The sequence below is a fragment of the Dromiciops gliroides genome, chromosome 3 (genome assembly GCF_019393635.1).
Source record: "Dromiciops gliroides isolate mDroGli1 chromosome 3, mDroGli1.pri, whole genome shotgun sequence".
Classification (NCBI taxonomy): domain Eukaryota; kingdom Metazoa; phylum Chordata; class Mammalia; order Microbiotheria; family Microbiotheriidae; genus Dromiciops; species Dromiciops gliroides.
Genome location: NC_057863.1, coordinates 174,264,598 through 174,336,686, shown reverse-complemented (window position 1 = coordinate 174,336,686; position 72,089 = coordinate 174,264,598).

The following is a 72,089-nucleotide window of genomic DNA, read 5'->3' as shown; positions in this document are numbered from 1 at the left end:
ATGATTTCAGAAAGGCCTGGAAAGACTTATATGAACTGATGTATAGTGTAGTGAGCAGAACCAGGAGAACACTGTACACAATGACAACATTGAAAAATTAATTCAATTAATTAGTTTAATGAAGAACTGTGAATGACTTAAGTATTCTCAGCAATACAAAAATGATCCAAAACAATCCCAAAGGACTAATGATGAAGCTTACTATCTACCTCCAAAGAGAGAAATGATATTGATTGAACACAGACTGAAGACTATTTTTCATTTTCTTTCATCTTTTTCTTTTATTCAAGTTTTCTTATACAAAATGACTAATATGGTAATGTTTTACATAATTGCACATGTACAACCTATATCTGATTGCTTACCACCTCAGGGAGGGGGAAGGGAGGAAGGGAAGGAGGGACAAAATGTGTTTTTTGTTTGTTTGTTTGTTTTTGTTTTGTTTGTTTTTGCAGGCAATGGGGGTTAAGTGACTTGCCCAGAGTCACACAGCTAGTAAGTGTCAAGTGTCTGAGTCCGGATTTGAACTCAGGTCCTCCTGAATCCAGGGCCAGTGCTTTAACCACTGCGCCATCTAGTTGCACCCCCAAATTTTCAACTCAAAACTTTAAATAAAAATGTTTATTATTTTAAAAAATGTTTAAATGATCCCTTAGGGAAACCTCTTTTTGATATTATTTTTTTCATGATAAACAAGGATGTGAATGACAAAAGAGAAAGTTATGAAGTCATACACCAAATACTGGACCCAGGATACATTCAGATGGGTCATGTCCATTTTCATTGTTTCTATGAATAAAACTAACAAAGGAAATCAAATTGTAAGGAAATGATGGGAAAAGTAGAAGATGAAACTCCCTTGGGGACATGAAGCTGGGTGGAAAGGAGACAATTTTGTCTAAATGCTTATGAGCAACAGTCTCTCTCCAAAAGCAGACTTTTAACTTGCCAAGAGATGCTCAGAGCTAAACTAGGACAGTTTGTCCTACAACACTCCTCATGTTGGTTCCAGCTACCTTCAAAGACCAAAGACTTTTGAAAATTGTGAGGGCATCATGCAATCCTCCCCGCCACATCATGACCACTGAAGCCAAACATTTATATACTCATAAACACCTTGGATCCTATGGAAGCAAACACTTTATTCATTTTGGGGGAAGTTCAATAGATATAAGAGAGAAGAATCATTATTATCATAATGTATATAAGTGCTTTAAGTTTTGTAAAACAATTTATAAACATTATTTTATTCTCACAATAACCCTAAATGGTCTAAAAACCATTATTATATCATTTTACAATGGTGAAACTGAAATAAGTAGATTGAGTGACTTGCCTAGGGTTATACTGCAACTAATATGTATCTGAGGCTGTCTGGATTTGAACTCAGGACTTCCTGACTCTAGACCAACACTCTACCTACTACGCCACCTAATTCCCTCAATAAGAAAACAACTTGAGGAACATTTTCATGTTTATTCTTAGATGAGCATTTTATAGTTCTAAGCATACAAGCCATAACGCACAAACATACCTGAACCTTAGAATGAATACATCCTCTGTCCACTTTGCAGGTAGTTTAAGGCTGAATCTTAACAGCTAAGACAGACAACCCTGGTTGTGAAGTTGGAAATGATTCTTCACTGAGAGAAAACCTCAGTGTTATTTATAGAATGGAGGGCAGCAGGGTGTAGTAGACAGAGAGCTGACATTTAAGCCAGGAAGAATTGAGTTCAGATCTTACCTTTGTCATACAATGATTGTATCCAACAAAATAATATTTGTAAAGCACTCCGCAGAGGACCTTGCACATAGTAGACTCTATATAAATGCTTATTCCTTTCCTCTTTCCCTTCCTTGTGTAACCCTGGGCAAGTCATTTAACATTTAAGTGACCACGGCAACTCTCTAAGAATTGAAGTCACAGAGAAGGTGCTGCCTGCATTGGTAGAGAAACTTCTATCATCTGAAAGTTCTCTATACCCACAAAATCACAAGATATAAGTTCTATCCCATTTTTTTTTTGCAGGGCAATGAGGGTTAAGTGACTTGCCCAGGGTCACACAGCTAGTTACGTGTCAAGTGTCTGAGGCCGGATTTGAACTCAGGGAGTCCTGAATCCAGGGCCTGTGCTTTATCCACTGTGCCACCTAGCTGCCCCAGTTCTATCCCATTTGGAACTGTTAGGTGCCACCAGGGATTTTTTTTTTTTTGGCATGTCATCTTTCAAGTTGAGCTTCATAGCATTATTTGGGATGTTCCTAATAAGATCAGTGGCATAATCAGCTTAATTCCACATAGTATGTGCTTATCCAGTTGGTGTCCATTGAAGCTGTATTCTTGGTTTCTATGTCCCCTATTATGTGGCATACTCCTTATCTGAGGGGGTAAACAAGACGCTCAATTGTAAGTTACAAGATGGAGTGGTTCAGTGACCCAGGGGTAGCATCGAACTAGGAGGGAGCCACTTCACTTCTCAGGCTTGGTTACAGCTGTTCACATCCTCAAAAAATACAGTAACCCCTTAGTTATGACTAGGAAATAAGGCTTTAAAAAAACCCACTAAAATGGGTCTCCAAAATTCCATAAAGAAGAGGCACCATCTTGACACAATGTCAAGAGCCGTGGATTTGGTATCAGAGAATCTGGGTTGAAACGTTGGCTATGCTGCTTTTGTGGAGAGACAGTGTGCTAGGGTTCTGGACCTGGAATCAGGAAAGCCCAGATTCAATTTTCTACTCACCCACTTATAACTTTGTGGCTGTGGTGAGTGTAACTTGTGTGCTTGAGTTTCTAAATATCCAAAAAGAAGAGACTACACTTGATGGCTTCTAATGGCCCTGGAGGCAGATAAGTGGCTCAATGGATGGAGCACTGGGCCTGAAGTCAGGAAGAACTGAGTTCAAATCCATCCTCAGAAACTTACTAGTTTATGTGACCCTGGGAAAGTCACTTAATTTCTGTTTGTCATAATCCACTGGAGAAGGAAATGGCAAGCCACTCCATTTTCTTTGCCAAGAAAATATCATGGATAGTATGGGAGTAGTATGGTCCATGGGGTCATGAAGAGTCAGACACAACTGAATAACAATGTCCTTTTGACCTCTAAAACTCTGATCCTCTGATCTATGACCTATTTGTAGGGCCTTAATGTCCTCACTCAGAGACAATTTGCTCTTATTTTATACATAGTTCTAACAAGTATATAAATAATAAGTAGAATAAAAAGTAGAATAAATCTGCAACAGATTAGGAACAACAAATTAGAAAGGAGAGGGGTTGGCAACAAGAGACAAAGGAGAAAAATCATAAAAGCAGGCACAAAACCCCAAAAAAGTATAGCAATCTGAGAGATGTTTCATGTAGGGGCATATGTTGTTTTGTGGTGTTTTTTTATGGGGCAATGAGGGTTAAGTGACTTTCCTAGGGTCACACAACTAGTAAGTGTCAAGTGTCAGGCTGGATTTGAACTCAGGTCCTCTTGAATCCAGGGCCGGTGCTTTCTCCACTGAGCCACCTAGCTGCCCCCAGGGCATATGCCTTTATAAGTCCTGGGTAGATCAGTACACATTACAGATGCTAGATTAATGATTCAATTCCATTCAATTGCACAAAAATGTATTACTATATCTTAAATGCTGTGTTAGGTTCTGGAGGACACATGACATTGAGATTAGATATGGTCCCTGCCCTCATTGATCTTATAATCTTGTAAGAGGGATAGGAGTAAGGAATGTAAGGAGAACTATGATTTAGTTGGTATAGGGGATTCTACACTCTCTATACTAATGCTGGTAGGCATTTTCTTTATGATTTATATAGTTTTAGTTACCTTTTAACTGAGAGGTTAAATGACTCCTCCAAGGTCATACAGCCAATGTGTGTGAGAGGCAGGACTCAAAGCCAAGTTTTCCTGGTTTTGATGTTGGCTCTTTAACCACTATTCAGTGCTGCCTCTTTTGTACAAGGATGACACTACTGAAAAAATTATAACAGACAATATTATATAATGAGTACATCAGAGAGTTTATAAAACAAAGTAGCATGTCAGGTCCATGGGGAAAGTTTATTAATGACCAAGTTTATTAGGGAAAGTTTCATGGAAGAAGTAATATTTGAGTTGGACTTTAAAGGGGAAAGTAAGAATTCAACAGATAAAAGGGGAAAGGGAGGACATTCCAGATAAAAGGAAGGGTAGTTTGGTTTAAGATTATAGTGGGCAGGAGCAGCTAGGTGGCACAGTGGATAGAGCACTGACCCTGGATTCAGGAGGACCTGAGTTCAAATCCAACCTCAGACCCTTGACACTTGCTAGCTGTGTGACCCTGGGCAAATCACTTAACCCCAATTGCCTCACCAAAAAAAAAAAAAAAAAGATTATAGTGGACAAAGGCTAATAACATCATAGAGGCTAGAAATATGAATGTTGTCAGATTGTGAAAGGGCTTGAATGCTGGACAAAGCAGTTTGAATTGCACTTGGTAGACAGTATGGGACCACTAGAAGATTTCTGTGCACGAAGGTGATATGTGAAGATTATGTAAATGGAAGATCATTGTGGAAGCAGGATGTAGAATGGGGGAAAGAATGGAAGTTGGAAAACCTGTTAGGAGGTTATGGAAGTAATCCTGATAAAGGGTGGTGGGAATCAGAATAGAGAGAAGGGTCCAGATACAAGTGATATTGTGTAGGTTGAATTGATAGGACTTTATAACCAATAGACTATGAGAGATGAGGGACCAGTATGTTGTATCATTGATGTTATTGATGATGTCCCTAAATCATCCCCACAAAAATGAAATTAACTTTATCTCCTTTGGGTAATGTTTATGTGGGATGTCTATACTCACTATGTAGTGCTGTGCACTTTTCACATGGGTGTATGCATATCCACTTACTCACGCTCTCCAACCTGTTCTCTTAATGGCAGGTCTGAGTTTCCAAAGAAGGACCACCACATGTTGATACTCAATTTCTCTCAGAGTTCTGGGGGTAACTCTGTTAAGAGGAATGCTGTCCTCCCGTTTAATTTTGTGCCTGGCACACAGTAAATACAAGAAAAACTAAAGCGGGAATACTCACAAACGGGGCCATCAGGAAAGGTATCACAGAGGAGGCAATGATTAAGGTGAACCTTGGAAGAAGATGAGAAGAAAAACAAAGTGGAGGTGAGGAGAGAGTACATTCCAGACATGGGGGATGGCTTGTACAGATTTGTTAGGGGGAGTCAGGAGATGGAGTGTTGAGTTCAGGGAATGGCTAGTAGTCCAGTTAGGAGGGGTAGAAGATTAACTAAGGCTAGAAGAGGAGTAGGTGGGAGCCAAATTGTGGAACTCCTTAAATCTAAGATAAGGAGTCAAATGGCTTAAAGAGAGAAGCTAGGTCACCCTAGGAATGCCATGTATCAAGTATAGTCACCAATCCATATGTGAGAGTGGCAGGACTATTTATTTATTCTGGTTTGAATTCCAGATATTAAGGAATGTTCAACATTAAACACTTCAAAAATCCATTATTAAAATGAATGAGAGAGTGCAGAAATCCGCCGAGATGTAGGTATTGGTTTCAGTGCAATTTTTTTTGAAAGAATGATTAAAAACCCATAAAAATTGAGCCTTAATCCGAAATTATGACACCGTAGAGAGTAACCTCAGAGCTGTTGACTGAGGCCCTCTTCTGGTATTTAGTGTTAACTACAATTTTTAAGTCATAAACATGGGCTTGGTAAATTTTTTTTAATGGATTATTAGCTCTCTCCAGCTGAGTAATTTACATTGTTCATTAGCAGAGAATAATTCAGTATGACTCCTTTTCATAGGTGTGTTGGGAAAATCATTTAAAAGTGTTAGGTAATTTGTTAACTACCTGAATAAGCAATGTAACTGACCCCTTCAAAGGGTTTTAGTTATTATAGAATTAACTAAATCGCCTTGATCCAGAAAGATCTTAATAGAGTCAGAAGGGGAAATCATCAGAATTATATTGAACATTTAAGTGCTTTAGGGAAAAGTGGTTTTGAAGGCAAAAAGTCTATAATTAATATTTATTAATTGTCTCCTACCAAAGCATATCAGCAACTGGTCTGCAACTTAGTCTTGGATAGTTGTATTGAGAAGCTCGGTGGGGTCAGAAGCAGGACTTTTTCTCAGATCATCTTGACTCCCAGGCTAGCCTTCCAGAACCAAGGGCAATTGGGGTTAAGTGACTTGCCCAGGGTCACACAGCTAGTAAGTGTCTAGTGTCTGAGGCCGGATTTGAACACAGGTACTCCTGAATCCAGGGCTGGTGCTCTATCTACTGCGCCACCTAGCTGCCCCCGGACTTCCAGATTCTTAAAGGCTCAATTAAAGTGTTATTTTCTAAAAGGATCCTTGCTCATCCCTCTCCCATCCCATTCCCTTCTCAGAATAACTTTATGGGGCAGTGAGGGTTAAGTGACTTGCCCAGGGTCACACAGCTAGTAAGTGTTAAGTGTCTGAGGCTGGATTTGAACTCAGGTCCTCCTGAATCCAGGGCTGGTGCTCTATCCACTGTGCCACCTAGCTGCCCCCGCAAGACACTGACTACTATTCTATCTGACATACCACTGAGAAAATTACAGGTCTGGGCAAAAAGGGTCCAGTATGTGTGTGTGAGAGACAGAGACAGAGAGAGAGAGAGAGAGAGAGAGAGAGAGAGAGAGAGAGAGAGAGAGAGAGAGATGTGTCTGTCATGGTTAATTACAAAGGAAATAGAAGACTCAGTACCAGCCCCTGGTTATTATTATTAATTATTAAATTAAAACCAAATAATGTAAATAGAAAAAAAATAGTAATGTGATTCTATATATCAGCATAATTATGGTTATGAGGACCATATAAAAACTGCTATGTAGTCTAATATTTGTTTATTAATATTTAATTATTTATACAATTTTAATTATATATTAATATTAAACTATACACCAAACAATTTTTAGATGGAGGTTGGTATAGCTACATGTATAAGTATGCTATTATGCATGTATATTTAATTATTACATACATATTGCATATATGTATATTTATGTGAATAGACATACTTTTCTCCTTACATTATTTGGTTTTAATAAAATAATCATAATAACCAGGGGTTATTATATGCACACATATCTATCTAATTTAAAAACTTATATAAAAATACTCAATATATTTATATACACATACCCCCAACTTATTCATACAAAATAATTAAATATGAATAAATGTTTTAAATGGTGACTAATAATTAATATGATTAATATATTATACCTGCATACCAAGTTTCTTTCAGTTAATGTGTGTGTGTCTTTCTCTTTCCTCACAATCAGCTCTAAGCTTCATGGTATAATGAAAAGAATGAATGAACCCCTTGAGTTCAACTAATGTTACTTACAACTGATGGTTCTTCTACTAGTTGTGTGACCTTGGGCAAGTCACTTAACTTCTCTGATCCTCAGTTTCATCCTCTATAAAATGAGGGATTGGATTAAATGATCTTTAAATCTCTTCAAGATCTAACTCTAAGAATTTCCTGCTCCTCTCTCCTTTTCTCTCTCTTCATTTCTGTTTTTTTTTAATTCCCCTCCTTTCCATGTCCTGACTCATAGATTTTTGCTAAATCTACCCAACTCTGACTCTTTCTTCTCTCTCTAGTCAGAGAATCTTCAGCAATCCAGTGAGCCCAGTCCTCTGCTTAAATAATTCCTGTAAGTGCCTTTTAAATTCTACAACAGATTTAACAGTATTGATATGAGAAGAAGGATGTGGTTGTCAAGGATCAAGAGTGGAACTTCTTCCCTAGAATGAACAGAACATGATGTCCCTTGGCATTGACTTTTCTGACATCTCAGGGACCTCTGTGAACCTCAAAATGTTTTAAAATGATTCCATGGGGGGTCTTGATAACATCATGAAAAATCTGCCCTGTTTGGAGAACAACTGGACCCGAACATGGCTGTCAGGTTTTATAGCTAAGCGTCTTTATCTCTGTGTTATTCCTATTAGTTTTCATGGATACCAGAAAAATGAGGCCCAAGAAGATAGGTCAGTGATTCTGACTTGAACCAGATGGAGAGGAGCAGATCTGGCTTTCTCCAGATAGAGTCCTCAGATCTCCATAATGTGAATTGGATTATGTGAGCAGAAGCAACAGTTTATGTTAGTAGGTGGTAGATAAGCAATCTTTAAGGAAAGAACAGGTCCAAAAACCGGAGTTCTTTTAAAGCTACCAACCAGTATCTTGAAGTGTCCCAGCAACAAAATGGGGGAATTGCTGTAAATAAAGAATGCTGAACCATGGGGCTGTTACTGTAGATCACTGTTTCTCATCCCATCGTGCATTTGTGTGTCATAAAAATATACCTGATGGGGCAGCTAGGTGGTGCAGTGGATAGAGCACCGGCCCTGGAGTCAAGAGTACCTGAGTTCAAATTTGACCTCAGACAGTTGACACTTACTAGTTGTGTGACCCTGGGCAAGTCACTTAACCCCAATTGCCTCACTAAAAAAAAATAAAAAAAACAAGTATACCCGATGTATCATCATATCTTGCATTTCCTCATTCCTTTGACAATTTGATCAAAGGGGAGAGGGTGGAAGTGGAGGCAGGAGGAAATGGGTATGTGTGGGGGTGGGGAGGCAAGAGAATAGGAGTGTGATGAGGGTCACAACAATGAATGAAGGCCTGACTGGTAGATGAACATGATGGAAAAGAAAATTATTGCTCCCTCTTTCTGTGCCTCCTCAATTCCCACCGCAGCATATTCATAGATGTTTTAGGAGAAGCTGTTCTAAGGAACAGAGGTAGGACATCTCCCTGAGCTTAGTTCTAACTATGAAGGAGCTCACTGAAACACAGAGACACATGTGCAGACAGAAAGTTTTCATTTTTAAAAATAGAATACCAACAACAAAAGGCTCTAAGCTGGAATTTCTCATTTCCCCCAGCGCTCAAATTCCTGACCTAAAGCATTCAATTAAATTTTTGTTTTGCTATAACTCCCACTCCTCTGATCAGCCCTGTGCCCCAGGGTGGCATCATAAAAGTATATGCACATCTCTTTCTTCTTTGGTTTCAACAGTGTATAATAGTGTGAACAGGTTTTAGATAGAATAATGGTGCAGAGGGTGAACCTGGTGATTCTTTATCCCATGATCCAGGATAAGAAATATGTTGTAGCTCTCCCTTGTGAGACCTATGAGTTTAAGGGTGAACACCTAGATAACAGCCAACCTAGGAAGGATGAATGGTGTTAGAGAGGCTATGAGTATGGCCAAGGGCTATCCAAGAGAAGCACACGGGACTCCAGGTTCTCTTAGATAATGATATTATAGGGGCAGCTAGGTGGAGCAGTGGATAGAGCACTGGCCCTGGAGTCAGGAGTACCTGAGTTCAAATCCGGCCTCAGACCCTTGACACTTACTAGCTGAGTGACCCTGAGCAAGTCACTTAACCCCAATTGCCTCACCAAAAAAAAAAAAAAAAGAAAGAAAGAAAGAAAGGAAAGAAAGAAAGAAAAAGAAAAAAAGAAAATGATATTATAACAAAGGTTATGACTGAGCAACTCTTATCAGAACAGGGTGAGTGCTAGAGAAAGAAACAAGAGAAGAAACAAAGAGGGTTAAGAAATCGAACCTATCAAAAGAAGACATTTGAGCATAGATATCAGAAAGAGTAAGTCATCAGAATTAAAATAAAAAGGACATTTGTTCATTTTATATCTTCATTATTTTTACCCATCTCCTCCCAAAACTAAAGGGACAAAGCTGCCTAGCATGAGGATAAGATAGTCTGAATGGCCAAAGAAGATCCAAAGAAACACAACTATGAATGGGATGATGGCATCAACTGGAAATGAATGTGATGTACAAAGCACCATCAGATATCAATAAACAATATGAACAGTTGTTCTGACTAGATTACATATACAATTCTGAGTCAACAAGTGATAAACAGCTTCTAATGCCCTTATGATCCCATCAGAAAAAGCCCATGGCAATCCCAACGGTGCATTTGTTGTGCAATAAGCTAAGATAATCTAGCAAATGTTGTAAAATAAGACAATATTCATTATTCAGAATCCACAAAGGCAACTAATCCCCAAATTATTGTTTAAAAATACTTAAAGCTCAACTTCGGAATATATTTAGGATAAAGTAATAAACTGATTATAAAGAGGAAACTGGGACATTTTCATTGGAGCATAAATGTATTATTTCAACAATAATAACAACCCTATGAGTTATCAATTACTTAAGCAACAAGCATTTATTAAGGGCAGAAACTGTGAGTACAAAGCCAAAAATTTAAAGTGCCTGTCCTTGTCTTTTACATTCTACTGGAGGAAACAGCATGTACACACATAAGCATATACTAAATATATACAAAATTAATACGAAGTATCTTGGTGAGGGATGGGGGCACAGAAGGCACTAGCAAACAGGGGAGACCAAGATGGATCTCACACAGAAGAAGGTGGCATTTGGGCTGAGCTTTGAAGAAAGCCAAAGATTCTATGTAGTATGTGATATTATTTCCATTTTATTGATAGGGCTCAGATAAATAAATGAACAAACAAACAAACAAAAGCATGTATTAATGACCTACTATGTGCCAAGCAGCACTATGTAGGTTCTAAATAGGGGCGGGGGGTTACAAATACACAAGTGAGACAGTCCTTCTCCCCTAAGAAGCTTAATTCCTTTTTAAAAATTTTATTTTGTTATTTTCCAGTTACATATTACATATAAGGATACTTTTCAACATTTGTTTTCACTGGATTTTTAATTCCAATTTTTTCTTTTCTCCCCCCCTCCTTTCCCTCCCACCTCCCCAAGACAGAAAGCAGGCTGGTATAGGTTGTATATGTACAATCACATCAAACATATTTCTACATTAGTCATCTTGTGAAAGAAGAATCAGAACACAAAGGAAAAACCTCAAACAAGAAGGAAAAAAAACCAGTCCCAAAGTAGAAACAGTACGATTCCATCGGCATTCATAATTCACAATTCTTTTTTCTGGATGTTGAGAAAATTTTCTATCATGAGTTCTTTGAAACTGTTTTGGATTGTTGCACTGCTGAGAAGAGCCAAGTCTATTCCCACTGCTCATCACACAATGTTGTTGTTACTGTGTACAATGTTCTCCTGGTTCTGCTCCTCTCAGTCAGCATCAGTTCATGTAAGTCCTTCCAGGTTTCTCTGAACTCCTTCTGCTTGTCATTTCTTACAGCACAATAGTATTACATTACATTCATATACCACAACTTGTTTAGCCATTCCCCTATTGATGGACATTCCCTCGATTTCCAATTCTTTGCCACCACAAAGAGAGATGCTATAAATATTTTTGTACATGCGGGTCCTTTTCCCTTTTCTATGGTCTCTTTGGGATATAGACCTAGCAGTGTTACCACTGGGTCAAAGGGTATGAACAGTCCTATAGTCCTTTGGGCATAGAAGAAGCTTAATTCTTAAAGAGGGAGGTAACACATATAGAGAAGTGGTGGTCAAGAAGTGTCACAGTAGTGGTAAGTAAAGTTGTAGAACAGCCAAGTGAGTTGCCACATACTGAAACTGTGGTAATTGTTTGATTACTATTCCCTGAGTAAGAGGTGGAAAGGAGGCAGGTAAGGGCAAATCAGATCAATCAATCATCAATCAGTGAACATGATAGCAAGATGCACAAAGTGAATGGTGTGAAGTATGATCTGGGCATTGGGGCTGACTATATTTTAATGGGTTATATCTAGTGATATAAACACACACACACACACACACACACACACACATACAGAGTTATCCCTTCCACATTGTGACTTTCCCCACTGTGGCTTTGATATATCACAGGTTGGCATAAGAAATTAAAGGGGATTTTGGGGGAGTTTTGTAGAAGTTGCAAATGACACATGAGCAGATGACAGGAAAAGTTTAGGAACTCAGAAATGCAATATATATATATATACATACATATATATATATAATTGTATAATATCAACCCAAATTTTACTATTAGGTATCATAAATACCCCATAAAAGAAAAAGAAAAATTCAGACTTCTCTGGTACAAAGGGAGGACCAAAAACACTAATGCAGATTTTAAAGATTGCAGGGTGCCACACTTCTAGTCTCTGTGATATGGAAGGCATAACTGTATACACACACATATGCACATAAATATACATATATACATATACACACACATATATAGTTGGCACTCACTCACCAATCAAGATAGTGTGCTATAGACCACTCTTACTGGCTTTCCAGAATGAATGGCTTGCTAGATTTTTGGTGTGAGCATTTATGCCTCAGAATTGTCAATCATTCTAAGTCAGGGCTTGATTTATTGTTGATTATCTAGAATGAAGAAAGTGTCAATACTATAGATGAAACTAAAAGTGTGTGTGCACACATCCCCCTCCTCCCAGCCCAGTTGTTAAACATTTACCAGCACAGCCCTGTATTGCTCTATAAACATTACTTGAGCTCAGCAGAACCACAGTGGAAATTTCAGGGAATAAAGGCATGACCAGACTAGGGGCCTAGTGACTGTAGGCTAACAACAACAATAATAATATTAATAATAATAATAACTGGCATGCATAAAGCTCTTTAAGGTTTGCAAAGTGCTTTATATCCATTATCTCATTTGAGCTTCCCAACACCCCTAGTTCAACCCCTGGGTGGAGTTACAAGACTGCGTGGTTTAACTTGCTGGAGGGAAAGAGTGATGCTATTAAGCAACCTGCTTATAGTCACAAAGCTAATAAATAAGTAGAGTCAGGGGCTCAAACCCAGGTTTTCAGGTCAAGCATTTTTCTTTGCCATACCAGGGTACACCTGCCTGCCACAGACCTTGATGCAACCACTAGGGTATTTGATATAAGCAAGAAAGTGGCTATTCTTTGGTAAGTTATGCACTTTATTCAACGATTCACAATAGAAACAACTGTGAAAACATGACCATCGCAGCTCAGAGAGAACCTTACTGCTTGCAGAAATCCCACGGGTAAGCTACTTGTCATATATTGTGTGAGGTGGAAAACATGAATGCACAAATGTGGTCAGGAGATGCACAGATAATCAGACAGCTGAAGACTCCAAATCAGGCAACGACTCCCTCTTTGGCCCTTACCAGACAGTCTGAAAGGGCAATCTGTTCCCCGATGTCCTGAAGTAGAAACTGTGGCTCATCAAGCCGAGTGGAAAGGCATGCCTTGAACTAAGTTTGGAAGCTCAAAAGGGCAGCTGGGCAGCCAGTAGATGAGTGAAGCAATAGTGGCCTGGTCTGCCAAATTCAGCAACTCTCTGCCCTTTGATCCTGCTTTGCAAATATCTTCCTTGCCGTTGTAATTGGTGGCTGGAATAAGCTCTCTGCTGAGCAGAAAAGTTTTCTTTATCTTCCTAAGGAAGCTTGTCGATATCTGGAAGTCTTGGTTCATTACTCAATACTGATAAGTCCAGACTGTATCAGTAAACTGAAACTATCAGAACATTTCAATCAATTTAGTTCAAATAAATTCAACTCAACTCAACTGAGGCTGAAATGAATCCTTTCTTCACTTCTGTGATCTCCTCCACCCTTGTTTTCACATAAAGAGGTGACTCTTTTCTATGCCAGAGCTAACACAGGCACAAATGACCCCATTCCTTCCCAATGTTCTCCAGCAGATTGCCCCATCTATTATCCCTACTCTTTCTCTAGTCTTCAATCTTTCCCTGGCTGCACCTCCACTGCTTACAAATGTGCTCATATCTTCCATATCCTTAAAAAAACCTTCAATTGATCTGTTTATCCTTTAGTATATCTTCCTTACTTTCATGGTCTGAAACTCCTCTCCCCTCAAGTTACCAATGATCTCTAAATCGCCAAGCTTGTCTAAATAGCCTTTTCTAAATCCTCATCCTTCTTGACTTCTCTATGAAGCTTTGGCACCATTATCATCTTCTCCTTGATACTCACTTATCTCTAGGGTTTTGTTACACTGCTCTCTCCTACTTCTCCTCCCACCTGTCCAATGCCTTCTCTGTCTTCTTTGCTGGATCTTCATACAGATTGTTCTACTAATTTTGGATGTCTCTTCCTCGAGGTTCTGTCCTGGATCTTCTTTTTTTCTCTTTTATTTCACTTGATGATCTCATTGCCCCTCTGTGAATGAAATGATCATCTTTATGCAAATGATTCTTAGATCTATTTCATCTAGCCCCAGTGCCTCTCCTGATCTCTGATCTCATATCTCCAATCGTCTATTGGACATCTCAAAATGTATGTCATAAAAATATTTTTTTTAATTTTTGGAAAGAATTTTCAAGCCTAAATTTTATTCTACTCAGTCAAATGTTTATTTATTTTATTTTATTTTAATAATAAACATTTTTGGGGCAGCTAGGTGGCACAGTGGAGAAAGCACTAGCCCTGGATTCGGGAGGACCTGAGTTCAAATCTGGACTCAGTCACTTGACACTTACTAGCTGTGTGATCTTGGGCAAGTCAACTTAACTGTCATTGCCCTGCCAAAAAACTTTTTTTAAAAAACACATTTTTATTTATTGTTTGGGGTTCCAATTTTTATCTCTCTTTCCCTCCCTCCCTCCCTTTGCCCTCCTCTGAGGTGTCAAACAATCAAATATGGGTTATATATGTATGATTATGTAAGACATTACCATATTTGTCATTTTGTACAAGAAAACTTGATTAAAAGAAAAAAATGAAAGAAAGTGAAAAATAGCATGCTTCAGTCTTCCATCAATATCAGTTCTTTCTTTGGAGGTAGATAGTATGTTTCATCAATAGTCCTTTGGGATTGTCTTGGATTGGTTTGTTGAGACTAGTCAAGTCTTTTATAGTTCTCCATCAAACAATATTGTTGTCTTTGTGTACAATGTTCTCTTGGTTCTGCTCTCTTCACAAGACATGATTTCATGCATGTCTTTCCAGGCCTTTCTGAAGTCATCCTACTTGTCATTACTTATAGCACAATAATATTCCATCACCATCATATACCACAGCTTGTTTAGCCATTCTCCAATTGATGGACATTCCTTTAATTTTCAATTCTTAGCTACCACAAAAAAGAGCTGTTATAAATATTTTTGTACAAATAGGTCAAATGTTTATTTTTTTAAAGCAAAAGACAATCAACATAATGTTATTTTATATTTTCTACATCTCACTCAGTTGTATTGGTTGTGAAGATAGCTAATGTAAACTATTGCCTGCAAAGGCCCATATGTTCCTGTCTCACATTTTCATCAAGGATACAGTGGGTGAGTGTACAGACCATTTTTTAAAAAATAATAAACATTTTTATTTAAAATTTTGAGTTCAAAACTTTATCTCTTTCCCTCCTTCTCTTCCCCTTTCCCTGGGGCAGTAAGCAATTAGATATAGGTTAAACATGTTCAATTGTGTAAAACATAACAATATTAGTCATTTTGTAGAAGAAAACTTGAATAAGAAAAAAATTAAAGAAAGTGAAAAATAACATGATTCAGCCTGTGTTCAATTAATATCAGGTCTTTCTTTGGAGGTGGATAGTATGCTTTATCATTAGTCCTATGGGATTGTCTTGGATCATTGTATTTCTGAGAATAGTTAAGCCATTCACAGTTCTTCATCAAACAATTTTGCTCTCTGTGCCCAACATTCTCCTGGTTCTGCTCACTTCAGTATACATTCATTCATACAAGTCTTTCCAGGCCTTTCTGAAATCATCCTGCTTGTCATTTCTTATAGCACAATAATATTCCATCACCACCATATATCAAAGTTTATTCAGCCATTCCCCAATTGATGGGCATTCCTTTGATTTCCAATTCTTAACCACCACAAAAAGAGCTGCTCTAAATATTTTTGTACAAATAGGTCTTTTTCTCTTTTGGGGAATGGTTTAGACCATTCTTGAAAAAATTTTGTAAGAGATGAGTCTTAAAGATTAAAGATGGGTCAATAGTTTCTGATATCTTTTCAGTTACTATTTTTTGGTAGAAGTATGATTTTTCCATTTTTTTACTATTGTTTACTAAAATATCTTTATTTTAGCCACTGAACACATTTAAAACTGTGTCGCCTCCAGCAAAGATTTCTTCTGGAAGCATTTCATTCAAGCTCAGCTGCTTGTTCTAAACCTAGTCTTCTCAGGTGCCAGTATGACTTCTTCATACTGGGTTAAAAAGTGATAGAATCTAAATGAAACTATTCTACTCTTTTGGGGGGATGAAAATAGATCAATATAGAACAGAAGCATTTTGCATCTGTTTGGTATCTTCTGGTTTCATTTATCCATATTGAGGGACGGTATGGCTAGCTGTGTTGTCACATCAAACTCTCTGATAGTTTGTTTTCTTGTAGTCTTCCATCTTTTCCTCTATAATATTTTGTAAATTAGTTTATAGTCTAAGCCCTTGGGTTGCCCTTGGCTTCCATGCATCTTTGCTTAGCAGAGATATTAGGTATTTGTTGACTGCAGAGGGTTTATAAGGTCTTTTCTTTTTCTTCAATTTGGTAATAGTTTTGCATTCATTAAACTGTTCAAATAGATGTTAGAACAAATGTCTTTACTTTTGTCCAATGTCCTGTGATTGGATTTTCTTTGGGGAGAGTTGATAGTTTGTTTTTAACAAATTTTGTTGGGGATGCTATATTGCATAGTATTTTCTTTTCGTTTGGTATCTACTTTGCCCTTGGCTCTGACCATCCAGAGTCTGGCTCCATATAGCCAACTGATTCTGAAATGACTTCCTATCATGTCCCTATGTTAGCACTGAATCCATTTCATGTTTAATAGTCACACTCACTTTGCGTTCAACATATTCAGCATCTTAGACTCTTTTTTTTTGTTTTTTGTTTTTGCGGGGCAACAGGGGTTAAGTGACTTGCCCAGGGTCACACAGCTAGTAAGTGTCAAGTGTCTGAGGTCGGACCTGAACTCAGGTCTTCCTGAATACAGGGCCGGTGCTTTATCCACTGCGCCACCTAGCTGCCCCATCTTAGACTCTTTTTGAAAATGTTCATGATGCACAGGTGAATCTGTGAAGTCTGCAATTCTCAGACACTTGATACTTACTAGCTGTGTGACCCTGGGCAAGTCACTTAACCCTCATTGCCCTGCAAAAATTAAAAAAGAAAAAGAAAAAAAGGCCTTTAAAAAAAGCGGGGAGGGGCAGCTAGGTGGTGCAGTGGATAAAGCACTGGCCTTGGATTCAGGAGGACCTGAGTTCAAATCCAGCCTCAGACACTTGACACTTAACTAGCTGTGTGACCCTGGGCAGGTCACTTAACCCTAATTGCCCTGCAAAAAACAAACAAAAGAAAAGTGGGGAAAAGGGGAGCAGCTAGGTTGCACAGTGGATAAAGCACCAGCCCTGGATTCTGGAAGACCTGAGTTCAAATCCGGCCTCAGACACTTGACACTTACTAGCTGTGTGACTCTGGGCAAGCCACCCCCACCTCCCAAAAAAGTAAAGAAAGGCCTTTCCAGATTCCTACCCAGCTATATCCTCCCTACTTCCCCCTCTTTGAGATTTGTAAGCTCCTTGAGTGCAGAAACTGTCTTTTGCCTTTTATTGGATCCCCAGTGCTTAGCACAGTATCTAGTACGCAATTGGTGCTTAATAACTGTTTGTAGACTAACTATATCTGTTACCTCCTCTCTTAGGATGTAAGCTCTTATAAGAAAGTGATTCTTTTATTTTTCTCTTTGTATCTCAACTGCCTAGCACATTGAAGCTTCTTAATAAATGCTTATTATTTGATTTATTCAATACCTTCTATGTCCTAGCTATATCTACAAAGTTATATAGATATGCAAGATATACAAAGTAATTGGTTGGATGAAATACATACTAATAACTGGAAGAATCAGGACAGACCTCATTTAGGAAGCTCATAAGTCACATGGATTGGGTCATGGCAGTGGTATGCTGATAAATGTTTAACAACTGGCTCTCTAGGGGAAAAAATGTTGTACAACATCTTTTTAGTTTAATCTTCATTATAACATTTTCTCCATCACTTTCTGGGTCTAAACAATAAAAAAAAAATAAATAAAACACTGATTCATAGTGTTTGCCAATTTCTGAGGTGTGAATGCACATCCTGAAATTTTAATGGGCTCTCCCAAACCAATACAAATTGACTTCAGCATAACAAGAGTACTGAAAGGAGTTAGTGAATTCAAGGCATAAAGATGAGATGAGGAGGGAGTTCATTCTAGGAGTAAGGTATATGGACAAATGTGGACATTTTATTTGTAGAAAGGAGGAGAAAAGGACACTTGCGTGAGCAACACAAATGAAAAACAACTTGATAAGAAACAAAGTCCCTCAGATATGAATGCTTGAGGAAGGACACAGATTGGTTGAGAGTACCTGAGTGAGAGCATTCTCCCCAAAGGCACAAGTACTCATGGAAAATGGGGAGGGAAACAAGGCATTGTTGTTTGCCACTTTATTTGCTTATGACTGTTTTCAGTCATAAGTTATAGCTGAAAAATTATACATTATTATCCACATTTTACAGATGATGAAACTGAGGCAGAGAGATTAAGAGACTTTCCCAGGGTCACACAGCTAAGAATTATCTGAGGGTGGATTTGAACTCAGGTATTCAAGGTTTCAGGTTTAGTGCTCCATCCACTGCACCATCCAGTTATTGGTCTGATCAGCCACAGTCAGACACACTATACATTGATTCTGCCATTGTGATGTCATTTTGGTCCTCTTTGAATATGAAGGATAACAAGAAGATTAGACCTGATAGAATTGTAGATCTAGGGTCTCTTAATACTTAGAGATAGGTTAGTACTCATGGGAAAAGGCCCTAAGGCATTAGAAGCCAGATGAGAAGTCAGATAAGAAGATCAAAAATCAGAAAAATGAGAAGACTACAGCCATCTGAAGAGAGAAGTTAACAGTAAAGGCATAAGCAGAACAGTGATTTCCCCTATTTCTTTCTTTTTTTTTTTTCTTTCTTTTTTTTTTTTTTTTAGTGAGGCAATTGGGGTTAAGTGACTTGCCCAGGGTCGCACAGCTAGTAAGTGTTAAATGTCTGAGGCTGGATTTGAACTCAGGTACTCCTGAATCCAGGGCCAGTGCTCTATCCACTGTGCCACCTAGCTACCCCTCCCCTATTTCTTAAAAGAATAAGAGAGGAAGAGAAACATGCCAAGAACAATGTCATCAGGTTGAGTGAACTGAGAAAACTGGCTGAAGCCAGTGTCTGAAGTTGCTGTTGGGAACTCATTGGAGGAATTCTGTAGCTGCAGGGAACAGATTGGAGAAAACTGAATCCTAGTATGGGAAGAGCTGGCTGGGTTTGTCTATGTGACTTTTTAGCACCATCTACAGCTTGAATGAGGGAAACTCCAAGAGCCCAGAGAGCAGATCTGGAGAGCTTTGCAATTCTCCAGCTTAAGGGAACTATTTATCACTTGAATCACTTAACACTGTGGGAGCACCCAGTTAAGGGAGCAGACCAGGAAATCAGCCTTTGAGTTGCCATTTCACTGAAAAGTGTAATGCTCTATTTTCTTCTCTTTTTTCTTGCCTTTTCCTCCCCTTGGAACATGGTTAATACATACATGTTTTGCATGACTATATATATTTGTAATAGATTTTGTTTTTCTTGCCTTCTTATTTGGTAGGGAAGGTAGTAGAAGGTGGGCAAGGTAGTAGAAGGAGGGAGAACATTTGTAGCTGGAAAAAAAAGAATTAGAAAGTATTTGTACTTAAATAAATAAATGGATAAATTGATAGATAAAGAAAGGTGGGGGAAAGGAGTGTAATGATGCTATTTACTAAAAGAACTTAACATTACTTCTATTTCCATTAGACCAAATGTGGCAATAAGAATATACGTTAATCAAAATGTCACAGAAGCCATCCACCATATAATAGATAACTAGAAGTAATTGAAAAAAATTCAGTCTTATGAATTTACTCTAAAATATGTTTCATTATCTAGGACACAGCAAAATAAATAAGCACTACATATACAACCTACATCAAATTGTTTGATGTCTCAAGGAGAGGGAAGGGAAGGAAGAGAGGAAGATAATTTAGAACATATAAAAACAAATGTTGGGGCAGCTAGGTGGCACAGTGGATAAAGTACCAGCCCTGGATTCAGGAGTACCTGAGTTCAAATCTGGCCTCAGACACTTGACACTTACTAGCTGTGTGACCCTGGGCAAGTCACTTAACCCCCATTGCCCTGCCAAAAAACAAAAACCAAAACCAAATGTTTAAATTGTTTCTACATATGACTTGAGAAAATAAAATATTAAAAACAAATAAATATATACATATATACATACATATACATATGAACTAAGGGAGAGGCAGCCTAGTATAGTGAGAAAAATATTGGATTTAGAATCAAAGATTTAGACTCCAATCTTGACTCTGCTATTGCATACTTGGGTGACTTAGGCAAGTCACTTAATATTTCTTGACCTCAGTTTCCTCTAGTGAAAAATGAAGGGGGGAAGTCAGGGTGGATGAGATGCTCTCTGTTTTTCCTTTCAGCTTTGTTTCTATGTTCTAGTCAGCTATAAATAGAATAGCATATTGAATGAAAATCCTAAGCCAGTTCCACCAGTAGCTGCTTCATGATGGTTTAGCTACACACAGATAAGGTCAGTGACCAGACAAGGCACCAGCCTCCCAAGTTTCAGTATGTACAAACCCCAGTGCTCCCATGCTAAGAGTGAGACAAGACCAGTTAGGGGAGTTCTTCATCTGCAGGTGATGACTAGTTCTTGGGAAGTATGAAGTGCAGCATCCTGTGATAATTGAATCCTTATATTCCTTTGCCTGCTCTAGGGAAAACTCAAATTGTATTTGTCATAGAACTCTAGAATTTAGTTCCATTCTAGGAAACTTTTGAGGTCTAGGAGGGTAGCAGGATTGCAGCTGCTCTGTGGGCATTTGTTTATCATTATTATGCTTTGTTTCCTTATTAGCTACTGACTACATGTTGATTCTATAATAAGAGTAAATGCTATATGCAACATTTCAGTGTGTGTCTGTTTGCATGAGCAGGCCCCTGATATCAAGGTCAGGTGACTAGTACTCATAGAACCATTCGAAATGAGGGCAATGTTGACAAATGTGTGGAGACTCAACTAAATTCTGACTGGATAGATCCAGCAATCCACTCACACATGGTTAGTCAGTAAGCATTTACTAAGGATTGAGGATAGAAAGAAAGGCAAAAGAAAGTTCCTGTTCTCAAGGAACTTACAGTCTAATAGGCTCACCCTCAGGGAGTAAACTGTGCCTCTCTATTGAGAGAGGCATAGTTGAGGGATAGAAGGTCATTGACTTTCTGGTAACCATAGATCTTGACTGAAGATTCTGCCCCAGTGGAATATGTGTAATCCATCCTGGTGAGCATGGGCCTCTCTGGTGAGTAGCTATTAACACCACCTAGTGGTTAAAAATGTAAATAATGATAGGGAATCAAGTACAGTACAACACAATCATTTTTTGCCTTTACCAGCTCAAGAGGAATCAGAATATAATCCCTATTGATCTATGCCCCGCCCCGCCGAATATTAGGAAAGAAAGGTAGTCTCACTGCAGAACTCAAACCCTGTGGGAAAAATTTAGGAGTTGGCATCATCTTGAGGTGGGGGTGATAGTATAAAATAAGCTATGGCTGGTCCTATTTGTCCAAGTGTATGATCTTCCTGAACAACCTATCAGAAGCAAGGTGTGGCAGATCTATCAACCAGTCTATAGACATTTATTAAGCTATGTGCCAGCACTGTCTAAGTTCTGGGGACCATTAATTCAGTTTTTTTGGCAGGGAACACAAAGAGTTACTGTAAAAGATGGAAGCTTATGGTAAATCGGTTGAGTCAGCACTCCCCATACCTTACCTCTTGATCCCAGCTTAAATCTCTGTTCTATAACTAACTAGTTTCCTACTCTTCTCTGATCTTGCATTTTGTCTCTTCAAAGAAGAGACAATTCTTGGCCTTTTTGGTTCACATTGGTTTGACTTTCCATTTGGACTCTCTTCCCAAGAGGGGATTGTCCTTTTCCTGCCATAGTGCTCAATAATCATTGCAAATTGTTAACCCTTCCCTGATGTTATCGAATTGAAAAAGTTTTGAATATCCATCCATCAACAGACCTTGTGACTACTGCCCAAGGACCAGATTTGCTATGTTGAAGGGGCTCATTGTTTTTTTTTTAAATAAAAGTATTATATTATTTTCCAGTTACATGTAGAGATAGTTTTCAACATTTGTTTTTATAAGATTTCCAATTTCAAATTTTTCTCCCTCCATCCCCTCTCTCCCCTCCTCCCCTAGACAGCAGGTAATCTGATGTAGGTTTTATATGTGTGTGTGTGTGTGTGTGTGTGTGTGTGTGTGTGTGTGTGTGTACACACACACATATATAACCTATATATATGATAACATCAAACATATTTCTGCATTAGTCATGTTATAAGAGAAGAATCGGAGCAAAAAGGAAAAACCTCAAAAAAGAAAAACAACAGCACCAAAAAACAAAAGAAATAGTATTGTTCAATCAGCATCCATATTCCACAGTTCTTTTTTTTTTCTGGATTTGGAGATCCCCTTCCATCATGAGTCCCCTGGAACTCTCCTGTACCATTGCATTGGTGCCAATCCAGCCTCAGACCCTCGACACTTACTAGCTGTGTGACCCTGGGTGAGTCACTTAACCCTCATTGTCCTGCCCCCCCCCCAAAAAAAAACAACACCTGTGATTGAGACCTGCATCAGTGGAGAAAGGGGCCACACTGATATTATTACTTTTATCATTATCCAATAAATCAATAAAAAATTATTGAATATTGATGGAATCACTATTCCAACTGTAATGATTGGAATGACGCCACCTACTGGAGACTTGCTGTGGGAAAGCTCCACCATGAGGAAAATGCCTCAGGGCATAGTGGCTTTTCCTTGGCGTCAGGAAATGATGTTTGCTCATGGGTGCTGTCTATCAAGGCTACCAGTCAATCAACTTGAGGAGCCTCCTATGGTCTGGGAGGAGACAGGAAGGAGGAAAGGGAGCCTGCGCAGAGAAGGCTGGGGCTTTTTGGCTTCCTGACTTGATGGTGGTGGCGGAGAGGACTTCACAGGAAATTTGAGGAAAGATAGGAATGCCAGGCTGTTAGAATTCTGTTCTTAATCTTTTTTCTTTCTATTTTCCAATAAACCCTTAAAAACCTAAACTCATTTTATCAGTGATTTTTAGTCAGTTTCCCCCAAACTGGGGGAACAGATTAGAATCCACATTTAGAATCTTAAATTACACACAACATTGTCCCATTAATTAAAAATAGAGCCAGTGAATACAGATAAAGTAATTATAGGATATTCTTTTGCCCAGAGATTCCATTCACATCACATAATTGGAAATGGCACCAAATGTTTTAGCTTGTTTACCAGTCAAGTAAGGGAAGGATGGGGATATGGGGTAGAATCCTAAAACATGAATGTAAGGGTGATGAACCAAAGATAAAGGAACAAGGGAAACAGTTGCAACAACTGCATCTTAAAAAAAGAAAGTTAGTCTTACCAGAGGACTGGACTGTATATAGGCTCTAACAGATGACTTTCATTGAAGGCAAAGTCATTGAGCTGTGATACCTAGATTAGAAATTATTTCATCTAGAGTCAAAAATTGCATTGAATGTTTAGAACTAAAGCATGTTTCACATCTCACTGCAAATAATGGACTAAGTAGCCAAGGATACCAAATCCCTTATGTTATTCTAACTTTGGTTGATCAGGTCTCTTCTGGCCCAACCTGTCTTACAGCAATTAGCCATCCAGATAAAACAGTTATTGTAGATTCATATCCTATAAACATTCGTGTTATCTCTGTTAATAATCTTAACTAAATAAATATATGGTAGCAAACTATGACCTGGAACTCAACTGAATTCCAACTGAGTATTAGCCTTTTTTCCCTATAGTCTAGGAAGCTGTTTGTCACAGAAAGACTTACCTATAGTGCAGAAACAGGCAAAGAGATAAATCATCCATGGGATGTAGACAAGGTTTCACACCAAGATAACTAATACCTAGATTATAAGGCACATCATAGAATCGGGAAAGCCATGTACCATCAGCATGAAGGACAAAATAATCTGATCTTTAATAACAGATAATTCATTTCAGCCCCTTTCTTCCATCAGCTTTCCGAAGGAAGAGATAGGTGAAAGGGGTGAAACCTGTAAAGAAGCAAATTTGGGTTGATAGAAGACAGAATTTCATTACAATTGTAATGTAACCCCTTTATAGGTGGTGCCGATCTTGCCAGCCTGGTTGAAGACACAACAGTTGTATTTCTCACTGTTTTTGAGCATCAGATTCTTCAGGTTGAGTGTCTACTTCTTATTCTAACTAGCCTCCTGAGGTATTGAGCTCTTGTTATCTTTCAGATGCATGATGTCTGAGGGTGTCCACTGGCTATGTACTTGAGCTGGACAGAGCTGTCCAAAAGCGTAACAGGCTATGTCAGGAGGGAGTGGTTTGTCCCTCAGTGGATGCCTTGAAGCAAAAGCCAGATGATCAATTGTCAGTTATCTAGAGCAGGGCTTCTTAAACTTTTTCCACTTGTGACTCCTTTTCCCCCAAGAAATTTTTACATGACCTCAGATATATATGTATGTAAAATAGGTGTACATAAGGGGCAGCTAGGTGGCGCAGTAGATAGAGCACCAGCCCTGGATTCAGGAGGACCTGAGTTCAAGTCTGACCTCAGACATTTAACACTTACTAGCTGTGTGACCTTGGGCAAGTCACTTAACCCCAATTGCCCCGCAAAGAAAAACAAACAAAAAAATAGGTGTACATAACCTTTTACCAAATTTTTCACGACCCCCACATTCAGTTACAGGACCCCATATGGGGTCACGACCCACAGTTTAAGAATTTTTGGTCCAGTAGAGGGGATTCTGGCTCAGATTAAACAAGGTAATCCCTGAGATTTTCTGATTATGAGGAATCCTATGACTATTTTTCAATTTTGGTGGGGCAATCAAGTCTTTTAAAATCTTAACATTTAGTCATACTATTAAAAAAACCACTATCTTAAAGGATTGTTGTGAGGAAAGCACTCAAACTATAAAATGCTATATCAATATGAGCTATTAACATTATTTTCCAGACTCAATCTACCACACAGTTATCTTCTATAAGTAGGAAAAATTCCATTAAGCTGCCATCCAGCATGAGTGACAGGACTATTTTCTGTTTCCTCAAGATTGCAATCTTCTGTGCTGTTATGAAAACATTCACAAAATGTCTAGTGAAAATTATGTTTACTGTTGTAGCTCCCTTAACTCTTTTCAGAGCATAGTTAGCATAATTTTCCAAATGTTAGGGGAAGTTTACATCATTTTTCCCCCACAGAAATATTGCCTCTTATGTAAAACTAATATTGCCCATGGATTCTTCTACTGCCATCTATGGGTAAGGGCTAGTTAAAGAAGATGCCATTGACATTGGGGAGCCTCAGTCAAAAACTGTCATATACCAGGTCAGAATTGAAACTAATTTTTTTTTTGCCAGAAGATGGAGGCACCTCACCAACCAAAGCACTTGAGCATGGCTGAATCCCAGAAGATTTCAAGTCAGCTCAATGACTTTTGGTCAAGATGCTGACATTTTAAAATGGATCCCTAGACCAACCCTGATGATTTCAGATTTTGAAGACAGAAAATAAACAAAACAAACACCCCCCCCCCCCACACACACACACTAACCTGAGTTCAAATCCCAGTTCTTACCTGTGTGATCTTGGTTAAATTATTTAACCTCCTTGGATCTAATTTTGTCTTTTCCAGCTCTACACCTATGATCCTATGAGCCTTAATAATGACATTAATACTCAAGAGCAGTGTTGTGCTACAGCCACCTTGAACTGGCTTGTGAGAGCCAATTGTTAAATTTTCAGTGTGAGCATTTACACTTTAGAAATGAGCAAACAGGCTACAAATCAGAAATTGATTTATTGTTTTGTTGGTTGACTGGACTTAGAAAAGTGATGGAGAAAATGTTAATGTAGATCAAACTTAAAAAGTGCCTTGAATGCATTTATTTTTCCCCAGAGAGGCAGTTTGTTAAATATTAACCTTCACATTCCTACTCATAGGTAAGTAGTTCCCTCTCTACCATTTCTCCAAGTTATTACAGGTTTTTTGAGATAGATTGAGATTGTAATTGAGATTCATCAATTACAGATTACAGCACTATGACATGGGAATTATTTTCTTTTTTTTGTGGGGCAATGAGGGTTAAGTGACTTGCCCAGGGTCACACAGCTAGAAAGTGTCAAGTGTCTGGGGCCGAATTTGAACCTCAGGTCCTCCTGAATCCAGGGCTGGTGCTTTATCCATTGTGCCACCTAACTGCCCCCTGGGAATTATTTTCAAAATGTCTGCAAATGTTCTATTCAAGCTATCACATTCTTTTTTAAAATAAATTTTATTAATATATTTTGTTTTTATATCTTCTACATTTTGTAATGTATGTTTCCTCTTCAAGACCCATCCCATGAAAGGAAGAAGGAAGGAAGGAAGGAAGGAAGGAAGGAAGGAAGGAAGGAAGGAAGGAAGGAAGGAAGGAAGGAAGGAAGGGGGAGGAAAGTTCAGCAAAACTCATGTGGTGTATTACAGTGTTCTACACCAGTAGTTACTCACCTCTACAAAGAAGACCAGGGAGTTCTTGCTATGATGTTTCATGAAATCCATCTCCATTTATCATACTTCCTTTTTCCACTTCTCATTTGTTGGCTCCTGCCTGCAATCAGATTCATAACTTATTGAGAGGAATAGGGCAGTGGCATTGTAAATGCATTCAAAGGGCAACAACACAGGGCAGTAAACTTTAAAAATATATTGCCCAAGCCTATTGAACTCAGTCTTTCCTTACCTGTGTTTGGCACATTTCCTCTGGGCTGACCTCTTACTTCAGACCCAACTCTGAATTTAACCTCGGCTCTTAACAGATAATGCTTGTTGCCTTTGGATGGAAAACTTTGCTAGCCAAATTCATAAGCTTTGCTCTCTTAATATATTTCTGGACATTGGTGGATTTCTAGCCAAGCTTCCATGGTCAGAGAAGTCCTTGGCTCTGACACTTTGGAAGTGTTGAGAGACACACACCAATCCCATTCACTTTGCTATGTGTTTCAAAACATTTAGAGTAGTTTTATAGTTATACATAGGCTAATAGTAAAATCAGAGCATGTGGCATAGTGGATAGAGAACCTAGCAGTCAGGATGACTCAAATCCTGCTTCTCACACATACTGAATGTGTGACATTAGGCAAATCACTGAACCTTTCCGTTTTGACCTGCATAGATTGAGGGAGTTTCCTCAATGGGAATTCTTCATACTAATGAAATCACAATCCAGTCCAATTCCACCAATATTAATTAAAATGAGTCTATATTCATAGAAAATATACTTGTAACAGGGGATGCAAATCCAAAAATATGCTGTGATAGAAGCGTCAGGCTGTACTTTCTTACAATGTCACCATAATCCACTACATTTATAGACCACAGTATGTCCTGCTATTCCCCAATGGATGGGCATCCATTTTGTTTCCAGTTCTTTACTATCACAAAAGGGCCACCATAACTATTTTTGTTCATGTAGGTCCCTTCCCTCTGTTTTCTATTTCTATGGGGGTATAAACCCTAGTAGGGACATTATTGAAGGTTCAAAGGTATATACAGTTTAGTTTTTTTTGGGGGGGTTAGTTCCAAAGTGTTTTCCAGAATAGCTGGATCAACTCACAAATTCCTTTTTTAAAGCTAGTCGTGAGTGACCTAGGGTCATTGAGAACATTACGTTTCACAAGTAGAAATCAAGAATGGAACAATTAAATTCAATTAACTAAGCATTAAGGGTGGCACTGTGAATAGGGCACTGGGCTTGGAGTTAGAAGACTTGAGTTCAAATGTGGCCTCAAACATTTACTAGTTGTGTGACCCTGGGCAAGTCACTTAACCCCATTTGCCTCAGTTTCCTCATCTGCATAATGAACTGGAGAAGTAAATGGCAAACTACTCTAGTATCTTTGCCAAGAAAACCACAAATGGGGTGACAAAGAATCGGATATAATTGAAATGACTCAACAAAGCATTGATTAAACACCTACTGTGTGCCAGGCACTATGCTGTATTCCGAGTTAACAAAGACAAAAGAAAATTGTCCTCCAGAGCTTGTATTACATTGGGGGAAAGCCCATTCAAGTATTTTCATTTTAAAATACTTTCTACTAATACATTAGGCTAAGAAAATTCCTAAAGCTTAAGGATTTTTCAAAGTGAGTAGATTATAGTAATAGCAACATGCAATGATCAACCATGATTGATCGAGCTCTTCTCAGCAATACAATGCTCCAGACAATTCCAAAAGACTCATGATGGAAAATTCCATCCACATTGAGAGAATGCAGATCGAGGCATTCCATTTTCACTTTTTATGTGTGTGTGGTTTTTGCTTTGTGTTCTGTTTCTTCTTTCCCGACATGACTAATGTGGAAATATATTTAACATGATTGCACATGTATAACCTAGATCAGATTGCTTGTCATCTTAAGGAGGGGAAAGGGAGGGAGAAAAATTTGGAACTCAAAATCTTATTAAAAAATGAATATTGAAAACTATCTTTACATGTAATAGGAAAAATAAAATACTATTTACAAAAAACGAAGAAGAAAAAAAAGTGAGTAGATGAGATCAGGAAACAGAATAGGTAGAGGATGGGGAAATACCACCATAACAGAAAAAAGAGGTTAGTGGTTTGGTAAACCTGCCTCCCCCAACTTTCCCTTTTTCTTCCTGTCATCTAGGCATCAGGTGATTCACTATTCAAACATTTGCAGAACATTGTCATGACCTTCTTTTAGCCCACTACGCATATCTGTCTTCTAATATATCCTTATAAATTGAGAGGAGAGAACATTTTGTCTCATCTGCACTCCTCTATTTAAATCAATAGAGAACAGAAGCTCCCTGGTCTGGACTTTGTTAGAGAAACTCATCAGGGATTGTTATGTTTTAAATGTTGTTTGAAAACATGGTAGTACTAGAACAACTTTGCCTTTTGGAAGCCACTACTACAATAGCAGACACCATTTGTTTCTCACCAATGTGGGTTAACAAAATTAACTCTCCAAATAATACTTATATGTCCAATGTTCTTTATACTACTTTACTTGGGAAAAAATTGACATTTCTTGACCTGAGTTGCTAAGTTGGAGGTAATTTGGGAGATAAAATTGGTTAGGCAAAGAAATTAACTTCTGGGTGTTTTTTTTCCCATATACTAAAATTAAAAATGAAAATTCTACAAAGTTTGATCATTTTCCAGAAAATCTGGGGGATGTACATAGCCTTTAAGAATTTAAGCAAGAAAATAAATATTGCTCAAAATGATCTAGAAAAGCCATGCTATAATTTACCTGATAATTACCTATAATTCTCCACAAAAGTATGTGAAGAACTGTGTTAAAAGTAAAAGCTTTGGGGGCAGCTAGGTGGTGCGGCGGATAAGGCACCGGCCCTGGATTTAGGAGTATCTGAGTTCAAATCCGGCCTCAGACACTTGACACTTACTAGCAGTGTGACCCTGGGCAAGTCACTTAACCCCCTACTGCCCCACCAAAAAAAAATAAATAAAAGCTTTTTAATCTATTTGATTTAGAGCATACACACCTAAAAACAATCTACTGTATATCTACCACAAATGATTTTTTAAAGAGTTTATGTCAATTTGTATGTGAACAAAAATGTTTCTGAAAACCATCAGTGTTTTTTCTGACCACTCTGAAGTGTCATAAACTAGTTTTATTATGAATGAATCCTATAATTTTATTTACTATTTGAAGTTAAAATATTTTTTTAAACAGAGGCTACTTGTAATTTTAAGTGGTGTTGTTTTTTAAACAATAACTTTTCCCTTTGTTTAAATAATAAAAGTATTTTATTATTTCCAGTTACATGTAAAGATAGTTTCAACATTTGTTTTTATAAGATTTTGAGTTCCAAATTTTTCTCCTTTTCTTCCCTACCCCCTCCCCAAGACAGAAAGCAATCTGATATAGGTTATATATGTACAATCACATTAAACATATTTCTGCATTAGTCATGTTGTGAAAGAAGAATCAGAACAAAAGTGAAAAACCTCAAAAAAAAAAAAAAAACAAGAAGAAAGTAGAACGGTATGGTTCAATCTGCGTTCAGATTCCACAGTTCTGTTTTCTGGATGTGGACAACATTTTTCATCATGAATCCTTTGGAATTGTCTTGGATCATTGCATTGCTGAGAAGGGCTAAGTCTATCACAGTTGATCATCACACAATGTTGCTGTTACCGTGTATAATGTTCTCCTGTAAACAATAACTTTTCAAAGAGGCAATATGGTACAGGGGACAGAGAGTCCATTTTGGAGCCAGGAATATATGACTTCAAGGCCTGCCTGATAAATAACTGACCCTTGACACAGTCTGTTGCACTAACTAGGCCAGAGGTGATAAACACAGGATCCCAGGCCTCAGGTCCTCCAGAGTTTGACTTAAACTAGTTTGAGCCACAAAAACAACAAAAACAACAACAACAGCAACAAACCAGATTAAATGCAACTGGGAAATATTTAATGAAATAAAAAATATAATTAAATATAAATATCATTTTTGTTGCTGTTCAGTCATTGAGTTGTGTCTGATTCTTTGACCCCATGGACCAGAGCTGTCCATGGGGTTTTCTTGGCAAAGATAAATGAGTGGTTTGCCAGTGGATTAAGGCAAACAAAATTAAGTGACTTGTCCAGGGTCACACAGCTAGTAAGTGTCTGAGACTGGATTTGAACTCAGGTCTTCCTGACTCCAGGTACAGTGCTCTATTTATTGAGTCACCAGCTGCCTCATAAATAACACTATATTTAAAAAATAAGTCTATGTGCAGCCCCCAGGAGAGAAGGTGCATAATTGCTTTGATAGAATGATTTTCCTAGACTGGGAACATCCTTTATCACCATAATCACAGATCTACTTCTTTCCTCTTAAATTCTCCTTTTAGAAAAAGTCAATTGGTTAAAATTTTGAGTTCAGTTGAATGTTCTATTGGTTAGATTTTGAATCCAACCAAATTTTCATGGGGTGTACTTGAAGACAAGGGATGACATTAACGTACAATCTCAGTCTATATAATTATATACCCAAGCCATAATGTAAAAGATGTTAAGTTTCTTCTTAGAACTTCTCTCTCTAGTCTGAGCATCATTCCCTCTGGCCATATGCACTTCTCCTTTCCTTCTTATTTTAGTTCCCCTAATAGCTGCCTATAATGGTTGCCCAGAGCAAAGTGCTATGACAAATTTTCTAGAAACTAGAAAAGGTTGCTGGAATTTAATTTAACAAACATTTATCAAGTGGTTATGAGGCTGAAAAAAAAAGGTAAGGGAGGAAAAAATTACTTTGCCTATCTGAATTTTTTTAAACGTAGTAATAAAAAAAAACCCACTTCCAAACTAAGAATACAATGACATATGGTATAAGTCTTTGGAGAAAACTTACAGGGCTACATTATTCACTTTCAAATATTTCATTGGAAGAACTGTTTTGCATAATGGATTGTTGGAAGACGCCTGAAAATGAAATATGTTGTTCCTCAGATTCTCTTCATATATCCCCAAACTAGTGGGGAAGGATTGATGTAGGTGATTCAGTATTTGGATACTGGATCAGAACCAATACTATTTAGTTAAAGAGCAACTAGATGGCTCAGTGGATAGAGAATGCTGAGCCTAGAGTCAGAAAGAGTTGAGTTAAAATCCAACCTTAGACATTTGCTAGCTGTGTGACCTTGGACAAGTCACTTAACCTCTATGTCTGGGAAGCAGCTAGGTTGCTCAGTGGAAAGCTTGCTGGGCCTGGAGTTAGGAAGACCTGAGTTCAAATCCAGCCTCAGATACTTACTAACTGCGTGATCCTCAGCAAGTCACTTAATCTTTGGTTCAATCCACTGGATAAGGAAAACCACTCCAGTATCTTTGTCAAGAAAACCCCATGAAAAAAAAACCAACCAAACAAACCCATGGACAGTATCATCATCCACAGAGTAACCACGAGTTGTTCACAATTCAACAACAAGAACAAAAACAAACAACTATTTGGATAACAGATTCGGGTTCCGTGCCCTGAAACCTACCCTTTGGTTAACCCCCCTTCTTTGCCACCACAAAGGACCTAATGCTAGGCTGAGTACTATGACCTCCTCCTGGAGAGGTAGGGTGGATAGCATGCCAAGACTTGGAGTTAGAAAAATTTAGGCTCAAAACTTGCCGCTTGACCCTGGGCAAGTCACTTAATATCTCCTTCATTTGCCAAATGAAGGAGCTGGACCCAATGACTTGCTAAGGTCCCTATTAGTTCTAAATTTATGATCCTTATCCCTCACCACTACTTTTTCTTTTCTTTTTTTTTTTAAGTAAGGCAATTGGAGTTAAGTGACTTGCCCAGGGTCACACACCTAGTAAGTGTTAAGTGTCTGAGGCTGGATTTGAACTCAGGTACTCCTGAATCCAGTGCCGGTGCTTCAACCACTGTGCCATCTGGCTGCCCCTCACCACTACTTTTTCAAAGGGCTCTTCCCTCCCTGCTGCCTCCCTAGTTGCTTTCCCTTTTTCCTACCTCTGAAATTATGTACTGTATGTAGGTCCTAGGAATTTCCTGGAACTTGCTCTCAAAGCATTCACACCTTTGAAATCAACAAACATTACATATCAGGGTGTGATCTATTGTTCTGCTGATTACCTAGCCTTAAGACAGTGGTGAAGAAAATGTTATAATGCACATTAAACTTAGAAATGTATTGTGTGTACTTTGTTTAACAAACATTTACCAGCACACCCGTGGTTGGTGCCAACCCTGAAGAAAAAGCCAAAACCTTCCTAAAGTGAATTCACATTTAAAAATCTATTTCTGTCTTTCTCTTAATAAATTAATAAGTTGAAGGGGGAACCACCCACACAGATCCCATGACAGGAACTTAACTGTGCTCAAATCTATCCTTAGCCAGGGTGAGGTCTCTCAAAGGGTGTGAACCTCTCTGCAAGAGTAGCCAAAGTTTTAAAATTAAAATAGCAAATGACAGGATGTTTCAGCTGATGGGTAACAGGAGATAGAGTCTTGTATTTCTAGGTCACTAGTTCAGATTAGGTCCAGGGCAGCTGGGGCTGAAAGGCATTTTTGTCTGATGGTCGTGAGTACACATCAATGAGTCAGGTATTTCTGACTATTTCCTGCTAGACAGATGTTCACATCACAGTTGGTAAGTGGCCGGAATAAGACTAAAAATCAGGCAGGCATTGAGAATGAGTAGCCTTGACCTTTTAGGTAGAGCTGAAGCATGGGATTGTCTAATGGAGAATTCCATTACCATCTAACTGCTCATTCAAAGGACAATCTACAATCAATGTTTTGACTTTCATGATCATTAAATTAAATTTTATAAGAGAGGAAGACTGAATCAGGAATAGGAGGATGAGAACTGCACCCAATATAGGGAACTATCAGGTGAGGTAACTCCCTCTACAAATGCAGGTGGGCACCTTCTTTGCAATTTAATCTTGGAGAGCTGCCTAGGGACTTGCTTTGGAGTTACACAGCCAGTATGGATCAGAAGGGGCACTTTAATTCAGTTCTTCATGGCTAAAAGGTCAGACTTCCATCCACTAAGCCAGGATATTTCACTGAGTCAGTGAGAGAGAAAGAATATTTGGAAGCTTGATAAATGTTTATTAAGCACCTGCTTTGCATATATCACTGTAATAAGTGCTGAGGGTGATAAAATGATGAATAAGACTCAATTGGTGCCCTTGCCAGTCAGTCATCCAGCATTTATTAAAGTACCGACTGTGTTCCAGACACTGTAATAAACACTAGGGTTACCCAAACAGGGATCTCAGGGATCTCACAGTCTAATGAGGGAGACAACATGAAAACAACCATGTACAAACAAGACATCTTCAGGACACATTGGAAATAATCAACAGAGGAAAGGTTCTAGAATTGAGGATGATTGGGAAAGGCTTCTTGTAGAAGGCAGGACTTTAGCTGAGACTTGAAAGAAGACAGGAGACAGAGGTGAGATGGAAGAGAATTTCAGGCATGCTATGTCTGGAGTTGGGTGATGGGATGTTTTGTGTAAGGAATAGCAAAGAGGACAGAATCCCTGGATCACAGAAGACCTGGCATGGTGGGGAGGGGGAGGGCTTAAGATATAAGAAGATTGGAAGGGTGGGAAGGAGTCATGTTCCGGAAGGCTTTATATGCCAAACAAAGGTTTTATATTTGATCCCAGAGGCAATAGTGAGCCACTGGAGTTAATTGAATGGGGGTGGGGAGAGGTGACATGGTCAAAGTTATGCTTATGTAGGTTACAATCTAGTTTTTTTATTTTATTTTATTTTATTTTATTTTATTTTATTTTTGCAGAGCAGTGAGAGTTAAGTGACTTTCCAAGGGTCTCACGGATAGCAAGTGTCAAGTGTCTGAGGCTGGATTTGAACTCAGGTCCTCCTGAATCTAGGGCCCAGTGCTTTATCTACTGCACTACCTAGATGTCCCCTAGAATCTAGTATTTATATGAAGCTAAAAAAAAAAGCAGCCATAAAAATGACAATTAATGTCATGTAGCCTTTATGTAGACAATTAACATCATGCAGATTTGAAAAATGTTGCAGACTATGGACAGAGAATTATTTGATCTAAATATAGGAAGTTAATATATAGAAATGATTAAAAATCAGTTAGTGCTTAATGTACATTCAAATGTTTATTGTTGATGATGGTGAAAAAGAATAGAAGAGTAGCACTAAGAATACCATTTAACCAACAATGGAAAAGTATTACACTTAGTTTTAGTATCTATCTTGTGATTTTTATTGTAGGCTTCATAATTACATTTTAAGTACAATACAGAATTGGGTTTGAACCTGTGATTTTACAGGTACAGGGAATTTTTCGGATGAGAAAATTTCCTCTTCCAATGCAGATTGGCACCTTCTTTGTAACACATAACCTTAGAAAATTACTTAGGTCACCAAGAAATTAAGTGACTTGTCCAGGGTCATACAGCAAATATATATCAAAACAGGACTTGAATTGAGGTCTTCCTAGGTTTGAAGCCAGCATTCCATCAACTATGGGGGCCAGCTAGGTGGCCTAGTGGATGGAGCACTGAATCTGGACTCAAGAGGACCTGAGTTCAAATCTCACCTCAGATACTTACTAGCTATATGACCCTGGGCAATTCACTTAACCCCATTTACCTCGAACATCTGAGGTCACCTCCAGTCCTCCTGATGTATATCTTGGCACTGGATCCAGATGGCTCTGGAGGAGAGAGTGAGGTTGGTGACCTTGCACAGTCCTTCCTCACTTAAATCCAATTCAGTGCATGTCATGATATCACCCTGATGTCATGATCCTCTTCAAGAACAAAAGACAAAAAAAAAAAAGAACAAAAGACAAACAACTGTTAACTATGTCACATACTTTACTTAGGTTAGCATTAATTAAAACAAACTTGTATTGATAGAGAATCCCATTATTAAACAAGGAAGAGGTGACCCAGAAGTATGCCAGATGTCATAAGACATTTGTGTGAGTGGCAGCTAGGTGGCGCAGTGGATAAAGCACCGGCCCTGGATTCAAGAGGACCTGAGTTCAAATCCAGACTCCAACACTTGATACTTACTAGCTGTGTGACCCTGGGCAAGTCACTTAACCCTCATTGTCCCCCTCCCCCCAAAAAGATATCTGTGTGAGATTAAAACATCTGCCGTGGAAATACACAAATTCTCACAATTGGCTGAAGATGCCCAAATTAAAGCACCATTGATTTTTTTCTCCTTTAAGAGACTTCTTTAGTCCAATATCCATTCTTAGATAAAATTCTTAATTCTGTCAGGATGTTTTAAAGAATTCCAAATGAAACTAGTTCATTTAAATGATATGAAATTTACCCTGCAGTGTGATGTATTTATAAGAGGAATGGGATAGAACTGGAGGAAAAAGACATGGGAAACATAGCTGTGTCTATACTGGCAGAAGTAACATTTAAGAATCCTTTAGAATTCATCCATCTCAATGCCAGATTGTCTTTGTCTCCCTTAGCCACAGAAATAGAAAATTGGGGGAATGGTTTCAATATTCAGATTGAGATATGCTCTATTGTTCCAAAAATAGATCACATTTTCCCCCAAATCTAGGTTCTGTAAAATATGATTCTGGTAAATAATTACCTTATTTTTCAAAATAGGCCTACTTTTTTTTCATTTTGGAGAGATCTCATTTTTAATGTGTGGCCTCCATTTGGATATGACCTTTATTTGGATCAATACGGTACTTCCCCCGGGTCTATAGATGTCCTCATGGCTGCCTACACTTCAGACCATCTGTTCAAAGGGCAGTGTGCCCACCGGGCCTTGATCCAACCCACGGCATGGGTGCCAGACAAAGGGGAAAGTGTTACATTGCTAGACTATATAACCCTTTCATTGACATCTGTTGGGCCGGAAACAATTCCACTATGTGATGCCACCTGTTTCTACTTTATCCTCTGTCACACTATTTTAGCTTTTATTTTTTTTTAAGAGAGGCAGGTGAGGGGAAAATACAAGATGCAATTCCATTAAAAAGGAAAACAAGATAACAAGGGCCACTGTTAACACTTCTAGTCAATCTAGGATTGGAAATGTGAGCTATTGCAATGAGGCATAAAAAATAAATTAGAAGCATAAACATTGGAAAGGGAAAAAATTAAATTGTCATTACTTGAAGACAACATAATCACATTCCTAGAAAATGCAAGGAACCACCAAAAGAATCAATCTAGATCACAAATTAGTTTGGCAAATTAGTAGGACATAAGATGAACCCACAAAAATCAATCTTATTTTTATATCACAGTAATAAGCAACTCTAAAGAGGAAAAGAAACTGAAAAATATTAAATCTGTTTTAACCTATTGAGGGACACAGAAAACATTTATAAAATAATTTTGGGGGAATTCTGGACCAGAAGTGGGTATATGGGAAATTCCTGGTGAGGAACTTCCCCTACTAATGAAGATTATTAGCACCTTGGCCAAAATGTAGTCTTAGAAAGTTGCCTGACGGCATCACAATGTTAGTGACTTATTCACTGACATATAGCTAATAAGTATCAGAAACAACGTTTGAACCCAAGAATTTCTGTCTCCAAGGTCACTGAGAGTTGTGAGGCAACTAAAAAACTCTAAAGGCAAAATTGAAAGGAAAACTGAACAAAGTAAATGGGACTAGAAAGATTTAATAGTATTAAGATGACAATACATGAATCAATTTATAAACTTAATGTAATAGTCATTAAAATCACAACAGGAAATTGCAAAAAAAAAAAATGATAGCTAAATTTATATGGAAGGCAATTGGGCAAGAATGCCAGAAAAGTATACTGGGGGGAAAGTTCATGAGGAAGGACTTTTTCTTCTAGAAACTAAAAGAGATTATGAAATTTAAATTGTCAAAACTCTTTGGTTCTGGGTAAAATGGGGTGGGGGGAAGAGAGAAGGTTAATGGTATAAGACTACAGAAATAACTCCAACTATATTATAAAAAGTTAATATAATGTTAAACAATGGGGAAAGAAATCATTCATCACTGCTCTTAGGGTTATGTATTAATACTATAGAGAAAAAATGTCACAGAATAACAGAGTATCAGAAAACCCAGAGGTCATCTAGTATAATGCCAACTGAAGCATGAATCCCCTTCGGAACATGACTGAATATGGACGTCCATAAATCCAGACTCTCCTTAAAGGACTGGCCTCCAGTGAAGGCCAATCATTGTCTCATGAAGCAGCCTGATCTGTCTTGGGATAACTTGAACTGCTCTAATTCCCCACCTTGTCTTTCTTAAAATGAGCTGAAATCTAGTCCCCTGTAACTTTCACCCAGATGTTTTTCCTTCTGAGGTCAAGCAGAATAAATCTGATCATCCTTTCATATGAAAATCCTCTGTGTATTTGAATTCTGGGAACATGTCCCCCTATTTCTTCTTTTCCACTTAAATATGTTGTGCCTGAAAATATTGTGTCTTTGACCTAGAGTTACACAAAATGGTTTTGAGTTTCCTTTCCATGCTCTGCTTCTTTATCTTCTCCCCCAACTCCTTTGTATATGTTTCAGTTTCTCTATGTCCCTCCTAAATTTTAACACCCTGAACTGGACACAGAAGTTCAGTTGTGGTCTTATTAGGACAAAGTATAATGATGCTTTTAACTCTCTTTCTCTGAACTACAAACTTCTCTTAATATGCTTATGAATGAGAGGTAATCCACATTTCACATTTGTAACGATTGGAATGACGCCACCTGCTGGAGACTTACTGTAGGAAAGTTCCGCCATGAAAGGAAGGTCTTTGAGGGCAAGAACATGCGGCTTTTCTTTGGTGTCAGGAAGTGACGTTTGCTAGTGGGAGGAAGAAGGAAGAGCCAGGAGCTCTGACTCACACTCTCTTCCTGAGGATGCTGGTGGAGAAGGGAGCTAGAAATGCGCTCTCCCTTTAATAAATAGGAATCTAGGCCTTTCTCTCTCTACCAAATTCTTATTCTCCTTAATAAATGCTTAAAAGTCTAACTCTAGCTAAAGCTTATAATTTATTGGCGACCACTCATTAGATATTTTAGATAGTTTAGCTAGAATTTTAGCCCTTAACACATTAGAGCTTGAAGATGGTGGCAAAACGGATACAGCTGGGTGCCCATGGCTATAGGAGAACACAGTGGCCAATTATTCACCAATCCTATTTAAGGAACATTAAGACATTTTTGTCCCTGTTGTTAAAATCATAGTGACTGAACTTAGTCCTAAATAGGTTGAGCAGGACTAGTGAAAGATACTGTGTGAAAGCATGAAAGTCAGGCAAAGAGACAGGTAGGCAGACAGACAAAAAGAGAAAGACAGAAAAACAGAAAGGAAGGAAGAAAAGAAGGAAGGAAGGAAAAACAAAGAAAGAAGCCAAGAGAAAAAGAAACAAAGAGAAAGAAAGAAAAAAGAGAAAGGGAGGGATTGAGGGAGGGAGGAAAGAAGGAAGGGAGAAAGAAAGGAAGAGAGGGAGGAAGAGACAAAGAGAAAAAGAAGGGAGAAAGAGAAAGAATGAGAAAAGAAGAAAGAGGAGAGGAGGAGGAAGAAGAAGAGGAAGAAGAAAAAAGGAGAAAGAGAAAGAGGAGGAAAAAGAGGAAGAGAAGAGTTAAGATGGTGAATTGCATGAGTCAGAGTCTGTTGAGGCTAGAGTCTATAACCTTAGTAGAAGGCCCAGGGCCTGGTATAAGTGAGGGTGTGTGTTATGGGTTTCCTGGTTTGGGACGTATTTTGAATCTTCATGACCTCTATAAAAAGTGATAACAGGGGGCAGCTAGGTGGCACAGTGGATAGAGCACCGGCCCTGGAGTCAGGAGTACCTGAGTTCAAATCCGGCCTCAGACACTTGACACTTACTAGCTGTGTGACCCTGGGCAAGTCACTTAACCCCAATTGCCTCACTAAAAATAAAAAGTGATAACAGTACTGAGAACTGGGGTGCAAAGCCTAGTCAGATTCTATATCAAAATGGCAAGTTTCTGAGAGAGGGTCTAGGCCTGGGAGGGAGAAAGAGCACAAAGGAACTTACACAGTACAGGGTATGAGTGATAGCAATGTTACTGTGGATGAAGGATCCCCAGCAAAAACACTAGCATTTATGATGGAATTATCTTCCTTTCCCCTAATTATCTAAAATGCAGTAGCCTCCACCAGGGAATCCCATGAAATGGTGACATCATTGACATTTGCCCTGAATATTTCCATAAGACCAGAAGCAATGACCACATTTTACTTAATTATAGCTTTGAATAGTGTGAATAAAGTACATGTGACTATTTCACAAGATTCATTACTCACACCAATCTGGGATATTACTGTGTAGTAAAGGTAGTAGGGGGCTTATGGGAACAAATCTAGGAACTCCAGTAACTTACTGCTAGAGCAATAATATATCCCTGTGAAGGTCACATTGACTGCTACTATAATCTTTGTGGTTCTGTAGGAGCTAATGATCATTTCCTTTTGGGGAAATGGATTGAGAATTAGGAAGTTGGTGGATAGTGACATCTGGTATGGAGAATACACTCTGAATGTCTGCAGCTAATCTGGTCTACATGTCCAATGTCATTGGTAAACTCCAGGTTGATGAACTGTGAGACATCATGGTTGCAGTGAAAAGTACACTAGAAGGGGGCAGCTAGGTGGCGCAGTGGATAAAGCACCAGCCCTGGATTCAGGAAGACCTGAGTTCAAATCTGACCTCAGACACTTGACACTTACTAGCTGTGTGACCCTGGGCAAGTCACTTAACCCTACTTGCCTCACCAGAACAAAAAACCAAAAACCAAAAACAAAACAAAACAAAAAAAGTACACTAGTTCTGGAGTAAGAAGACCTGGGTTCAAATCCTGTCTCTGATCCTTACCACTTCTGTGACCTTAGGCAAGTTGGCTCTAGAGGATGATCCCAAGGGTCTGGATCAGGTAGTGCCTTTATTCTGTTGCTGTAGAATTACCAGAGTTTTGAAACATTCAAGGAAATAATTGTGTATCCTTATCATAGTTTGGGTACTGCAACATTAATACTGAGCATCAGGCAGGGGCTAAAGGCCTGTATGTCATGCCTGACTGAGGACAGATGTTTGAGAACTACTTGAGCCTGCGATGAGGGGGCCTTGACTGAGATATTGAAGCAAAGGGTGAGTGATAAGCTCCAAGACCACTCACATAGGTGTCCTGTCCCCAACAATATAGCAGGTCTTATGGGCATTCTCATCCAGCCAGATGAATGAAGGACTAAGATATCAGAGCAATCATGCACTCTCTCCTAAGGTGGGGGAAAGAGTTAGGGTTTTCAGAGATGGATGAACAGTCTGTGCTCAAGTTGCTGGGGCCCATCAATATTCCTAGTGCTACACTCAAAATTGGAAAATCAAGCTAACAGAGAGGCAAAAGTGAGAATGACCATCAGGGGTAATATAGAGGCCTCCAAATCTTGAGGTGCAACCACATTGGGTCAGCCTGGGTCCCTGTTTTTTGAGTTTTTTTATTTTTTATTTTTGTTTCTTTTAGGCAATTGGGGTTAAGTGACTTGCCCTGGGTCACACAGCTAGTAAGTGTTAAGTGTCTGAGGCCGGATTTGAACTCAGGTCCTCCTGACTCCAGGGCCGGTGCTCTATCTACTGCGCCATCTAGCTGCCCCCTTTTGGGTTTTTTTAACCACTCTACTTATTAGTGCTGGCTTTGTTACTTCTGATTCAGTAGGAGAACTTGCAATGCCTCATCCTCCAGAATGGTCTTAGAGGTGGGGGACAAGACAATTCCAAAAGACTCTCGATGGAAAATGCTCTCCATATCCAGAAAAAGAATTATGGAATCTGAATGTAGATCAAAGCATACTATTTTCACTTTCGTTGTTGTTTTGTTTGTTTCTTCTTTCTTGTGGTTTTTCCTTTTTGTCCTGATTCTTCTCTCACAACCTGACTAATGTGGAAATATGTTGAACATGATTGTAATATATAATCTATATCAGATTGCTTGCTGGCTTTAGGAGGGAGAAGGAAAGGGAGAGAGGGAGAAAAATTTGAAACTCAAAACCTTACAAAAAAAGGGGCAGCTAGGTGGCGCAGTGGATGAAGCACCTGGAGTCAGGAGGACCTGAGTTCAAAGCCAGCCTCAGACACTTGACACTTACTAGTTGTGTGACCCTGGGCAAGTCACTTAACCCTCATTGCCCTGCAAAAAAAAAAAAACAAGAAAAAACAAAACAAAAAACAAAACCTTACAAAAATGAATATTGAAAACTATCTTTACATGTAATTGGAAAAAAATATTTTTAAAAAAGGAAATAGAAGGCCAAGATACCCTGCCCAGTAGTCGGTCATGCTGGCTTTAAGCAGGGAGGGGTAGTCCTTGCCTCTGACCATGAAGAGGAGACCCTGAATAGACAGGCTCCGAGAAAAAAATTAGACTGAGGCAAGGCTTGGGCTGGTGTGTAGTGACTTTCAGCCCTTTGGGAAGATTTAGGCCTGAGCAATAGAAACAATAAGCTAGAAAACAGGAAGAAGAAACCTCAGAATCTAAAACTGAATCTTCTGTATCAAAGACTGAAGCTGATCATGTGGTTATTAGGCTAGAACTGAGGAGACCTCAGCCATGTGGTTCAATCCCCTCATTTACAAACGATGAAAGAGAGGTGAAGTGGCTTGCCTAAGGTCACGTAGGTTTTAATTATCAGATATGGGATAAAAAGCAGGAGTTTGAGATGAAGAACGATGTTAAGAAATGTATTGTTCAAGAGCACAGGGGAATTAGAGAACAAAGAGTGAAAATACTCCCAGGCTGAAGGGTAATAACTGTAGCTGCAGAGGGGTGACTTGAGCAGAAGAAAAGGAAATAATATAGTGTCCTCCCCACCAGCAGAGGCAAGAACAAGAAAAATCACCAGGAACAGAACAAGGCAGGAGATTTATAGGAATGGGAATAGGAAGAATAAGAATAAGATAATAATAATAAATAAAATAAGAAGATAATAATAAGAAGAAGAAACACAAGAAAGCAGCTACAGGGGAAAATAACCTGAAAAGGCAGGTACATGATGCCAAGAAAAAAAAAAAGGATTACTACAACTGTGTGGAATGTGAGAAAACTTTTGGCTGGAATGCAATGCTTCTTGAACCTTATGGAACTTCCTCCAAAGAAAAATGGAAGACGGTGACAGCTCCTTTGGTATCCATATGGTATACTGACCTCCGTGTCACATTCTGAAAATTGGAAGAGGAGGAAAATAAAAGGAACACTGTTAGAGCCTGCTGTTGTTTTCGAAGGGAGTGTAGTTATTTACCTGAGGAAGCTAGGGCATTCAGTTATTTATTCCCCAGATGAATTTATGAATCACCAGGACATCCTCACATTTTCCATGATGTAGTAGTAGAAACTAGTTACAAGTTGTATGGAGTAAAAGGAGTAAGTCTTTATAAAAGCAAGAGAAAGAGTGAGTTGAGATGGTGATTTGGAAGAATTAAAAGAGGAGAGTCATTGTGAGTTAAGACTGTAAGATGAGGGGGCAGCTAGGTGGCCCAGTGGATAAAGCACTGGCCCTGTATTCAGGAGGACCTGAGTTCAAATCCGGCCTCAGACACTTGACACTTACTAGCTGTGTGACCCTGGGCAAGTCACTTAACCCTCATTGCCCCGCAAAAAAAAAAAAAAGATAAATAAATAAATTAAAAGTCTGTTAAAAAAAAAAAAAAGACTGTAAGCTGAGATCCCAATCAGTGCTTGGGGACATGGATGTGAGAGTATATGTAACAGGAGATTAAGATATGACCTGTCTCCCTGTGCTCCTAAGTACCTAGCTAGTACAACCAATATTGAGGAGCTGTGGTGAGAAAGTCTGGTCAGATTTGATATCATAAAGACAATTTTCAGAGTTCCCTATATTTTCTGTTTTAGATAGAAAGTGCCAGGGTTGGATGAAGAGATAGGGGTACAAAGATGCTTATAGTATGGTATGTGGGTGACAGTAGTCCTCTTGTATGAATGTGGGAGAGATCCCTAACAGTTGCCACAATGAACTCCAGATGGCTTCCTTGATGCTCCTCACTTTAAATACTCCATCTTCCAACTCCAAGCATTTTCACTTTCTGTCCCACTATATCTGGAACTCTGTCCTTTCTCATTTCCTCCTCCTGGCTTCCTTTCAAGTCTTAGCATCATCTTCTGCAAGGAGCCTTTTCTTTTTTTAATCATAAAAGTGTTTTATTATTTTCTAGTTACACGTAGAGATAATTTTCAGCATTTGTTTTTATAAGATTTCTATTTCTAAATTTTTCTCCCTCCCCAAGATAGCAAGCAATCTGATATAGGTTATATATGTACAATCACATTAAATATTTCTGAATTAGTCATGCTGTGAAGGAAGAATCAGAACAAAAGGGGAAAACCTCAAAAAAGAAAAACAAAGAAAGTAGAAATAGTATGGTTCAATCTGCATCTAGATTCCACAGTTCTTTTTTTCTGGACGTAGAGAGCATTTTCCATCATGAGTCCTTTGGAAATATCTTGGACCATTGTATTGCTGAGAAAAGTCAAGTCTATCACAGTTGATCAACAGACAATGTTGTTGATACTGTATACAATGTACTCCTGGTTCTGCTCATCTCACTCAGCATCAGTTCATGTAAGTCCTTCCAGGTTTCTCTGAAATCTGCCTGCTCATCGTTTCTTACAGCACAATAGTATTCCATTACATTCATAAACCACAATTTGTTCAGACATTCCCCAATTGATGGGCATGCCCTCAATTTCCAATTCCTTGGTACCACAAAAAGAGTAGCTATAAATATTTTTGTACATGTGGGTCCTTTTCCCTTTTTTATGATCTCTTTGGAATAAAGACCTAATAGTGGTATTGCTGGGTCAAAGGGTATGCACAGCTTTATAGCCCTTTGCATATAGTTCCAAATTGCTTTCCAGAATGGTAGGATCAGTTCACAGCTCCACCAACAATGCATTAGTGTTCCAATTTTTCCACAACTTTGCAAGGAGCTTTTTCTGATCCTTTTTCATGCTAGTGTCTTCCCTCAGTTGATTATCTCCAATTTATCCCCATTAGATTGTAAGCTCCTTGAGGGCAGGGGGTGTCTATTGCCTCTTTTTGTATCCTCAACACTTAGCAAAGTACCTGGCATGTACTTAATAAAGTGCCTGAATTGATTGCCTGAATATATTGATTGATTGAATATATCTTGTTTGTACATAGTTGTTTACATTTTCTCTCCCCCTAACCCCTCATTAAACTACAGACTTATTGAGAACAGGGGTTGTCTTTGACACTCTTTTTGGTATACCCAGCACTTAGGTCAGTGCCTGGCACATAGTAAGCCCTTAACAAATGCTTATTGACTGAGTTAATTTTTTTTCCAAAACATATAAGTTAGAAATAAATGGGATAGAATCCTTATCAGTTGTAATGTAGTGGAAAAAGCAATGGAACAGAGAGATCACAGCATCTAACCCTGTCATTTTACAGATGAGAAAACTAAGGTTGAGTGAGATTAAGAGACTTGCCTATGGTCACAAAATTAATAAGTGTCAAAAAACATGATTTGAACACAGGTGTTCCAGACTCCAAGTGACCAGTGTTCTATCCATTAAGCCAACAAGTCGTAAGGTTTGGGTTCTAATGTAGCTCATTGACTGACTAGTTATATCACCTTAAGAAAAATCACTCAACCTCCTGGGACTTCAGTTTGCTTATGTGGGAGCTGGACCAGGTGGCCATTACAGTAGCATCCAGCTATTGACCTATCATCGTAAGTTTTTTAAACACACACAATGAAATTAAAAGTAAATGGAATAAAATGCTTATCGAGTTTAATACTGTAGAAAGAACAGTGGATTGAATCAGAGAGTCTGGGTTCTAGCCTCACCTCTGTCACTAACTAATTGAGGTACCTTGGAACAATCACTTCATTCCTCTGGACTTCAGGTTTTTCATCTGTGTACCAGAGGATCTTTTTGTCCCTTTTGTAGTAGCCTCATTTGACTTTTAGGACTGACAGAGACATAAGACTGATATAGTACATAAGACTGTGGGTAAATTTTGAGAATGAAACAGACAGGGACTGAGAGGGAAACTGGCTGTTGAAACATTTCTATGCCCCTGCTGTTGCAATAGTCAGCCTGTACCATGTGGGTGTTGGGCTCTGATGTACTTTATCAGCATTTCCCTCCCTATTTCAGGGCTGGGAACAACAGGAACAGATGGGGTATCATCACCTTCTGGTGTGTAGTTCCAGACCTCAACAGAGTAGAAGATGCTGGAACCCTGGGAAGCAACCCTATGTTCTGGTTTGCACATGCATCAGCGACAATGAAGATCATTGCAAGTTTCCACAGCACTCTTAAGTCTCAGAATGAATAATTGGTCATATCCCCAGTTCCCACGTCATAGGAAAACAGCAGAAGGTCTAAAATGAGACAATGAACATCCACATTAGCTTCCATTCCCTATCTTAAGGTATGGCTATGAGACAAGAGAAGAGGAACCAGATCCATTCTAAAGCCTTTGAAAGAAGCTGCGTCCGAGAAATGAACAAAATGTATAGCCTATGTTCTATCTGATTAAATACTTCTTACAGTTCAGACCTGTGATTTTATCAATGTGGAGAACTCCCAATGTAGAAACTCCCTCCATCATTGCCGATCAACAAGTCATCTGCAGGGGCAGCTAGGTGGCACAGTGGATAGAGCACCGGCCCTGGAGTCAGGAGTCCCTGAGTTCAAATCCGGCCTCAGACACTTAACACTTACTAGCTGTGTGACCCTGGGCAAGTCACTTAATCCCAAATTGCCTCACTATGTGTCCTTGAGCAAATCAACCTATCTGGGCCTCAGTTTCCTCATCTTTAAAATGTCAGGGTGGATTCAATGGTTTCTAAGATCACTTCTAACTCTAATTCTACAATCCTGTGAACAATGAATGTTTCTGATTTTTTCTTTTTATCTTACTCAAGTAAATTGTTTGCTAAAATAATGGTCTTTCACACAAAATTTTAATCAACAACATTCATCAAAAAGAAGGATGGGGCATGATGGTGGGCAGAAGTTGAGTCAAATATTGAAGTCATACTCCTTCAGTACAGAAGCTAAGAACTCAGTGAAGGAATTGTGGGGGGAAGGAAGGATATTTGAGTGACAGCCATGTGCCCAGGGTCCTTACTGCTGAATGGAATCAGGCCTTAGGTATGACATGACCTCCCCATTTCATATGACTAAATGTTCTCTAAAATACTCCCCTCCTCTAAAATTCAGTGAATTTTTTCCAAATGTCAAGAGAAGATAAATTCTTGCCCGATGAAGCAATAAAATAAATTATCAAAACAATTTTATTATTGAATCTTATTATTTTTAAAACTTGCACAACTAAAAGCAACAATTACGAGAAGAAGAAAACAAAAAATAAAAACAAAATATTAGCAATATTTTTGGACAAAAGCTCACCTACCAGAACATACATGGAAGTGATTTATATCTAAAATAAAATCCCATCCCCAATGATGGTCAGAGTATCTGAGGAAAGAATTCATAGGCTCATAGGATTATAAGATCATAGATTTAAATCTTAGAGGACATCTCATTCAACCCCCTTATTTTACAAAGAAGGAAACTGAGACCCAGAGACATTAAGTGCCTTGCCCAAAGTTACATAAGTAGCAGGGGGCAGAGATTTGAACCAGAACTAGGAACTTAACCAAGATCCTAAGACTCCAAATCTGAATTCTTTACATTGCACCAAAAAATAAATGAACACTCAGAAAAATGTCCAACCTCAATGATAACAAAAAGACATGGATTTAAAACAACTCCTTGGGGGCAACTAGGTGGAGCAGTGGATAAAGCACCGGCCTTGGATTCAGGAGACCTGAGTTCAAATCTGACCTCAGACACTTAACACTTGCTAGCTGTGTGACCCTGGGCAAGTCACTTAACCCCCATTGCCCCGCAAAGAAAAACAAAAAAACCCAACTCCTTGAATCTACTGATCTGGAAAAAAAGAAATAGAATGATAAAATTATAAAGTTTATAAAGTTCTGTGTTGACAGACTTCAGGGATACATTGCCATTGGCTATGCAAATTTATGAAAATTTTTTGAAAAAAAAAATTGGTAATATATCACAAAAGCCATACAACTGGCCATACCCTTTGATCCAGAAGGGATATAGCCAAACAATGATTCTTAGAGGTGATAGAGTGAAAAAAAAAAAAAAACGTTTTTAAGAGAATGAGAGAGATAAAGAGCTCAAGCCTCATTAAATGCCAAATGGTTGGGACTGTAAGGCAAAAAAAAGGACTAAGTACATACAGGAGGGCTCACACAGAGAGGCTCACCACTAGATGGTTGGCCATCAGATACTGAATTTTCCTGACCACAAAACAGTTCATTCAAGTTGGCTACTATGATAAAATCCATCAAGATAATTCACTAAAGAGTAAAGTGATTAAGATCTGGAAGGGTAAAAGGGATGGCCAAAGTGATGAAACCACAAATCTTGATATTATTAAAGTATTATATTGCCCCATCTAAAAAAAAAATATAGACCCAGTGAATACAGAAAAATAAATTATAAAGTAATCTTGTTCCTTCAGATTTTATTCTGATAAGACCATGGCATATAGAAAATTCCAATATGTAGCATGTACAAAGGGGAAATCTATATGAAATACTGCAAATTTAGAAAGTAAAACAAGGGGGTAATGTATATAGACTGACTGTAACCATCTAAATCTAAATATTTACATATTTAAATATGCAACCATAAGCATTTTGACTGAGAGGCAGCATGGTACAGGGGAAAAGATATGGAATTTGGAATCAAAGGACTTTGGTTTGAATCCCACCTCTTCCACTTAGTTCCTGTGTAAGCTTGGGCAAGTATTAGTGTCTCTGGGCCTTGGGTTCATCATCCTTAAAATGACAGGGTTGAAAAAACAAACAAACAAACAAACAAAAGAAAAAATAAATTTAAAAATTTTAAAAATTTTAAAAAATTAAAAAAAATTTAAAAAACCAACAACAACAACAAAACAAACAAACAAACAAACAAAAAATGACAGGGTTGGATTCCATGGCCTCTAAAGGTCTCTCCTACCTCTAAATCTATGTATGAGTCTTTGAGATTATACCATTACTTACAACTTGCTATTGATGTATGTATGTTCAAGTTAATTTTTATTGTAGTTTATTGAGTACTATTTGTATTTATATAATTTTATGTTTTATATATACTACATTATTATTTTATAATGCTGTATTATAGCATATCAAAGTATATCATAGCATATCACGTTATCTCATTTCATGTTACATAGTATGGTATGATATAATATAGTATAGTATAGTATGTTACATTATATTACATTTATCATATAATTGAAATTTGGGAATGTGAATTTTCACCTTGGAGAGCAGACTACACCATACTTCCTGGAAAAGTGTAGAGATTTTTTTGTGTGGAAGAAGAAAGTTAATCAAAGTGTGAGAACTGCAGGCAGCCTCACAGACAATGAAACAAAGGATAAATGAAACCCCAAAGGACCAAATATGGCTGGGACTTGGAAAAGAACTGTGCATTTACTTTGTGAGCCAGAGGTAAAAAGCCCAACTTTGGCAGGCTTGTAACAGGGAGGGAATATGTAATGACCCTTCGTGATGAGGAGAGCCAGGACAAAAGCTCTCAGCCTGAATGGAAGTGCAGGCTAAGAATCAATCATGCTGCTTTAGGAGGCATAATGAGATAGAAAGGTTCAAAATACCTCCTCTCAGTAGTCACATGGGGCTCTGACTAGAATGTTATCAATAATATGCTAAAACAGCATATACTCTACACAGAATAAGAGAATAATCCCACTGATCCCAAGGCAACACAAAGTAGGAGAGAGCCAGGTAAGAAATACAGCCAACAAGGCATAGCCAGGAACCATGATGGGAAAGAATTTGGAAAAACCAAGACATCAGTGGGAGGCATAAAGAACACCAGGGTACTATGAAAGGAAATGAAGCAGCTAGATGTGTTGAAGTTAATAGAGAGAAGGCATCTAAAAAGAAAAGGAAAAGCAGCCTCAAAGGTGTCTTCTTCACTTTGTCCTACATAGAATCTTCTCTTTATGATGATTCCAGTGACAGAATTTTATGTCCTTGTGAACTATGTAAATGCTTTGGAGATGTACACAACAGCCAAGTTTGGTGTGGAACATGATATTTTACTAGTATAGGACAAAACACAGAGCTTTAATTAGCAGTGGGTGAACAGGGCTTTGCCACGCTTACATCTAGAGTGGAAGGGTATACTTCTCCCCTGTATTGACCATCGTCTCTGTAGCTCATCTTTTGCAATGGGCTGTCCTCTCCCAGCATGACAACTGCCAGGGTGGAATTGTCTTATGCTCTACTGAACTGTGCCCAAAACCCAACCTCTTACCAACTGAATTTACCCTAGGCACAATTATGGCTCTTTCAAAGTGTGAGGGGCAGCTGGGTGGCACAGTGGATAATACACCAGCCCTGGATTCAGGAGGACCTGAGTTCAAATCAGGTCTTGGGCACTTGACACTTACTAGCTATGTGACCCTGGGCACACTTAACTTATGTTAACTTATGTGACACTTAACCCTCATTGCCCCATAAAAAAACAAAAACAAAGTGTAACACTACATGAAAATTCTAAATAGTGGTCAGCATATGTAAAAAAAATGCTTAAGGGATAATCATGTGTTTTGGTAGTCTACTACTTTCTACTGCCAACTGATTTCCACCTCCTCAGGTGAGAAGAGGAATCAAAAATACCTCTGACTTGTGTGCCTTACACCTTCCATCTCTTGGTGGGCTTAGCGCATCCTGTGCCTCCAGGATCAAACACAAAATTCTCTGGTATTCAAAGCTAGCTCCCTCCTAACTTTCTGCTCTTCTTACACCTTACTCCCTGCCATATACTCTTTGTTCCAGTGACACTAGCTCTCTTGTTTTTCCACAAAAAAGACGCTTCTATTTTTCCACTGTAGGTATTTTCTACGGTTATCTCCTTACCTGGCGTGATGTCCCTCTTCAATCTCTACCTACTACTTTCCCAGGTTTCCTTTAAATCCTAACTAAAATCCAGTATTTTACAGGAAGCTTTTCCCAAAACCCTCTTAATTCTTGTGCCTTCTGTCTGCTAATTATTTTCTATTTATCCTCTTTATAGTTTGCTTTTATATATTCATTTGTCACCTCCCCCATTAGTTTGTAAGCTCCTTGAGGGCAGGGACCATATTTTGTCTCTTTTTGTAGCCCTGGTGCTTAGCACAGAGCTTGGCACATAGTTGGCACTTAATAAATGTTGATTGATTGGTTGTATATACTAGGGATGCTATGGTACAATGCAACTTTTTATTCCTTCTGAGTTCCTTATCACTATTTCATTTCCTTTTGGGTTCTTTTATTTGAATGCTATAGTGACTGTAGGATTTCCTTTTGAGTTCTTTTAGTTGAATATCATAGTGACTGTAGTTTGGCCAGGGAAATGGTACAGGAATAAAAGATGATTGTGCTGAAGCCCCTGTCTTACTTAGCTGATAAAATTATTTTATATTTTCTTTTTTATGCAATGCAGACACAACTCATCATTCTGTCAATGAGAAAGGGATTTGGTAAAAGCTAAATTATTGCAGACATGGACATTTTAATTCCACATTCAGGAACTACTATTAAGGTTTTGAACATAGTCCCTAACCCAGAACACAAGCAGCCTCTATGCTCAAAGTGTTAACATCCTGAAGATTTTGGTGTCAGGAAACCTCTTTTATGGGTTTCTTATAAAGAAGCATAGATTGCTTCTGACAGTCCACAGGGCCCAAACATATGCCACAGTGAGATTCTTATTGTGTTGGCTGCATCTAAGATTAAGGCACTTCTAATTTTATAACTCACATTTATATAGTGCATTCTGGTATGCAAAGCTCTTTCTTCAGCATTTTCTCCATTTTCAAGATAAACTGATGCTCTGAAGAATTGTCCATAATAATACTACAGATGTTGATATTATACCTTGAAGTTTGCAAAAGCACTTTTCTAATTTGATGCTCACAATGATACTGCAAAGCAGATGCTTTTTTTGTTTTGTTTTGTTTTGTTTTGTTCTGAGTGTGGTGTTGAGAACAACTGGTGTGGAAACTCTCTCAAGCAATGAAGATTGGTAATTCCATTGTAACTTAAAGCCTTGAGAATTTCTTGGGGGGAGGGGAAGCATTGAGAGACTAAGTAATTTAACCACCATCACACTGCCAGTCTGTATCAGAGGCAGGACTTGAATCCAGGTCTTTCAACTTCACCGTTTAATCTCTATCCACTATGCCAAGCTGTCTCTCAAGTTAGGTAGTACAGATAGTATTATCCCTATTTGACAGATGATGACATTAAGATTCAGTGAGGCTAAGTGATTTGCCCATGGTTACACAGCAAGTCTCAGAAGCAGAATTTGAATGAAACATTGTCTATTTCCAGGTGCAGCATTCAATCACACTATGCCAAAATTCCTGAATAAAATTGTGGAACTTTTGGAAGTATACTTAATAGTATGAAATAGAGGTGTGAGACCAGTAGTGGCCCCTGGAGAAAACTGGAAGATAGTATGGCAGAAATTAGGTATAGACCACCATATACTAAAATAAGGTCAAAATGGGTACATGATTTAGACATAAAAGGTGATACCATAGGTAAATTAGGAGAGGAAGGAATAGTTTACCTCTCAGATCTATGGAGAGGAGAACAATTCATGACCAAAAAAGAGAGAATATTATGAAATGCAAAGTGGATGATTACTATTACATTAAATTAAAAAGGTTTTGTAAAAAACAAAAGCAATGCAGCCAAAATTATAAGGGAAGCAAAAAGTTGAGAAACAATTTTTACAGCCAGTATTTCTGATAAAGGCCTCATTTCTAAAATATATCAGGAAAGAAATCAAATTTATAAGAATATAAGTCATTCCCCAATTGAGAAATGGTCAAAGGATATGAATGGGCAGTTTTCAGATGAAGAAATCAAAGCTATATATTGCCATATGAAAAAATGCTCTAAATCACGATCAGAGAAATGCAAATTAAAATTACTCTGAGGTACCACCTTACACCTATCAGATTGGCTAATATGACAAAAAAGGAAGATAATAAGTGTTGGAGAAGCTGTGGAAAAATTGGAACACTAATGCATTGTTGGTAGAGCTGTGAAGTGATCCAACCATTCTAGAGAGCAATTTGGAACTATGCCCAAAGGGTTATAAAGCTGTGCATACCCTTTGACCCAGCAATACCACTATTAGGTCTTTATCCCAAAGAGATCATAAAAAAGGGAAAAGGACCCACATGTACAAAAATATTTATAGCTACTCTTTTTGTGGTACCAAGGAATTGGAAATTGAGGGCATGCTCATCAACTGGGGAATGTCTGAACAAATTGTGGTTTATGAATGTAATGGAATACTATTGTGCTGTAAGAAACGATGAGCAGGCAGATTTCAGAGAAACCTGGAAGGACTTACATGAACTGATGCTGAGTGAGATGAGCAGAACCAGGAGTACATTGTATACAGTATCAACAACATTGTCTGTTGATCAACTGTGATAGACTTGACTTTTCTCAGCAATACAATGGTCCAAGATATTTCCAAAGGACTCATGATGGAAAACGCTCTCTACATCCAGAAAAAAAAAGAACTGTGGAATCTAGACACAGATTGAACCATACTGCTTCTACTTTTTTGGTTTTGATTTTCCTTATTTGAGGTTTTTCCCTTTTGTTCTGATTCTTCTTTCACAACATGACTAATGCAGAAATATCTTTAATGTGATTGTACTTATATAAACTATATCAAATTGCTTGCTGTCTTAGGGAGGAGGGAGGAAGGGAGGGAGAAAAATTTGGAACTAAAAATCTTATGAAAACAAATGTTGAAAATTATCTCTACATGTAACTAGAAAATAATAAAATACTTTTATGATAAAAAATTTTTAAAAATAAAAAAGTAACCCCCCCCCAGAAAAATAAATAAAAAAGTAGTCACCCCTGGAGTACTGGGATCCAGATTAAATGGGTTTAACCTAAGCAAGGGGGCATGCTTTAAAAAGCATTTTGGTGCCAGTGGCTTCTGGTAAGTTCTCTCTGGCCATTGAAAACCTGGACAAGAAGGTGTAAATTTTGCTCTGAGTCATAACTATATCCATAGCAGGTTTTATTTTTTAAAATATTTGATTTTTATATTCCCATGGTTTCCTCCAGTATTTCTCCCTCTTTGCCTTTCTTTCCCTCCCTCAACATAAATAGCATTTTAAGTAAAAAGAGAGAGAGAGAGAGAGAGAAAGAGAGAGAGAAAATCAGGACAAGTGATAAATGCATCAAAAAAAGCTGAAAGTATGTGTGGTGTGCAACACTTGTGGACTCCCATTCTGCAAAGTGATTGAGTAAGAGAAACTTCTCATATCTCTTCTTTCTAGTCATGCTTGTTTTACTTTAAAATTTGCAGTATTCACTTTTGATGTGTGTATATTCTTTCTGTTGATATTGCTGTAGGGACTGTATATATATAGTTCTCTTGACTCTCACAGCATGTCTTCAAGGTGAAAAGCCTCTGGTGTGATGGAGAAAATATTCATGTGAAGAGTTCTTGGGCATTGGACAGATGGGACAGGTGTAGATTCTTTTGGACAGATGGGTGATGGCATCCAGTTGACTAAAAGACAGTCAAGTTCAGATCCCTAAATCTACAGAGGTAGTAATGGGCACTATATATTATCTAGTATAGAAAAGGATCCTAGAGAAAAAAAAATGGACCCCCAGGGACAGTGTTCTTTGTGAAGAAAAGGGCTATCATATGATGAGTTCATCCCTGGAAAGAAGTGCCACAGGTTACCAAAATAGGGAGTTATCTTGTTCATACCCAATACAGTACCATCATTTATTACTCAGAGATGAAAATTTTACAAACAGAACCAAGAACCTGGTGAGTCCATTGTTGTTTTTCTGTTGTAGAATTTTGTTAATTGCTTCAATATGACAATTTAGAGGTTCTTTTAGATGACACTACATGAGATTGCATGTGTAATTTGCAATCAAGCCATTTTTTTACATAAAAATAGAAGTAAAGGGGGCAGCTAGGTGGTGCAGTGGATAAAGCACTGGCCCTGGATTCAGGAGTACCTGAGTTCAAATCTGGCCTCAGACACTTGACACTAGCTGTGTGACCCTGGGAAAGCCACTTAACCCCCATTGCCCTGCAAAAACAAACAAAAAAAATAGAAGCAAAGGCAAGTAATTAATAATATATATAAAAGAGCAACATAGTACTATGAGGATAAGAAGTAAGAGGAAAGCTAGTATGAGCTGGGGACAAATGCTAATAACTGAGTTTTTAAAAAACTCTTGTTCAGAGTAAATGGTAACAATTATAATGGACAACAGAGTAGAGAATTAGCCAGCTCCTATTTTATTTCTGATTTCTCTACCATGGAGAATGACAAGTTAGACCAGAAAGATAGAATAAAAGTGCTTCCCAAAGACTTGGAGCTGAAGGTGAGTGAAGTAGTAAGAGAATGTGAGCTATCCATGGTGAGTTTAAGTCACCAGACATTGGACAAATGATATCCAACAATACTGAAAGAACTTGTGGATATAAGACACTAGCTCATTGTCAGAGAAGGGGAAAAGTGTTGTTGTTATGTTAAGTGTTACGAACACACACAGATATGATCCTGATTTTCAAAAACAGGGAAGTTGAATATTTCACACTATAGACTGGTGAGGTCAAAGTGAAAAAGTCCTTGGAGTTTTAGTAGGCTGCAACCTCAGTAAAAGTGAATAGTGTCATGTGGCAGCAAAAAAATATACTGTGATCTTATTTTCCTTTAATAAAAGTGTATTTTCCCAGAGTGGGGGAAGTGATAATGCTATAGTAATATGCCCTGGTCAAGCCACATAGTGTATTGTGTCCATTTCTGGGTACCACATTTCAGAAGCATCTTTGATGAGTTATAGGATGGCTAGAGGAGAGGAGATCAGAATGATTAGGAATCAGTTGAAATAATGAGGGATATTTATCCTGGAAAAGAGAAAGCTAACAAAGTATATGACCATTTCTTCAAATATTTGAAGAGCTAAGTAAAAATGAGCTAAGTAAAAATTTTCCCTCAGGGGAAAATGAATTTCCTATTACTAGATATATCAAACAGAAACTATCTGATCACTTATTGGGTCACATTATAGATAGCATTCATGCTTTGGGTTTGGCTTGAACTAAGATGATGTCTATAGTTCCTTCTAATCCTGTGATTCAAGGAAAGTTCTTGCCAAAACCACAGACTGGAGAATATGGGAAACACATACTCCACAATATCTAAAGAGATCAACAGAATATGAGCCTGCAGGAAGAACTGTAGAAACCTACATCATCTCAACACTAAGTGATTTTTTTAAAAAAAGAAATGTGTAATTGTGATTACCATCAACACTTGCTTATATCTACTGCACCAAAATAAAATTGTAATTCATGATGTGGCCACTCCAAAAACAAAGGGAAATCTTTCTGAAACTTCAATCAATCCATAAATATTTATTAAGCACCTACTATGTACCAAGCACTGTGATAAGCAATGAGGAGACAAAAAGAGACAAAAGACAGTCCCTGCAAGGAGTCTATAATCTGATGGGGGGGGAGGGGAGAAAGCAAATAAATAAATCTATACAAAATCTATACAGGATAAATAGGAAATAACTGAGGGAAGGAACTAGAATTAAGAGGAGTTGGGAAAAGCTTCCTAAAGAAGATGGGATTTTAGTTGGGACTTAAAGGAAGCCAGTAGGTAAAGGAGAATATTCCAGGCATGGAAGACAGTTAGAGAAAATTCCCAGAGCTAGGGGCAGCTAGGTAGAGCAGTGGATAGAGCAGCAGCCCTGGATTCAGGAGGACCTGAGTTCAAATCCAGCCTCAGACACTTAACACTTACTAGCTGTGTGACCCTGAGCAAGTCATTTAACCCCAATTGCCTCACAAAAAAAAAAAAGAAAAGAAAAAGAAAAAAGAAAATTCCCAGAGCTGAGAGATGAACCGTCTTGTTTGTGGAAGTGCAAGTAAGCCATTGTCACTGGACAGAAGAATATTTGTTGAGGAGTAAGGTGTAAGATGACTGGAAAGGTAGGAGGGGACTAGGTTATAAAGGGCTTTGAATACCAAGCAAAGGATTTTTGTATTTGATCTGGAGGCAATAGGGAGCCATTGGCATTTACCGAGTAGAAGGTGATATGGTCAGACCTGTGCTTTAGGAAAAATCACTTTAGTGGCTGAAACAGAAGGTGGATTGGAGTGGAGAAACACTTGAGCAGGCAGACCCAACAGCAGACTATTGCAATAGTCCAGACATGAGGTCATAAGGACCTGTACCAGGATGGTGGGGGCATATTGGAGTGATATTGCAAAGATGAAATGGACAGACCTCAGGAATGGATTGGATGGGGGGGATAAGAGATAGTGAAGCATCAATGATGACTTCTATGTTGAATGCCTGAGGAACTGGGAAAATGGTGATGCCTTTGACAATAACAGGGAAGGGAAGAGAGGTTAAGGGTTTGAGGGGAAAGATGAGTTCCATTTAAACATGATAAATGTTTGAATGATGCTATGAGTATAAGGCCTTTTGGGGGGGGAACAATGAGGGTTAAGTGACTTGCCCAGGGTCACACAGCTAGTAAGTGTCAAGTGTCTGAGGCTGGCTTTGAACTCAGGTCCTCCTGAATCCAAAGCCGGTGCTTTATCCACTGTGCCTCCTAGCTGCCCCAGTATAAGGCCCTTTTTATCATTATTATGTTAGAGCTATGTTCACCCATAAAGTAATGGGTGGCACTGAGCCAGGCCCCTATTACTCCAAAAAGTCACTGAATTTCTGATCTTTTGAGGTGGTTGTTATCTTCAGTGATGCAACTCTTCTATACCTCATCCCGCGTGCTTCTTATCCTCATTCTCCTATAAATTACCCCAGAGAGCTTCCTCTAACCCCCTTAAAATTCCATGGATATCTGTGCATCACTCAGACTAACCACTTGTTAATCCCTTCTTGTTGCTACAAGGCTAGGCCATTCCCTTTTCTAATCAAACACTTACTGGATAATGTCTTTTACACTCCTTCTTGCACAGAAGTCATTGTTGAGAGTAAGTTTCACTCTACTTATGCTCACCATATTTACCACCAATGTAAATTACCAGGAGAATTTAAATGTTAAAAAAAAGATGAGTTTTGAAGGCAAAGGTCATTGTGAAACTGTTGAAAGTCATTTTGTAAAAATCATTCCAACTCACTATTTCCCTTAAATTAAATTCTGGATCTAACACATTGTCCATAGTCAGTGATTGTTCAAGAAATCTGTATTAAGGGGCCAACTCAAAGGACTGCCAGCCAGCTATATGTTATAGTCTGGACACTTTGTGTTCTTTAAGCCATCTGGCTTTTCCTATGTGAATTGTTAGACCAATTTCTTTTGAGTATTGTGGATCTAATTGTAAAGGCTTGATAATATTCTGGAGTTAGTCCTCTCTTAATAATAGTAGCTAGAGGACCTCATCATTTCAAACTCCCTTCTAAAGGGATTTTTTTGTTTTTTGGGTTTGGGGGGGGGTTTTGTGGGGCAATGAGGGTTACATGACTTGCCCAGGGTCACACAGCTAGTAAGTGTCAAGTGTCTGAGGTTGGATTTGAACTCAGGTCCTCTTGAATCTAGGGCCAGTGCTTTATCCACCATGCCACCTAGCAGCCCCCAGGACCTCATCATTAATAAAGAATCAACTTAATCAAATATTTTATCTTACAAAAAAAAGAAATGATAAACACTTAATGATCTTGAATTCTTAATACTTAGTTATCAATCACCCCCTGATAGAGAAGTTATTATGAAGGACACACAAATCCATAAGAATATAAAAAAATAATAGAATGTAAAAAAAAATAATCATTTTGAGCTTCATCAAAATATACAGCATGACTCAGTATAATCAATTAATAAGTATAACTTGTGCAAAATAAATAAATTATTTTTTCTTATATCTATATGCCTGGCTGTTTTTCAAAAGTCTGTAGATTCTGTTGTGAATCATGAGATACAAATTAATTTAACAGCACTACTGAATCTATAATACTTTTTTTAATTTTCTATTTTTCAGTTAATGGAAACTAACAGAACAACTCTTTAATGTGTATAGTGGAGAGTAGAAGCATGAATTTTTTTTTATTTTAAAAGGAGTTTTTTTTTTACTAGAAGCAGGTAGTTAGACCTGGAGTCAGGAAGACCTAAGTTCAAATCTAAGATTAGACACTTCCTAGGTATGTGGCCTTGGGCAAGTCGTTGAATTGGTGTTTGCATCAGATTCCTCATTTTTAAAGTAGAAAAAATAATAGTACATAACTCTCAGGATTGTTGTGTGGAAAATATGAAAGAAAATTTTAAAGTGCTTTACAAACATTAAAGCACTATATAAATGTCAGCTATCAATATCATCATCATTATCATCACTCACAAAGAATAGTGACCACTACACTATTTCAATCAATGGTATCACTATAAAGATATGGCCTTCTATAAAATTTTTTACCCAAATCCTGCCTTTTTTCTTCTAGTTTTTCATCAAGATATACTTTAACATCAATTTGTTGTTGTTGTTTTTTGTTTATTTGCAGGGCAATGGGGGTTAAGTGACTTGCCCAGGGTCACACAGCTAGTAAGTATCAAGTGTCTGAGGCTGGATTTGAACTCAGGTACTCCTGAATCTAGGGCTGGTGCTTTATCCACTGCACCACCTAGCTGCCCCCCCCCCCCGAGATATACTTTAAATGAATATCAATAATTTTCATAAATATTTTAAATACATGAGAAAGTGGGCATATGGATTATATTCAGCATTATTCATTCTCTAGTTCATATAGTTTATATAAGTACTTATTTCCTTTCTAATTTTTTTTGATGGGTAGAGGGTAATAATATTATCCATGGTTTTTCCAAGCATTTTGTAGCTTTCCTTCTTCCTGGTATCTTGAACATCAATTTTTCAACCCTTTCGAAACCATGCTGACAAGTTTCTCGTCTGGTCTAGCTTTTTTTCTTGGCATGCTCTTAAATGACATTTCCACTTTCCCAGAGAGCACACCCAGTACTGATGTTATCAAAAATGATGATTCCAATGGCATCAAAGGTGAAAGTATATTATTAAAGAAATGCTAGCAAATTGGTTTTATTTATGTCTATTTGTTGTCTTGTTAGTTTTATCTGAAAATACTCTTGAAATGATCTGACTTAGTTGGGTCTCAAACCAAACATTCTGCAAACTTGTTTTTCTCCTCTATTATTCATTGATGTTTTTTGAGCAGATTCTGTTCATGATATTCCACCATCTTCCATGATGTAACATTTTGCAAATGAGTTTGTTCTAAATTAGTACTGTTCTTGGCTGCCCTTTCTTTGTACTTGGCTAGAGAATCAAGTGTTGCTGGCTATGGTGGTTTCTGAACTCTTTTGGACTCCTTATTCTGACAATTACTTTATATCAGGAAAATTTCTGGAGTAAATGGTGATGAATAATCAATGTCTTTTCCTTTATCCATTTCCCATTTTAAAAATCAATCACTTGTTTGAATAAATTAGTTTGGAGTTATCATAATTTAACATAATGTCTTAATTTTATCTTTATACTTTTTGTTAATTTGGAGTTGATTTTGACCTTTGCTTTATTTATTTTTTTTTTTGGTAAGGCAATTGAGGTTGAGTGACTTGCCCAGGGTCACATAGCTAGTAAGTGTCAAGTGTCTGAGGCCTGATTTGTCAGGTCCTCCTGACTCCAGGGCCAATGCTCTATCCACTGCGCCACCTAGCTGCCCCATTGACCTTTGCTTAACTAGTTAATTGTCTGGCTTGCACAAAAATGACCTTCTTAAAAATGAATCCTATAACATCACCTATATTTAGGTATAATAAATTTCCTTATTTTGGTCCATTTTGGTGTTTGTCATTTCTAATGCCTCCTGCATCTCTTTTTGAAGAAACTATTCCTTATATCTAGATGTGTGTATAAGTCTTTTACCGCTGACATTTATTTGTTGTGAACCATATTTTGCAATATATTTTTCACCAGGCTTAATCATATATATATATATATATATATTAATTTGGTTTGGGGAAGGATAATGGCAATTCATAGACTTTCTGTATATTTTCCTCTTCTACAAGAAATGTTGACACATGTGCTGCAATTGTCCTCATGATGTTCCTTTTGATTATGCTTATCATGAATACTACAAGGAGATATGACCAAGGATACCATAAAATTATCTTTCTTTTACCTTTGAGTTTACGAGCTAGACCCCTCTCAGTACAGATAATGAATCCATTGAAGAAGTCACATATGTTTAAATTTATATTATTCAAAGTTTAAATTATGTAAAATATGGTAATTGGTTCCAGCCCAGTGGAAATGTGCAGTTGGGATTAATGTGAACACGTTCAAGAGATTCTTTTTTTTTCTTTGCACTAATCAATACCTATCTGTATAGTGAAAGCCATTCTTCCAACTCCTTTATTTGTATCTCTGAAGAGAACCTATGATCCATATTTCCTTATATTTGCAACTTCTTTATATCTTGTAATTTTATTTCTAGAAAGAATGTAAATATTTACAGGGTTCAGAACCTTCAGTTGTATATAAACTCATTAATTAATCATTGGAAAAGGATCTCACATTTAGAGTGCCAAAAGTTAAATTAACATTTATAAATAGTTTAAAACCTGCATAATTCTTAGTACCCTCTAAGTACTTTCTGCTATTCTATAGCTGCCAGTGTAGGAAAAAAAATGGTGTGCAAAGCACTGAGGGCCACTTCATATTTTGTTTGGATTCATAAGTTACCATTACCAAACAATTCATTACCTAATGTTTAAACAATGGTAAGCCTCTCCACCCTTAGCTATTTTTGGCCCTTGGACAGCTGATAAAAATCTCTTACTAGTACCAGAATGAAAACCTTCTCAGCATAGTAGAATCTACTAGAACCTACAGTTTATTTATTTATTAGTTTACTTGTTCATTTATTTATCTAGCCATCCACCTAGTTATTTATTTGCATACTTGTTTGTTTATTGGGGCTGAGTCTTCATATCTCACTCAGACTAAAAGTCTAGAGGTTCCTCACCTGGTCCCACTACTAAACAGCATGGCTGTTCCACCTGTTCCACTTCCAACCTGGCCTCTCTTTACACAGTCGGGTCTATTTCTCTGACCCCTATTCCTAGGGGCTCACTCTATTGGTACCAGACTTATTACAGGCTACTTATGAGTTTCACTTCCTGCAGCAAGGACTCCTGAGCTTAAGCAATCCACCGGGCACACATCGCCACACTCAGTCAGAACCTATAATTTATTAATATAAATCTTGAGAACCCAGCATTACCTCCATGTCATAATGTGGTAATTGCTTACCAGTCATGAATCATGTCATGTACAAAAGAAAACTATGTAAAACTTGACAAAGAATCTCTTGCTGTTATTATGGGAGCAAAGAAGCTCCCATTACATTTCATTCTGATCACATCTTTCTTTTCTCAAAGGACACTAAATGACATGAGCACATATTGCAACATTCAGGTCAGTGTGTATAATCACACACTAGTTGTCAAACCTGGAAGAAAAGTACTAAATACTACTTCCCTGAATCATGGATTCCAGATTATCTTATATCACCTATACTGGAAGCTTTGATGGAGAAAGGCTTCCCTGCACATCTACAGGATAACAAACATGTATAGTTCTTGACAAAGACTATCAAATTGCCTTGCCTCTTGAGCCAATAGGGAAATTATCTAAGAAGTTCAAGCCAGCAACAGGAATTTTTATTCATCAAAGATATCTTTATAAGGGACATAATTTTGTTACTATGAAAGAAGGTACCCACTATCTTGATGATACTGAATGTAGATCATCTGGAAATTGTTCACATGAAAAGATAGGATAGAAATTATTTTTGGTGACCTGGAATTGATGTTGGCATTAAAAATAAACATGGCTATGTCTTGCCCACACTGTCCCCCATGCCTGGAATGTTCTCTCTCTTCATCATCTATGCCTTTTAGAATCCCTAGCTTCCCTGCTCTTTTGTTTGTTTGTTTGGTTTTGTGGGGCAATGAGGGTTAAGTGACTTGCCCAGGGTCACACAGCTAGTAAGTGTCAAGTGTCTGAGGCTGGATTTGAACTCAGGTCCTTCTGAATCCAAGGCCAGTGCTTTATCCGCTGTGCCACCTAGCTGCACCCCCCTTGCTCTTTTTATTGTGGCAAAGAATTGGAAATTGAGGGGATGCCCATCAATTGGAAAATGGCTAAACAAGTTCTGGTATATGAATGTAATGGAATACTATTGTGCTGTAAGAAACAATGAACAGGCAGATTTCAAAGAAACCTGGAAGGACTTACATGAACTGATGCTGAATGAGATGAGCAGAACCAGGAGAACATTGTTCACAATAACAGCAACATTGTGTGATAATCAACTGTGATACTTAACTCATCTCAACAATATTATGGTACAAGATAATTCCAAAGGACTCATGAAGGAAAATGCACTCCACATCCAGAAAAAAAAAAAAAGAACTGTGGAATCTAGATGCAGATTGAACCATACTCCTCTTCTTGTTCTTCTTGTTCTTCTTCTTCTTTGGAGGTTTTCCCCTTTTGTTCTGATTCTTCTTTCACAACATGACTAATGCAGAAATATGTTTAATGTGATTATACATATATAACTATATCAGATTGCTATCTTGGGGAGGGGGGAGGGAAGGGAGGGAGGGAGAAAAAATTGGAACTAAAAATCTTATGAAAACAAATGTTGAAAACTACCCTTACATGTAACTGGGAAATAATAAAATGCTTTTATGAGGAAAAAATAAACATGAAGGAATGTAGTATAGGCTAAATTAGTTGGCATAACCTGCCAACAGCCCTTTTCTGTGGAGATTTTTTTGGATACTGTCATCCATCCAGTGTGTTAGCTATCTCTCTAAGTTTTGTATCATCTGAAAACCTTAGAAACATGCTGCCTATATCTTTGATTACATTCTTGTTTTCATACTTTATGACCTTCCCTTTCTTCCATCCTCTATTCATAACTTTTAAAAATCAAAGTTGGTGATTTGTTTTCTTTCTTTTTTTTTATTCTTTGGCATAAAGGATGGCTCTCTCAGTAGGGGACAGGAGAGTAAAATATAGTAAAAAATAAATAAAATATAATAAATAAAAATATCCACAATATTTCTCACAATATTTAGGTTATCGAGTTCTCTATGAATTAATATTGACTTCTTCACATTACAAATTCATTTCTAAGTGAGGAAAAGAAGAGGGATGACTCTAAGGGACAATCTGATTATCTAGCTATCATCAAGTCATGTGAAGAAGAACAACAGAAAAAGGGGATCAGGGGACAAGATCTCCAAGGAAATAACATAGAAGCTGTTTAGAAAAGGGAACTCAATCAGAGAAACTTGGAGGGTCTTGTGTGGGCTGATGATGAGTGAGATGAACAGAACCAGAAGAACATTGTACACAGTATCATCAACATTGAGTGTTGATCTACTGTGATGGACTATATTCTTCTCACTAATGCAATGGTACAGAAGAGTTCCAGGGAACTCATGATAGAAGAGGATCTCCAAATCCAAGAAAAAGGAAAAAAAAAATAACTGCGGAGTATAGATGCTGAATGAACCATACTATTTCTTTTGTTTTTGGTGCTGTTGTTTTTTCTATTTTGAGGTTTTTCATCATTGCTCTGATTTTTTTCTTATAACATGACTAATGCAGAAATAGGATTAATGTTATTATGTGTATGTATATATATATATATATAAAACCTATATCAGACTACCTGCTGTCTAGGGGAGGGGGGAGGGAGGTGAGGGAGGGAGAAAAATCTGAAATTGTAAAGCTTGTATAAACAAAAGTTGAGAATTATCTTTACATGTAATGGGAAAAAAATAAAATACTTTATTAATTTTTTTAAAAAAGGAACTCAAAATGAGAATTTTAGAAGCTTTAATTCCATGATAAAAACATAGACAAAAGAAGAAATAATTAAATAGAAGGGTCCTAAGTCAAAGAATAAAAGTCTAGATTACAGAGAAAAGGAAAAAATTGATAAAGAAAATGACCCAAAAATCCTTTTTAGGAAAAAGTACAAAAACAAAGTTAAAAAAAAAAAGGAAGAGGAAAGGGGGAGGATTTTCCTTGATCATTTAACTGAGAGAAAAAGGGGGAAGAATTAGAAAAATAGATCAAAAAGGAAAAAAGAAAAATTAATTAGTAAAGTAACCCCCAAAACTAGAGAATGGGGTGACAAATGGCTGGGGATTGGGAGGTAGTGGGAAGCTTGAGGGTGAGAAGAGAGCTAGTGGAAATAAGGTTTTCTATTGCAATAGCGTCCTAATCATTTTTTACCATAGAATCTCAGAATTGTAAGAGATCATCTAATCCAACTCATAACTAAAAAAAAAGAATACCCTATAAAACATAACTTACAAATAGATTTGCTTTTTCTTGAAGATCTCTAGTGAGAAAGAACCTGCTCATTCCCCTGTGGGGGAACTCTGATTAGCCCTACATTTTTCCGAATATCAAAACTAAACTCTCCTTTTCAAAACTTTCACCCGCTTTTGCTTGTTCTGTCCTCTGAGGTGAAGCAGAATAAGTTTCTTCCTTCTTTACTGTGAGAAACTTCAAATACTTGAAGACAGTTATCATATGCCCTAGTTCTACCTTGTCAGTGTTTTCATACAGAGATGTTTCACAAGAGAAAAATCGGTGGCAGAGTAGATTCCAAGTCCCACTCCTCTCCCAGCTCTGCTTCTAACTCTCTACTTTTGCACCTCTGTTCCAACTCCCTTCTTACCTTGGAGACACCTCCACCGCAAAGCACCTTGCTCTGAGTGGTGAGTTACTGCCCAGTACCTCCATGTGAGAAAATTCCCAGTTCAACCATGCCACCTTCTCTGACTCACCAGGCTTTTATACCTTGCCCTGGCACGGGTACCTAGACACATCTCCCCTCCCCTCAGTTTTCAGCTCCTTGTTGTGTTGTGTTCCCCAGTTAGAATGTAAGCCCCTTGGAGGTGGAAACTGTCTTTCTTTTTTTTTTTTTTTGCTTTTGTATTCCCAGAACTTAGCACATGCTAGGTACTTAGTAGATGCTTTATCTGTCTGTCTGTCTATCTAGAACTTAACACAGTACCTGACACACAGTAGGCACTCTAAAAAATACATGTTGTCTTGTTGACTATCCCTGGTTTGGCCTCGGTACCTTAAGGACCACTGGGCCTTTCCATCTTGACTTGTAGCTGAACCTTCCTATGTGTATTATTTCTCCCACTGGGGCAGTGGGGCACTGGCCTTGGAGTCAGGAGGACCTGAGTTCAAACCCAGCCTCAGACACTTGACACTTAACCAGCTGTGTAACCCTGGGCAGGTCACTTAACCTCAAATGCCTCAAATATCCAGGATTATTCCCAGTTGTCCTGATGTATATCTTGCCACTGGACACAGATAGCTCTGGAAGAGAGTGTGAGGCTGGTGACTTTGAACAGCCCTCCCTCACTTACATCCAATTCACTACAAGTCAGGACATCACCTCCCGATGTCAATCCTCCTCTTTGAGAACAGAGGACAAACAACAACATTTCCCCCATTAGAATTTGAGTTCCTTCCCAGGAAGGAAAAATGATATCTACCTCCAGAGAGAGAAGTGATGAATTCTGAAAGCAGATTGAAGCCTACTTTTTTTTTTAGGTGAGGCAATTGGGGTTAAGTGACTTGCCCAGGGTGACACAGCTAGTAAGTGTCAAGTGTTTGAGGTCGGATTTGAACTCAGATCCTCCTGAATCCAGGGCCGGTGCTCTATCCACTGTGCCACCTAGCTGCCCATGAAGCCTACTTTTAAAACTTTCTTTGTTTCATTGCTTTATTTTGTTTGTGTTTTCTTCACAACATAGCTAATATGGAAACATGTTTTACATGACTTTACATCTATAATCAATATCAAATTGTTTGCCTTCTCAAGGAGGAGGGAAGGGTGGGAGGAGGGAGAAAATTTGGAATTTAAAAAATTTTTAAATATTTTTAAAATTGTATATATTATTGGAAAACATTTAATGAAATAAGTAAAAATAATTAAAAAAAATAATATAAGCTCCTTGACAGCAGGGACTGCCTTGTTTTTCTATTTATGTCTGTAGCTGTTATTGTTCAGTCACATCTGACTCTTCATAAGCCCATTTTGAGATTTTCTTGGCAGAGATCCTGGAGTACTTTGCCATTTCCTTCTTCAGCTCATTTTATAGATGAGGAAAGGTCTGTACAAAGTCACCAGTTTCACTCTCTCAAAGTCAAGTGACTTTCCCAGGGTCACACAACTAGTAAGTCTCTGAAGTCAAATTTGAACCCAGGGATATGAGTCTTCCAGACTTCAGGCCCAGCAGTCTATATACTATGCCACCTAGCTAACTGCAAATCACTGTTACTCTGGTGTATTGGTCAACAGTGGGTCCTAGCCCAAGCCTGAGTAGCCATTGTTTGACCTCTTAATGGCTCAGAGTGAGTGCAAATGTCAATTGCTTCTATTTTGTCCAGAAACTCTGAGGGCCTTCCCTTCCCAGACTTCCTTCCTCCCTTCCTCCATTCATTCATTCTTTCATTCATTCATTTATTCCTGAGAATTGGGAAAGACCTTAGTTTAAAAAGGCCAAGGTCTCCCACTACACCGGGGTCCGTATCTTGCCAACGGACCCAGATGGCTCTGGAGGAGAGAGTAAGACTGGTGACTCTGCACAGCCCACCCTCACTTAAATCCAATTCACTGCAAATCATGACTTCACCTCCCTACATCATAGTCTTCTTTGAGAACAAAGGACAAATAAAAACAACAAGCACTCAGCATAATGCTTTGCACAAAATAAGCAGTGAATAAATGTTCATTCATTCATTTTGAGATAAACTATTTCTCCTTCAACTCTCCTGACTTCCCCTTCTCTTTAACTCAGCTATTTCCTGAGGATTGGTTGGAGTAGGGAAGAGAGGCGGGCAGAGGCTAGATTGCATTTGACCAGTCTTGACTTTTCATAGATAGGATGAGCAACAAAAATGTACTTCCCACAGGTACCTCAGGAGGTACAGATGATTTTCACATATCTTCCAAATATTTTATTGATTTTTTTACATTGATGTCACTTCTCACTGACCACTATCGAGAATGGAGCCTATAGAATCCATTGGAATGGGAGCATCCAGTGCCTGAATGTAGTAAACATTTAATAAATGCTTATTGATTTACTTGCCTGTTGACCAACTCCTAACCCGAGGAAACCATTCCTGGTTAAAAATAATAATAATAAATCCAATTAAGCTAGAGAAACCACCACATTGACCACCATCTCTTTACCACCATCTCTTTCTGATCTTTTGACTATGCCCCCTGAGGGAGCCTTCAGATGAAAGAAACAATTCTTCTCAGGTCACTGCTAAAGTGATATCCTCTGGTGTTTCCCCACCCAAGAGTATCACACAGAGCCAAGGGGGCCTGTCATTGCTAATCAAGCATCATTTTAGCCAAGCAAGTAAGAGTGTTATGCTACTTATCATCAGAGAGTGCCATGGGAGCATGCATTAGAGTTTTTATTCCATTAGAGATCCTCTCATTTATGTGTTATTCTTATCCAGCTCCCCTGCTCTTCCTCCTGATGCTCTGGGGGTAAGGTTAGCACGGAAACACAGATATATTGGAGACCTGCTCTGTCTTTGCCTGTTTCTGATTGCCAGCACATTTACCAGCATCTTTCAAAGACAAGAAGTGAGTACCTCTTTAGGCTCTCTGTCTAAATCTGTTCAAGTAGAGTTCAAGATGAGAGTGTAGAAAATAAGAAGGCAAAGAGAGCAAATGAGAGAGATAAAAGAGGGAAATTGAGTCCAGGAGCAGTTGTTTGAGCTTTCACAGGTTGTCTGTCCTTAAAGTTTGGTGTATGGAATGTTCAAAAGGACGAGCACCTTTGGTGTGAGGGCTCAGCAAGCCCTTTTCGGGGCTGGTCATCCAACTTTGGTTGTCCACCTGATTCACCCAACTATCACCTCTGATCCCAACAAGCTGTAGCTCAGCAGCCACATCCCAATAAAACTGTCTCGGCAGATAAGCTAAACCTGGTTTGAGGGAGACCTTCAGGCCTCAAACCTACTAGTGAGTTAGGAGAGTACCTACCCTAAGCGCGTGAAGACTTTCGCAGGCGGAATAGACGGACGAGAACAATCTGTTCCAAAAGCCAGGAAGGCGGCTGACGCAGGCCCTGTGGAGCACTTAGAGCTTGGTCAGACATAGAAGATGCCCAGGTCATCCGCTGCATCCCAGCCCATTACCAGTCATCCTGACTTTTGTCCTGCCACTGGACTTTTATGACTCAGGGAGAGGGAGTAGGGTCACTGAATTTGTGTAACCGCCTCCCTTAAATCCAATTCACATGCAAGTCAAGACATCCCCTGTGATATCATTGGTCTTTTTGAAAAACAAAGGACAAACAACTATCCTTAAAGTATAGTTGTTTTTCTTGTTGTTCAGTTATTTCAGTCAGTCATGTCAGATTCCTGGGGACCTCATCTGGGATTTTCTTGGCAAAGATACTTTACTTCTCCATAATTATACTTATTGGATTCAGACCCTAACTCTGCCCCTCACCATCTGCATGACCTGGGACAAGCCAATTAACTCATCTGGACGTCAGTTCCCCCATCTGTAAAATGAAGGGGTTAGATTAAATGACCTCTAAGGCCCTTCCAGCTTTAAATCTATTTTCCTGTGAAAACCAGACAAAAAATTCAATTTAATTAGCTTGTGAAAAATGTAATTAACCAACTTGGTCACCCACCTTATTCACCAGATATGCTCCAAATAACTTTTGACTATTGGGGGGGGGGGTCAGTCTTTCTGCCCTGAAGGATGAAGATTTGTTAGCACTGAAAACATTCGACATAATGGGCTATGGATTCTAGAGATAATTTCAAAAGATGAATTCCAAAAGAACAGGGCAGCACAGGACAATTAAAGATACCTGAACAAAGATCCTAGAGCTAGGAAGTTGATAGTCCAGCTGTTCCCCAGTCGGATCACAGCTGTAGAACTATTTCAAGTCCTGGACAAGACATTTTAGGAGGCACATTGAAAAACTGAACCACATTCAGAATTGGGAAACTAGGACTGGGAAGGAACTTAAAATCATCACAAGAATCATTCAAAAGAACTGGGAATACTTAGCCTAGAGGGGGACATGTTCATAGTGTTCAAATATTTGGAGAATTGTCACTGGAGAAAGGCATTTTCTTTGTTCCGCTTATCTCAGAAGACAGATGCAATGGGTGGAAGTTACAGGAAGGTGAATGTTTGCTACATATAAGGAGGAACTCCCTAACAACTACAGCTACTGAAAAAGAAGATGAAATTCTTCAGGGAATACTGAGGTCCCTGTCACTAGACAGGGTGAGTAGAGGTCATCACGCAAAGGCTGCACGAGCATCTCCTGGGAATTTTGCAGACAGTATTTATGCTTTAGATATGAGTTACACTAGACAGGCATCCCTCTTAACCACCAAGTCAAAAATCATTTATTAAATGTTTACTATGTGCCTAGTACTGTACTTAGTCTCTGGTGAGGCTAAGATAAAAATGAAACAATCTCTGATCTCAAGGAATTTATATTCTGTTCAGGGAGACAACGCAGATCATGGAACTAGGCACAGAGCAGGGTTGTGTTCTAACCAGCTTGTAAAAGTCACTTGTTAAATTTTCAGAGTGAGCATTTATGCTTTAGAAATCAGCAATTGCTACAAATATATTTGTTTTGTTGATTGTCTAAAGTTAAGAAAATCTTAAAAGCCCATTAAGCTTAAAAGCATGAGTGCTCTGTTTCCAGACTTTTTCAGTGTACTGATCAGTTGTTTTGATTTTCTTCTCTTTTTTCTCCTTCTGTTTTTGCCTCTAAAATGCTCTTTGTTATATGGAATGGCTCTCTGGGTGGAGAAGAGGGAGGAATAATTGAGGGGACTATAAGAATGTAAAAAAACAAAAGACATTACTAAAAACTTATTTGAAAAAAGAAAAGTGTACATGCATGCTTTTTTTTTTTAAAACTGTGTAGAGCCTAAGTTGTTAAACTTAGACAGAACGTCTTTGTATTGCTCTATAAACATTGCTTGAGTTCAGCAGGAATGTAGTAGAAATCTCAGGGCATGAAGGCATTGCCAGACTGGAGGCTTGGTGACTGGAAGATAAAAATAATAAAAACAACAAGAAGCATTTATCTAGTGTCCTTTGATACATTATCTCATCCGAGCCTCACAACACCCCTACATACACTATAGCTACAAATTACGTACAAAGTACATGCAAAGCAATTGGAAGAGGATGTATTAGTGGGATTCAAGAAAACTCTCACATAGACTATGGGAATTTATTGGACTTGGTAGGAAATTAGGGATTCTATGAGGCAGCAGTCAGGAGGAAGAGTGGTCCAGAGGCAAGAGGGAAAGTCTGTGCAATGGTACATAGATGAGAAAAGAGGATGTCATACATATGGGACAGCACGTAAGCCAGTTTGATTGTACCATAGAGTGTATTAGGGACCTTTGAATCCAATCTCCTAATTTTACAGATAAAGAAACTAATACTGATGACAGTTAAGTGACGTATCCAGGGCTAAATTGTGAAAATATTTTAATATCTAATGAAGAAGTATGGTTTTGGTTCTAGAAGCAAAAGAATTCCAACTCTGGGCTTCTGTGATTCTAATTAATCCTAGGCCATGGCCAACTTAGAGTACAGTAAGTACTATTTTTTATAGTCATTTGTTTGTGACCCTATTTGGGGTTTTCTTGGCAGAGATATTGGAGTGGTTTGCCATTTCATTCTCTAGCTCATTTTATAGATCAGGTAAGTGAGGTAAACAGGATTAAGTGACACAGGGTCACATAGCCAGTAAGTATCTAAGGCCAGATTTGAATTCAGGAAGATGAGTCTTCCTGACTCCAGGCCCGGCAGTCCATCCACTGTGCCACCTACCTGCCTTAATGTCTGACTCTTTGTGACCCTATTTGGGTCACCTTAGAGGTAGCTGATGGCTTAATGAAGAGAGCACTGGCCCAGAGTGAAGACCTGAGTTCAGATCCAACCTCAGACAAATCCTAGCTGTGTGATCCTGGACAAGTCATTTAACCTCTGATTATCTGACAAAATGGACCCATTGGATCCACTGGAGAAGTATTTTTGTGAAGAAAACCCTAAATGGGGTCGTAAAGGGTTAGAAATG